The 72,089-nt window shown below is 35.0% G+C and overlaps 1 long non-coding RNA gene across 1 annotated transcript; it reads right to left on the minus strand.

Annotated features, from left to right (window-relative positions):
* Positions 1-3,969: 3,969 nt before the first annotated feature.
* On the minus strand, positions 3,970-47,998 carry LOC102551587 (uncharacterized). Its single transcript, XR_594992.4, has 7 exons — positions 47,913-47,998; positions 47,207-47,505; positions 36,171-36,225; positions 34,500-34,655; positions 7,135-7,181; positions 4,581-4,729; positions 3,970-4,235 (listed from the first exon to the last, which is right to left on the minus strand). It is a non-coding gene; the product is annotated as an uncharacterized LOC102551587 (long non-coding RNA).
* Between the last annotated feature and the right edge of the window lie 24,091 nt (positions 47,999-72,089).

Genomic DNA, 72,089 nt, shown 5'->3' on the forward strand with positions numbered 1-72,089 from the left:
AAGTGAAGTCTAAAGTGGTAATTTCCTAATTTTCTGCATATATTTCTTTAGAAAAACAAATCTTTTATTTCAGAAATTAATATTGTAGATATCAATAAATGCTCCATGAAATATACATCTCATAGGAGAACCAGCTTCTCATACTAGAAACAATATCATGCACCAAATACATCTATATTGTATTTTAGACAGAGTATAAGAAAAAAATCTAGTTAGGTTGGTATGTATTATTTTTGTATATGTGCTGCCAAAGTGAGCACGTTATGTATTATTTTTGAGTAACTACTTTCATGTACAGTTTAGAGATGTGTAGCTTTCACTGAAAGACGTTCATGAAAATTAACATGTCCTATGGTCTGTATGGAAACAATGAGATGAACTCTGAATTCAACCACTTCATTATTCCTGAGAATTGGTTTCAAAGTGTTCATTGATTCTAGCTTTCTTCCTTTCTGAAATGAAGTTCAATAAAGCCAATAAGCACTTTATCTTCCAAAAGCAATATTAGAAAAATTCTCTGTTGTATTTAATTAGTTAAGAAGTCTGCACGGGGGCAATTATTTCATTTGGCAGCTGAATTCAGAACACTCCTCAGAAGGCAGCTTTGTTACATTTTCAAATTAAGTTCCACAGAGAAAATATTTGTAAAATGATTTCTCAAATGATTTTCTTTTTTCAGTGATATAACTCCAAATGAAAAATTCATCAGACAAAATGTATGGTGTTTAATCAGTATTTTATACTTCAATAAAGATTATTATGAAATTTTACATTAAAACCTAGGTTTTAAATAGAAAATTTCAAATTTAAATATGTAATAGTTAGAAATTGGATCTAAAGTAAAAGGAAAAGCCAGCAGTGGACTTATTAAGAATGAATTTCATCTCTTTCTATCCTTAAGGATCAAATCTTTTTTTGTCACAAATTTCATTAATGATTATAGCCACTGGAGAAACTGACTTTCAGCCTGTATTGTTCAGAATTCTGAATTACATCACTGGATTTGCATTATAGCATATTTATTCTACTACTGAATTTTAACTTGATATTCCTCGTTAACTATTGCCTACCATGGGACAAGGTGAGTTTCAGCATGTATTGTTCAAAAAACTGAATAATGTCTATGGATTTATATTAACTATTGTACTACTGAAAGCATAAATAACATTTATCAAGTTAATAATTGTCCACTAAGAAAATAAAATTATATGATAATTATACCTATAACATAAAAAATAAGTTCATTGTGTTTTAAAAATGAATTAAGTTTTATTAACTTTTTGGCAACTGTAGTAGAGAAATCAGATGATATAACAGATTTAATTTCTGTGTCTGGGGTAAGAAAATACAGAAAAAATGTGTTTTAACATGGTAAATCATTAAGCTTGCTCTATGCATATATGTATGTATGTATGTATATGTATGTAATGTATGTGGGTAGTTATGTATGTATCCTTGTATCTATCTTTTCTATAATGAGTACATGTAAATCTATTTTCTTCAGTGAAGATTGTTTGCTTGGGAAGTTTGCTTGATCTGAAATTCGTTTTCAAGTCTGATGTCATTTCTTTGACGTATCATATGCAATCCAAAATGAATTTTATCCTTTAATGTGTTTCTAGGAAGTCTATGTTGTCTAATATTTTTTGTATTGACATACATTTATTTATTTATTTATTTATTTATTTATTTATTTATTTATATTGGAATCTTTATTTACATTTAGAATAATGTAAATATTCCCGGTTTCCCATCCATAGATCCCCTAACCATCTACCTCTCCTCTTCTTGTATGAGAGTGTTCGCCCATTCAACCACCCAGCCCTTTCCACCTCCCTGCCGTGACATTCCCGTTCACTGGGGGTCCAGCCTTGGTAGGACCAAGAGCTTCTCTTCCCATTGGTGCCCAACAAAGCCATTCTCTGCTAAATATGCAGCTAGACTCATGGGTCTGTCCACATGTACTCTTTGGGTGGTGGTTTCGTTCCTGGAAGCTCAGGTTGATTGGTATTGTTCTTCTGGGATTGCAAACCCCTTCAGCTCCTTCAATCATTTCTCTACCTCCTCCAATCAGGATCTCGTTCCCAGTTCAATGGTTGAGTGTGAGCATCCTCCACTGTATTTTTCGTGCTCTGACAGAGCCTCTCAGGAGACAGCTGTATCAGGTTCCTGCCAGGATGAACTTCAACAATACTGTCTGTGTTTGGTATGGGTTGGATCACCACATGAGACAATCTCAGAATGGCCTTTCTTTCATTCTCTGCTCCAAACTTTTTCTTCGTATCTCTATCTATAAATATTTTTGTTCCACCTTTTTTTTTTTTTCTTTTTATTTATTTATTTTTTTTTATTAACTTGAGTATTTCTTATATACATTTCGAGTGTTATTCCCTTTCCCGGTTTCCGGGCAAACATCCCCCTCCCCCCTCCCCTTCCTTATGGGTGTTCCCCTCCCAACCCTCCCCCCATTGCCGCCCTCCCCCCATAGACTAGTTCACTGTGGGTTCAGTCTTAGCAGGACCCAGGGCTTCCCCTTCCACTGGTGCTCTTACTAGGATATTCATTGCTACCTATGGGGTCAGAGTCCAGGGTCAGTCCATGTATAGTCTTTAGGTAGTGGCTTAGTCCCTGGAAGCTCTGGTTGCTTGGCATTGTTGTACTTTTGGGGTCTTGAGCCCCTTCAAGCTCTTCCAGTTCTTTCTCTGATTCCTTCAATAGGGGACCTATTCTCAGTTCAGTGGTTTGCTGCTGGCATTCGCCTCTATATTTGCTGTAATCTGGGTTTGTTCCACCTTTTAAGGAGTGAAGTATCCTCACTTTAGTAGACCTTCTTGTTGAGTTTTATGTTTTCTGTAGATTGTATCTTAGGTAATTTGAGCTTTGGGCTAATACTCATCATGAATGCATACCATGTGTGTGTCTTTTTGTGGTTGTGTTACCTCACTCAGGATGATGTTTTCTAAGTCCACACATTTGCCTATGAATTTTATTGTTTTTGATAACTGAGTAGACTCCATTGTGTAGATGTAACAAATTTTCTGCATCTATTCCTCTATTGAAGGACATCTGGGTTCTTTCCAGCTTCTGGCTATTATAAATAAGGCTGATATGAACATAGTGGAGCATGTATACTAGACATATATTGGGGCATCTTTTGGGTATATGCTTAGGAGTGGTATAGCTGGGTCCTTAAGGAGTACTATGCTCAATTTCCTGAGGAACCTCTAGACTGATTTTCAGAATGGTTGTACAAGCTTGCAATCCCACCAACAACTTAGGAGTGTTCTTCTTTCTCCACATCCTCGCCAGCATCTGCTATCATTTGAGTTTTTGATCTTAGCCATTCTGACTGGTGTGAAGTGGAATCTCAGAGTTGTTTTGATTTGCATTTCCCCCAATAACTAAGGATGTTGAGCATTTCTTTAGGTACTGCTCAGTCATTCAATATTGCTCAACTGAGAATTCTTTGTTTAGCCCTGTACCCCATTTTTAATAGAGCTATTAGATTCTCTGGTGTCTAACTTTTTTAGTTCTTTGTATATTTTGGATAATAGTCCTATATCAGATGTAGGATTGGTAAAGATAAAATGTGCTTTTATCAGTACCACTCTAATACCTCCTAGTTCCTTCTGCCATTACCCAACTCCATCCCTCTTCTCTTTCTTTTTAGAAAACAAACAGGCAAAAATGAATAAAATTAACCAAGTTTTTTAAAATGTTCAAAAAACCTGGAAAGAAGTCAGCTCAGAGAATGGAGGGAGGGAGGGAGGAGGTGAGGGAGGGAAGGAAAAAAGAACGGATGGAAGGAGGAAAGAAGGAAGAGAGTATGAGGAGGGCAGAACAAACTATTATGGCAAAAATATCAGAAATCATAATATATAAGCCAAAAAACCCAGTCACCAAAACAAAATGTATAAATAAAGTGATATGAGTGAGAAAAAAGTCTACAAAATAAAGTGAAAATTTGTAGGTTCCTATCTCTTTGGTTTTATTTTGTGTTGGCTAGCTTCAGAAGGCCATGGGATGGTTACTCTTGAGTATGGTTAATATTTAGATTGAGACAACTGAAGATTATCATTATTTCCTTTGTAAGTATTGTAATGGGACATAGCCTCTTGGTTATGTATGTAAATTTATGTCCACTTGGCACTCGTACCCTTGGAACATCTTCTGACAAGCCCTTTGCATGCTGTCACAATCTCCATGAGTTTGAATCAAAATAAGTCCTGTTGTACCTGGAAGACACAATTTCCATAGAATCATCTATTCACTCTGGCTCTAATAATCTTCTGTCTCCTCTACTGCATAGCTTTCTGAGCCCTGAGGTGAGAATTTAATGAAGACATTCCTATTAGACATGAGTTTCTCTCTCTCTACATATTGTTCAGTGTGAATATTTGTTTTAATTTCCACCTACTACAAGAGTAAGCATTTCTGAATAATGGTGAAGAAGACACGTGGAATACAGATTAAGTTCAACAAAAGAGTGGCTGATTACACTTACAGTGTTTAAACTACTATTGGACTAACATGTAATACAGGTAGGTCATGAGTAGGTCAGTAATTGAATTAGTGTTTACCTTTCTTCCATGGTAGAATGCAAAGAATCTTCCAGTAACATGAACTCTCAATAAGAGGACTCAAGGGTCTGGTTAGGCATCAGTTCAACTTCTCCATGTTTAATTTGGTATGTAAATGTTGTCTTCAGCAACAGGGATTTCCCATCAATCTAGATATAATAACCACAAGCATCACAATGGACTCATTTGTTTGGAAGTTTTTAATGGACACCTTTGACAAAAAAAAACCACCTATATGCAATCCACTCCCGGAAGTAGATGTTCCTCCTTATTGGAAACACACACACACACACACACACACATGCACACACGTGTGCGTGTGTGCATGTGTTTGTGTGTGTGTGTGTGTGTGTGTGCGTGCGTGCGCACGCGCATGCATGTGTATTTAGGACTTTGTCTCCCCAGTTATTTCATGACTCCATTAAGACTTCTTTTGTGTATGTATATAATTTAAGGAGCTTCTATACTAGCATTTTTCCATATGAACCCTTAAATAGCCTTTCTTGTTTACTGTTCTTTCCTGTATTTTTCTGTCTCATCTTTCTTTCTTTCTCGTTTAGTCCATCCCCCTCCAGTCTTATTCCTGTCTTTCCACAACCATATATTCTATTTTCTTTCCTTTTGACTATCCTCCTCTCAATCTTTTTCTTTCATATACAATTATGAATTTCACAGGTAAATGAATGTAGCCAGTGAAAAGTAAACCTGAGTCAGGTAACCCAGCACCAGACTGACAAAAATTGTATGTATTGCCTTTCATGCGGATGTTAGATATTTCATTCGTTGTTAGGCATTATACAATTTGTTTAACCAAAAGGAAGTTTTCAAAAGAAGAGTAGGATGAATTAAAAAACTGGAAGATAGGGAGAAGAATGTGTCATTCCTTAGCATGGGCAAGGCACGGTCCTAGCCACATCAATTGGAAGGCAATTGTAAATAATTGTACATGTCTGTGAAGGAATGTAGCCATCAACAATTAGTAGTAGATGCAACATGCACTCAGGGACTCCAACTTGTCATTGATGGACTACTAGTTCTGGTATATTCAGGGAGAGAAGAGAACTTTTATTTATTTATGTAGCCATTGATGAGCTCTCTGGATACCAGTTGATTACAGTAACTCAATGGTAACCATATGATTTTGGTTAAATATGTCATGAAAGAGAACTAAAGATCATGGCACAGGAAAAGGGACGGGTACCAAGGGGGGGGGGGGGCAAACTGACAAGGATGAAGAAAGAACAAGTCAGAGAATAAGAAGGAGTCAGAAGATTAGATCATATTGCCAAAATTAGTATGATTCTAGACAAATCAGTGTAGTCAGACTCTAAGAAAAGCCAGATTAAACCAGTCAACTTGGAAAATTTGATTGTTTGGAATCTAGAAGCTTCCAGGCCTATGCCAAGGAATAGTTAAAACAGAGAAGGAAATGTTCTTGTCTCAGATCAAATTGAGTATTTGCACAACTGCAGTATGCCTTTCATTTTATCCCTTCATCTGAGAAAATAAACAAAACAATTACAATAGCTTACATTCATTTCAGTGACAATTCAATTAAAGCACGGACTCCTGACTTTACAACAGAGGACATGCCAGGATGAGCTCAAGTTATCTCACAGATACTGTAACAGCACACAGAGTAACTACACAAGTTCAAGATACACAAAATCTAACACTGAGAAAGTGGGTGTAAATTTCATGCTAAGAGACTATTAGTGATTGATAGGTCCAGGGAGAGATAATACAGGTTTTCTTCAGTGGAGTGTTACTGGACATCAAAAACAATACCAAAAATTAGTTGCAAATCACAAAATAGACTTAATAAATCTTTTATATGCTTTCTGTGTGTCTTTTTTGTGTGTTGAATTTTATTTTTGTTGTTTGTTAGAAAGATATAAATGGAAAGATCATTAACTTGTGTGGGTAGAAATGTAGGAAGAAAGGGGAAGAAATTGTGCAGGGGAAAGAATGTGAGCAAAATACATTGGCTGAAGAAGAATTTAAACAAAATAAAATTAAATATCTACTTTCCACAAGAAAACTCGTATTATTTTATAAAGAATATTACTTGAAAACTTCTTAAATCAAAACCAAAATTATAATTAATTCAAATGAAAGTATTGATACTCTTCATTTAAATAATAGGAGTGAATTTCAACACTCCTATTTGTATTGTAGAAAAATGATCAATACATAATATTAGGGGAAAAGTGACATGGTGCTTTCTGTCTGGAGTCAAAGCCATATAGAAAAAAAATGGGACTATGATGCATACTATAGGTAAGACCACAGACAGCCTTTTCTATCTCAAATAGAGACAAATATAATACTACAAAGCAAGACTTAGCAATTTTATGGATAATGAGCTCATTTTACCTTTTCTTCTGGAAACTCAACTGGTCTAAAAAACAGTCACATGGGAAGTAATTACAAGTGCTTGTGAAACTGATCATGTATGTAATTCACACATGAGTCAAATGAGAAGGTCAAGGTGAATGAAAAAACTATCTTAAGGAAAATTAAAATCCAAGTTAAAATTTCAAAACTTACATACCAGGTAAAATTGTATTGAGTAGAAGGTTTGTGATATTGGACCCAACCCTGAAAAGGAAGAGAGGAGATTTTAGTACACAATTTAACTTTAACTGTGTTGAAACTTACCTAAAGAAGCCAAAAAAGTATAAAGGCATTAGAAAGGAGAACTTTTCAGAGAACAGACCATAAACAACTATAAAAGGTGACTAGAAATAATGTTTTCAAATGTAGCATATAAAAATAAACTAAATTGAAGAAAAAATTAACAGAGAGTGAAAGAAGGTTGAAATATAAAATATAACTTACATAGATATACATTCACACATTTATAAAATTATTATTTGGAATTGTGGCCCAGAAATATTGCATCTGGAGATTTATGTGGGCAAGATTTTTGGATGATGAATGAGAGCATGTCAATATTAGAAATGATATGAAAAAGTCATTGGCAATGGATAATAATCTGTCAAGGGAATTGGGACAAGACAGAAAGAAACTTCAGGTACACATTAAGTAAAGGTACTTTCACTCTGGGGTCTGGTGAAGTCTTCCATTAGCTAAGCATTGAGAATTCCAGAATAATTAACATTTGTTGTAAAGTTTGTTAACATGAAGGCAGCATTCCACCAATATAGAAATATTTTTAAATTAAAGTAGCAATAAATCATAAGTAATGCCTGAACATATATTGAATGATTTAATCATTTTCTTGTGTAGTTTCTGGAAACCTCACCAGCAAGGCTATTAACTATGTTCAGTGGGAATATTCCAATTTTCTCTGCAACACCAGTTATCTATGGTTACCAGCTTTAAATCTGTCCAATATACCTCAGTAATCATCTGATCATTGCATTCAAATACCACAGCAATCCATTGAAGGTATAACTTTAAAACCCAACGAAATCAAGGAGACAATACTCATACACTATTTTCCTCTTTCCTGAGGGATGGCATTGCTTGTTTTGTGACCCATTCTCTTCTAGATGGCCTGATGCTCCTGAATATCTGATAGCTCTAACTAGACTTTGTGATGGAAAGAAAAAAATACATGAATATTGAATGGACATGTGGAGGGAAGAATGTGGGAGAAATTAAAGTTGAGACATACAATTCCTGAGAAAATAGGAATTGTATACAGAGGTATACTGTAGCCTATTGTTTGTCTCTCCTCTGAATCTAATGGAGAAATTAGCATGAGATCTAAAATCTAAGATATTAAATCACCTTCCAAACAACATGTTTAATCTCAGTTTTGTTTCTGTGTACTGCACTGTCTCTATATGATGCCTCTGTAATTTCATATTTTTATTTTGTGGGCTTTCCCTGGATCTGGAGCTCACTTTTGGGAGGATTCTTATTTTCACAAAAGTGAGTTTCTCAATCCATGAGCAGGGGAGGCATTTTCTTCTTCTAACACTATAGCATTCACTGATTTTCTTCAGATGTGTTACAGTTTTCATCATACAGTTCTCATATCTTTATAATCAGGCTTATTCCCAAGTAAATTTCTGTATGGCAATCATGAATGTTTCCCTGATTCTACTTTTTTCAACATGTTTGTCTTTGGTTAATAGAAAGACTACTAGGTTATGTGTGTTAATTTTATATCCTGTCACTGAATATTTTGTCAAACACCCTTCCAACAATTTACATTTACAGCCCTGAATCTTGGCTGTTTGAAACCTGTATCATAGAAGCTTGTTTCTAAATAGGTCAGTAGGTTATGCCAAGTTAACAGTGAAATGGCTAATAGTCAACTACTCAGACTAAGTTTCTTTGAATGATCAACACTAAATGTGGCATTTATGTGACCCCTCTAAGTTATACCCATGCTATCAAGAGCATAAAGAAGAGAAGCAAACCATAGATGGAGAGGAAAGCAATTAAATTGTACTTTTAGATGTACGCAAGTTGCTACAGGTATCAGCTTATAATAGCAGCAACTCACAAATCAGTTGCACAAGGCTAAAACTCCAGCATGTTTGAGGAAAGTACTCATGAGGCCCCACTCCTAGTTATTTGCAGTTGATGGTGGTTAAAGAGGGAATACTCATCTTTCTTTGAACTGTGAAACATGCATAAAACATGTCCCATAATATCATAACAATCATGATATATGTTATCAACAGAGCTCAAAACAATCCAGACAGAGAGATAACTCTCTAATATTCACAAAGGCTGAACCCATAGGGGTAGAGTTTAGAATGATAGCAACAAGAAGCTGTCATGATAATGGGACAGAAATAGAAATCACTTCTCCATAAAACAAAATGTCAGTTACACAGGAATAGACAGTTTAATATGCACTGCACAGCATAGTGAAGACAGTTAGTAATCAAAGTTTTCGTGCCACTGGAGTTGAACCTGGTAGAAAAAAAATGTTCTTCTACTCACTCTCCTTTTCATAGGTTAAAATTTGATTCTGGATCTTACTAAGTTGTTTAAGATGGACTAAAACTCACCCATAACTGATCCAGTCTTTGAATTTTTAGTGTTCCTAGCTTAATTGCTCTCACATTAGAGACATGAAGGCATACTTCCTAATTCTGAGGTACTCCATATTTTCAAGTTGCAAATGTGGTAAATATTCAATGATATCACCAAATAGAAAGTAAATTGTATGTAGATCAGGTAATGGCAATCTCTAAGTGACTTACTAAAAACATGTCTTATAGAGTATATGTATATTTCAAACGTGATACTACACAACCTGCATAATTATGGACTGCCAATATGTCTTTAGTCTTATTATGCATCCAAGCGATTCCTAACAACAGCTATTACTCCTTATTTCTTAGCCCCATTCTTACATAGATTTTCCACTAATAGGTAAGTTTGGGGATTTATTGATTAAGATCAAGATGTTGAGTTCAATAATCCAAATGTATTTGTTTCACCCTCTCTGTTTCCAAATATTTGGATTCTTCAAATAGGCATGTATTTCAAATGAGGACTAATTAAATTAAAATTAAAAGAAGATTAATGCCAATTAGAAATGATTTGAAAACATGTTATGTTTAATTTTGAATGTACAGCACCATTAGAATAAGCACAATAACAACACAACTGGCAGTTAACGTCAATATCTCAAAATTTTATAAAAATAGGTGACATCTATTTTATTTAAAAAAATAAAAAATAATTGTATACTCTGTTGCTTGTTACTTTCTATCTTATGTACATTTGTCTGAGAGACTAAGCTTAAATTTTCTTTAACTGAAAAATATTTGTAAGATAGCATCTGACTGAGAAATAGTTATTTGCATAAAACTGATTTTTATTTTTAAGGAATATGTTATATAACTTCACAGTAACTTTGTATCTAAAGTAAAAATTATTTGCTGAAACAGAAAACATTTCTCTATGAAAACGAAAAACATTATTTTTGATATGTCATATTTTTAACCTAACTTCTCTTCCAAAACCAGCTTCTAGAACATATTATTTAATATGTGAAGCCTATAAGTATAACATAGGAAAAGCATTCTTCTTAAAATACAAAATGGTAATAAAATACTCTCTATTGTGTCAATGTACTTGAATTTCTTGAACAGGACATGTGTTCCTGGCATACAGTTCTCATGTCCCACAGTTACCACCTGAATCCAGTTTACTGGTATCTGTAACACCCTTTTGCTTTGGTGTATGCCCATATGCTTGTTTATAAACACACACGCGCACACGCACACACACACACACACACACACACACACACACAAACACACAGAGCAGACCTATAGATAACTTGAATCTATCTCCATTTTCAACCTCAGAAAATATATATAAACAAAAAATAAAAATTAATAAAGAAACTGACAATGGAATTGGAAATTTATAAAATTTATTGAATTCCCTAAATTCACAAATTTGAAAACTATTACATTTCTAACATTTAATCGCCAGCATGCTAAATGTATTTTACTGCAAAACACAAAATGTGGAAAATTAAGCAAGTAAAATGTTTTATTTACTATCCACTTCCATTTTGTATGAATGTGACATGACATTGTTTCCAATTTAGTAGAAGGTTCAAAGTGTAGTTTCAGAAAATTATGGCTTTTCAGACTATTTACTTTTATTTCTTTTAGGACTTCCAGTGTAGTATGTAGATATTTCATGTTCTTCATCATCAAATAATTGGAATTTTCACCAGAAAACTGTTCAGTAACATAGAAGTGAAGATTTAACTCACACACACACACACACACACACACACACACACACACACACACAAACACACACACACTGAAATAATACAATTTAATCCTTAAAATGTATTAGGCTAATTGGTTTAAGAGGAGTGTTGCTAAGGCAATAGCAGTAAGAGAGTAAAACGGAGAGATAATTAGGATGGAGAAACTAAAAACATGCAAATTGTTGATTCTGAGGTACAGTAGCAAAAAAGCTATTGAGTTAATGTAATGTGATTGCTCTTCCCCATAGAGAGTAGGGGAAAATAAAGTTTATACTTCAGCAAGAACTGTCAGTTTCCTTCTTCTGTCAAGGCGAATTTAGCAAAGATCATTTGTAAGTGTTTAACACTGTTCTGAATACCGTAGGGTAAAGGTTTTGAAACAATTGCTGTAGTCATATTTTCCTTATAATTTGTCTCTACAGGTTTCAAACTCTTCAGTAAACCAAGTACTCAATCATTAAATAAAAGCTCAGGAAACAGATACATCTGGGTGTTAGTTAAATGTATCTGAAATGAAGTTCGTGGAATATTATTCCTTAGTTTCTTTACCTATATTTATTATAATAATGACAGACATCAAGACAACATTTTCAGAAGATATTTTAAAAGTCACTCTAAATGTCAGAAAAATTTTTTAAAGATCTTGCATTCAAAAGAAGATGTGTTTAGAGTGGAATTTAAGCTAATGTCACACTAGGCTTCTGTAATGTTACAAAGTTACAAAGTGTTAAAATGTTTATTCAAATGCAGCCAGTTTGGAAATGCCTGTACAAAAATATTTTGAAAGAAAGTGCAGTGGAAAATAAACTTTCTTTAACTCCAGAACTTCAGAAACATTATATTTCACTAAGTGCAAAACAAAATAGACTCTTTTCATTATGAGGAAAACTTTTCTACCATACTCCCTTCTCTCATTGCTACCCCCAATAAAAACACAAATCACAATTTCAGGACATTTGATGCTAAGTATGAATTGCTCTTAGAAACCCAAAAGTTTAATAAAAATGAAAATTCAAATAGTCAATGTGAATGAAAATTAATACAATGTTCTGCTTAAACAAAGGGAAAATTAGTGGAAGATATCAATTAATTATATAGTGTAGTATATTAGAAACAGCTTTTTAGGATATCAGAATCTATTCTATTTAATCATCTTATTTAATTTATTAACACATATGTAATTAGCTGAAAGCTCAAAATAGTCAAATTCCTAGAGGCATAAAACTACATTGGACCAATCTCTTTGTTGTCATATTGAACACCACAGACTTGGAGTCACATCCATATTACTTCCTTTATCAGCCTATCATTCTTTCTTAATGCTTCTGACTAACTCAGGAACCTTGACTATTCTTCCTAGTACTTCTATAATGGTATATTTTAATCCAGTGACATTTAATGTCCTTTAATTTCAAGTTCATTTCCAATTTCATTAGTCATCTCAAATTCCTTAGAGGACTATTACACTTAACTTACAAAAACTCAAGAATTTGAGTGGACAGAACACAGGGAAATTGGAATTTATCCACCTGTCAATGTAAAGGAGAGATTGCAATAGATTTTATGGCTCAAGGTTGACAGGTGGTCATAGAAAGCATTCGCTGAATCTTTATTCAAAAAGCACAACACTGGAAAAAGAGTGCAGTCCCTTCAGATAACAGAGCTCCTACTTTGTGCCCTTGAGTACACTTTTATAATTGTTTATCTGCAAACTTTTGGTTGTTTTCTGTTGAGAAACATTCAGTGGTATCATAGGGATTAACAGTATTTCTTTTTAAATTTATGCTATAATCATTATGTAGCAAAAAAATTGCATATACCACATTTCTGAGCTGTAATATATACCAAAATGTATGGCACATACTGGACTTTCAGCCTATACTGCTATACTCTGAATGATTAATATACCATTATTAAACTCTTCTTTAAGACAAGCTTATGGGTGACAGCTGCAATTCCTACTCCCATAAAAAAGTAATCTACTAATGATAAATTAGGTATGTAGCCTGATCTCTGCTCACGTACCTGGGAGAAACAAGTCAAAATGAAATATAAACAAATATTGGAATGAACTCTGTGCCCAAAAAATAAAAATAAAAATAGGGTCACTCAGAAAAAGTTATTTTGCTAACTGGTACAGCATGTAGGATGTTTTCTAATATATCAGGGGAAATGATAGTGTCATACATCAGAAAGTTCTTAAGTCACTCCTGATTTTCATTTAGGAAAAATATTGTACATTGCATAATTCTTTATGTCATTAGGGCTATGGTCAAGTATGTCTTACTCTTCCATTACCTTTAACTGTTAAACTTTATATAACTGTATTTGGAGATAGGATCTATGAAAAGTTGATGAAACCAGTGAAGTCATGTAATTCAAATGGCTACTTACAGGCTTTGGACCATTTTACAAAGAGTAAGAGACACCAATATCTCTCTATCGTGTGAGGAATCAGCAAGAAGCTAGACATCAGAAATCAGATAGAAAAATGATGAAGGTGAGCAGTTAAATAAGTTAAAGCCATGTGCGAGCTATTCTGGCTGGACACTCATCTGGCCTCCGGAGATACTAGGGACACTGGAGGGACACAGAAATCAATGTGCACCAAATAGCCCAATAGTATATAATGATGATAATGGTGGTGGTGATGATGATGATGATGGTATAGTATATAATAACAATAACAAAAGATAATAATAAAACATAATAATTGATATCAAATTTTAAAGCAAAAATAAAGACCTCACAATACTCAGTAAGGTAATGATATGAGTCTTTAGCACATCAAATAAAAAAATGTTAGATTCACTACTCCAATAGTTATGAAATAGCAAGCCATTATTAAGGAAAGACGATTCTCTTTTCAAGAGCTGACTAAAAGATGGGCAGGGAGTTTCAATGATACAAGTTTTGTAGGTCATCAGTACAGCTTGTGGGATTTTTCATGATGCCACCAAGTTTGAGTTATTGATCCTCCTTTCCAGATAAACTGATAAGTCCTAAAGACATGTGAAATGCTTTCTTTTGCTTATCTTGTGAAATCTCAGACTGATAAACAATTTTCCATGCTTTCCAGAAAAATCCAGACAAAATGATGTGTAACTGTTTCTTTACATAAAGTCGAGTTAGTCTACACATAATACTAATATATAACACTGGCACAATTAACACAATTAACATTAGACTGCCACAAATTCCCATTTAGGAGTAAAAGAAACATTTGAATAGTAATAAAATATTAGTTATTTAAGACTCTAAATACTAATTCATATACCTGAAACTCAATTATCAACAGATGCGAAGGTTACTAAGTTCCATTCGTTTGGCATGAGAAATATTTTACTCTAATTCAATATTTCAAGCCTTCATTATATAGGACTATAGTTCATATAAAAATATTCCTATAACACTATGTGTTAAAGGAATTAAATAAGTTATACAAAATGGAGGAGCCTTCAGCATTGTTTTCTAGTCCCAAACATTTGCAGACACTATGAACAAAAACTAATATTATGTAATATAGAAAGAACATATTACTTTATATATTTTGATAGGAAAACGCAGATCTTTCATCTTTTATTAAAGCAAAAATATTCCTACGGAACATAAAAGTTATTTTGTTCAGAATGTTCAATATCCTGTTATTATTGCTATAGATATGACCTGGGTGAGTTACTTAAAGTAAAGAATCAGTAATTGAACAAAAATTAGGCATTTTCTGTAGTGAAAAATATTGAGTAGATGAATGTTTGCACATCAAGACTAGCAGGCTTGTGTAAACTCAGGAATATATGACTGTCCTTGCATGGGTATCTGTAAACTCATTGCTTTGTGAAGGAGAGAAAATGAAACTAGAAAGTTATTTAGATACACCTCAAACATTCATTTTATTAAGTTCAGTGTTTGAAAGTACTTAGATTAAGTCAAGTTTTGGTGGAATTTTTTTTCCTCTCTACCTTCATCGACAGGATACTATACTAAGTTCTTCATTTAGTCTGATATGTTTATAATTTGAATAGAAATTGTTTTTGTAATAATGGTAGAAAGAGTGTGGGAGTAAAAGAGGAGAGAGCAAGAGGAAGAGAAAGGGAGGAGGGAAAGGTGAAGGAGAAAAAAGAGGAAATTTATATTCTTTCTCCTTCCAGAAGGACACATTTCATCAGTTTAATATTCTTGTTATATTTGGCTGAAAGTTATATGCTATGACAACACAATGTTCTCATTCACTGTGTTGTCTGATGTAAAGACAAAGGTCAGAGTATACTGTGGTAAAATGGAAGTAAAGAAATTTGCAGATGAAAAGAAGAACATTATGTTGGGGCATCTTTTGGGTATATGTCCAGTAGCTGGATCTTCAGGTAGAATTATTTCCAATTTCCTGAGGAACTGCCAAAATGATTTCTGAAGTGGTTTTACCAGCTTGTACTCCCACCAGACAGAAGGAGTGTTCTTCTTTCTACATATCCTAGACAGCATCGGCTCATCTGAGTTTTTGATCTGAGCCATTCTGATTGGTATGAGGTAGAATCAGGGTCGTTTTGATTTGCACTTTCCTGATGACTAAGAGTTTTGAACACTTTTTAATTGCTTCGCAGCCATTTGAGATTCCTCAGTTGAGAATTCTCTGTTTAGCACAGTACTTCTTTTTTAAAATAGGGCTATTTGGTTTTCTAGAATGCAACTTCTTGAATTCTTTGTATATATTGAATATTAGCCCTCTATCTGATGTAGGATTCATAAATATCTTTTCCCAATATGTTGGTTGCCATTTTGTCCTATTGACACTTTCGTTTGCCTGACAGAAGCTTTTCAACTATATGATGTCCCACAACTACTGAGGAAATCAATCTGGAGGTTCCTCAGAAAATTGGACATAGTCCTATCTGAGGACCCAGCTATACTACTCCTGGGCATATACCCAAAAGATGCTCCAACGGATAATAAGGACACATGCTCCTATATTCGTAGCAGCCTAATTCATAATAGCCAGGAGCTGGAAAGAACCCAGATGTCCTTCAATGGAGGAATGGCAACAGAAAATGTGGCACATTTCAACAATGAAGTACTACTCAGCTATTAAAATAATAACTTCATGAAGTTCTTAGACAAATGGCAGGAATTAGAAAATATCATCCTGAGTGAGGTAACCCAGTCACAAGAACAAAACAAAACAAAACAAAACAAAGCAGCAGCAGCAGCAACAACAACAAAAACCAAACAAGACACTTACTGATAAGTGGATATTAGTTCAAATGTTCAGAATACCCAAGATACAATTCACAAACCACATGAAACTGAAGAAGAAGGAAGACCCATGAAGATGCTTCAGGCCTTCTTAGAAGGGAGCAAAATACTCAAGGGAGGAAATACGGAGACAAAGTGTGGAACACAGCCTGAAGGACAGACCATCCAGGGACTGCCCACCTTGTGGATTTTTTCCCAAACAGAGTCATCAAACCCAGACACTATTGTGGATGCCAGTAAGTACATGCTGACAGGCGCCTGATAGAGCTGTCTCCTGAGAATCTCTGTCAGAGCCTGACAAATACAGTGGCAGATGTTTGCAGCCAACCATTGGACTCAGCACGTGTCCCCAATGGAGGAGTTAGAGAAAGTACCTAAAGAGCCAAAGGAGTTTGCATCCCATAGGAAAAATAAAAAATATCAACCAACCAGACACCCCAGAGCTCCCAGGGTCTAAATGACCAACCAAAGAGCACGCATGGGGATGGGGGCATGGCTCCAACTGCATATGTAGCAGAGTATGCCCATGTTGGACACCAATGGGAGGAGAGGCCCTTTGTTCTGTGAAGGCTTGAGGCCCCAGTCCGAGGAGGGAATGTCAGGGCCAGGAGGCAAGAGCGGGTAGGTGGATGGAGGAGCACCCTCCTAGAAGCCAAGGGAGGGAGGATGGGATAGGGAGTTTCCAGATGGGAAACCAGAAAGGGGACATTTCAAATGTAAATAAATGAAATACCCCCTCCCTCCAAAAACAAAACAAAACAAACAAGAAACCTGTAGAGACCACCTTCAGTAGATAGGCACAGCCCCCGTTGAGGGATTTGGCCACCCACCCATCTCAAAGTTAGTAATCCAGAAATGTTCCTGTCTAAGGAAAGAATATGGGCAAAAAATATAGCAGAGACCTAAGGTGGAGCCATCCGTGGACTATCCTACCTGGAAGTCCATACTGTCTGCAGACAACAAACAGGACATTGTTGATTTCCAAGGGGCACTTGCTGACAGGAACCTGGTGTGGCTGTTACATGGGAGGTTCAGCCAGCAATTGACCAATGCAGATGTGTATGTTGGAGCCAACCATCACACTGAGTTCAGAGATCTCTCTGAGAGAGCTGGCAGAAGGCCTGAAGGAGAAGAGGGGGATTGGACCCCATAGGAACAACATCAGGCGGCTGGATCACCCAGTGCTCCCAGGGACTAGACCACCTACCAAGGAGTGTACATGGCGGGATCCTTCATTCCTTATACATAGGTAGCAGGGGATGATCTTGTCTGATATTAGTGGAATGGGAGGCCCTTGGTCCTTTGGAGGTTTGATGCCCCAGTGTAGGGGACTCTGGAAGGGTAGGGCAGAGGAGAGTAGGTGAGAGAGAAAGCATCCTTAGAGGCAAAGGGGAGGGAGGAGAGGGCAGATATGGGATGGGTTGTAGCGGGGTACCTAGGAAGTAGGATATTACTTGAGATGTTAACAAATTGAATGATTATTAAAAATAAATAAGAAATATGAAAATAAAAACAAATGGAGCCACAGGTCAACTAGAATTAGGTATTAAGTTCAGTGTAAATGTGGCCTTTTCCTACATGCTTCTTTACATAATCTCCCTTTCTGGAGTTCATTCTGGTGGCTCTATGGTCTGCAGTGGAGAGCTCCAATGAATTGTTCCCTGAGGCTATGTCTGGTCCCTGCAGGACAATGATAGTGTGTACAACAATGTCTGCAACTATGTCAACTGGATTCAGGACATCATTGCTGCCATGCTGTCACTATGTCCAAATTTGTTCTCACTGCAAGCAAGCAAATGAACAAACCAACAAACAGTATTTCCTTCGAACCTGTTTTTGCTTATGCTTAGTGCTCTTGTAGGCACGAAGTTCTGAGTTTACCTACAAATCAGTGAGCCATGAAGCCTGGTTATTTTTCTCATCTGCACTTTAATTTTTAAATACTTCTAAAAATTATTAAATTTTTAATTTTTAAATATTTTAAAATATTTTTAGTACTTACAGTTTGTTTGCAGTACAGCAAGAAGCAGATTCATTAAAGATAGCATTTGTCTAATGTTGCTAAGCCATACTACCATTGTAACTCTATATTAGAATTAATAGACTATGTTAATGCTGAAAGAAAATACATAATACAAACTATATGGTTAAAATAATCTAAAGCTCAACTGATGTAAGATGGCCTTGAATTTCATACACTGAATACACAATTTTTAAAACTGTATCTTTGCCAATAGTTCTTATGAAATGCTACAGTTGTACATGAACTTATCAGGATGTCTGAAAATGATTGCTGAATATTGTATTTTTATCATATCTGTTGTGTCTTCTTATCACAGTCGTTCATTCATGGCTGAAATGCCACTCAGACTACAACATTGCTTTTGAACAGATAATTTTTTATGTGTACCATATATAAAAACAGTCCTCAAGCAGCTTTATCCCTGTGAAGTATTTTTAAAATTTTCAAGATGCTGTAGTATTTGTTTCTTCTTTCTGCTTTGTTTTCCTCTCTAGGATTACATTTTAAATCTCATCAATTCCTTTGGTGTTTTTTTAGATCTAAAATCTAGGTATGTCATTCAGACACTAGAAACTTTCATGGTTAGTTTTATTCAATAGATATTCTGTTTACCTGAGAAATACATTTGTTTTATTTTTGACTGGATATTCACCAGAAATGTTCTACCAGACCTCTAAGGTTTTATTGAGAAGAGTCTATGTTTGATATTACTTTAATATATATCATATAAAATATATGTTATATATACAAACATATGCAAAGTTTAGAAACAATGGATAATTAACCTCAAGTAGAAAATGTGGAATGAAGGAATAAAGATCATTAGGATTTCTACCTCCTCATAGAATTTGCTATATATTAACACCTCTACTTGGTGCCATAACATTATTAAGGTCTGTATTTGGACTGAAAATCATCTATTTGCAGTGAACTTACTAATTTGAAGGTGTCCTAGATCATGAATATGGTGAAACACAAAACCCAATTTAAGCATAAATTTGCTTTGCAAATAAATTTATAAATATATAACATATAAGACAAAACATGTAAGGATATTATTAATGAATTAATATAACATGGATGACACTGTAAGTCATCATGATTATATGTATTTATATCAATTAATATCACTAAGAGAAGTTATTATAAAATTAGTGGTAACCTTGCAGTCATTTCTGTCTGCTGAATAGAAATTACAATTTGTTTTTAGAATAACACGTGCCATCTCAAAGAAATCACTGGCAGACTTCTGAAGGACCTTGGGCAGCATCTATAAATGGTGATTTCTTATCAATAGTTGCAAGTAAATATTTTCAGTTTGGAAAAAATATATACATTTTCTAAATGATCCCTAAGGTATGTTTAAAGTTTTCATATAAACACAATTAAAGAGTAAGTTAATACTCACTTTAGAAAATTAATGTCTCAGAAATTTATAAAGCAAAAGCAAGTGTTAAATATTGACAATTAGATCATTATAAATCTCCAAATAATGTTTGTATTGTAGAGAAAGGTGTTTTTGAGTATTATTCTTCATTTATATACCTATATAAACACATATACACAGAAGTATATATAGATACAAGAGTGAAATAAATTTTCGAATATATATGCTAATTGAAGCTTAATTTATAGACATAATTTAGTTCAGTGGTTAGCCTTATATATCTCTTCTCATATACTAACCTCTCTCTTTTACACTGAAGGCAAACTTCCAATTATAGAACCATTTGATTATTTATTTTTATTATTGATAGCAAATTGCATTTGGAGTTGAATGTTACTTTTTTCAAATCATTATTATAATTTCCTATTAAATAATCAGAAGAGCCATTGAATAATTTGCTTCAAACAATCAAATATGGTATGCCAATTAATTAACATAAATCCCTAATTTCAGGGTTTTTTTTTAAATTGAACTGTGAATAAAATAATAATGTCTTTTGAGTTTTATTTATCTGCTTTCAAATCTGTAGGGATAGTTACCAAAGCCATCTTTTCTTTTAAATTTAGTATGGACTGAATTTGTTTTTAAAAGAAATACTAAATGCGACATAATGACATCGTTCCTGAAATCGTACATATCAAGGCTAATCTATTCACAAGAAAGACAGATATAGAAAGACTGAGTAGCCAAATTTAAAATAAACAGACGCATGGTTGATGCTATTTAGTTTATTTATCTTGTCCTCCTAACCATAGGGGGAAAAACTTTTTAATTTGATTTGTAGTTTTCTTTATACTTTTTTTGGCCATTAATTTTATTTTGATATGTCTTTAAATCTTAGCTCTTAAAGCTTAAATGCTTTCTTCAAAATTACATCATATATGGGATTATAATGCACCACGATATTTTCACAGACAATATTTTCAGGCTCCCCCCTGCTTCATCAAGCTTTTTCTCCTTTTTTATCCAATAACTCTGAATCATAATCTGCATTTCTAGCCTTAAGATTCTCAAACATTCCTAATGAGAAGAATGTAATACTGTTCACTGTGTCAGTGAATCTCGGAAGTGTTTATGAGGATTACGTGAGATTCAAACTGTTCTAAGAAATTTCAATTTGCCGAGGACTGTGTAGATAAAACAGTACACATATGAGCTCACAATCATGATAGAGCATTCTGAACCCCTGATATATGTAAAAGGCATAGCTCCCAGATCAACATTTATGACCTAACACCCACTCAAAATCACATAATCAAAATTAGTTATTACAAGCCCAGGTGTGCTGGTACAGGCTTTTATCTCAATACTCAGGGTAAACCAGCCAAGTAATTTCTAGGAGCTCAAGAAGAGGCTTTTTACACAGGGAGTTCCAAGCCAAGAACTCTACAGTGAAAACTCTCCAACAAAAGTTGTCCTAATACGTTGCTTTATTGATAAGCCATTATATTTTAAAGGGACAATTCACCAACCTCTACCAATTTCCACATTATAAAAAAAAGCACAATTTAAATCTTATTTGTAGCTTCTACATTTTTTTGTGTGTGAACACAAGGCATTTTTAGGTGATTCTAACAATAGATATACAAGATATTGGTAAGTAACCAAATACTTACAGATTATAAGTCACACACTTACTTAAAGAAAATCACTACATATTAATTTATAATTAATTAAAGATGAATGGAATCCTGCATAATAATAACATGAATGATAAATTTTTACATTAAGTTTTCTTAGATATTTTAACTTGAAGGATATAGGACATAATATTTTTCCAACTTGTGCAATATTTTTATTTTATATGTGTCAGTGCTCAAACGTCAGCTCATATAAATATATTAAACAGCATGGAAGCAGTATGTTTCAGACAATTTTATATGTTTACATACAACATAAAAGGGTATTCATAGATTTTATAATCAACTGTACTTACAGCTTTATTTAAGATAAACGGTGAACAATTTAAATATAAAGCTGGATAGTAGCTTTTTTTCCTGTCTGTATGCCTTGTCTTTTAGACAAAACATGGATGGCATCCTATAAGGTGTGGAGCGTTAAAGCGAACCTAAGGAGCAGCACCAACATCTGTCAGCTTTTGCTGTTTGTTTCCTAGAAACAGCCTGCATGCCCTCATATCCCAGAGGGCATCCCAGCAGGCATGACTGTTTATGAACAGTTGGTACTTTATTCTGAGGTTATTCTCCAAGTTCAGAATTCTTATGAGAGGAGAAAAAGGGCTATGAAAACAGATGTTCAGTTGTATGTGGATAAAAAGTGAAAAGAAATGAAAATAAGGCAGGCATATGCATGCATCAAAAGAGATGTCTTCTAGAAGAAATGTCATTTTTGTTTATAAAAATTTTATTCAAATTTTCACATTAACATAATATCCCACATAACACTGTTCCAGCCAGGATGTGTCCTTATGGGAAATAGAATACTTTATTTCTATTTTTAAAAGTGTAAAGATTTATAGAATCTTAAGGAATAAATTTGTAGAGAGCGGCGCGGCAAAACAAAGATGGCGCCGACATCCAGCCTTGTCTGGATGTAAACGACTTACTGAGCATGTGCAGGCTTGTCCCCTTGCTAGGGCTCCCTCTAGTGGTGAACAGCGGTACTGCACATGTGCGGTTTATGCACCAGGTGTTAGTTGACCGTTAATATGCTAATGAGGTGATTCATTCTCCGCCAATCCCTGGAGGACAAGTAGTGGGGTGATCCAAGCCCCACCAATCCCTGAGAGATAATTAGCATACTGTTGTCTATATAAGCCGAGCGATTTTGCTGCTCGGAGTCCCTGTTCAAGAGAGCTGTAGCACTAAGAGAGCTGTAACACTGAGAAGAGCTGTAACACTAAGAAGAGCTGTAACACAGTAAAGGCTTGCTCGCAAAAGAATCCTGTTGCCGAGCGTCGTTCTTACTGGCGGGACATTAGGCGCGCGACATAAATTGTTGGATTATGATTAAGTTAGTGAGACATTTGATAAGTTTATCAAATGAGGTTCAGTCTATTGCCATTGGTTGTATTATTAAATACAGATTCTCAAGGTCTGGTTGCCCCTCCATACAAGGAGTTTGTCATGTACAGGTGATGTAATGGAACCTTGCCTCCTTAATTTAAAGCTATTGGATAAATAAAAATGCCTACACCCTATAATTGGGCAGAAGAGAATTAGGTGGAGTTTCAGTTTCAGGCTTAATGTTTGGGGTCTGAGACAGGACAATGTGGGAGAAGAGGGAGACGATAGAGAGAGGAGAAGATGGCATGAGATAAGGGAGTGTGAGAACTGAGGATGAGGGTTTGCCAACTGGAGTAAGAGCAGCCCAGACGGAACTTTGCAAGTCATATCTTGGGGAAATTTACAGGAAAATACACAGAGGGTTAATAACTGCTCACCTCTAGTGCTATTTAAAACACACACACACACAGCAAGAGCGAGAGAGTGAGAGCGAGAGAGAGCGAGAGAGCGAGAGAGCGAGAGAGCGAGAGAGCGAGAGAGCGAGAGAGCGAGAGAGCGAGAGAGAGAGAGAGAGAGAGAAAGAGAGAGTGTTTGTATCTTTTATCTGGGAACTGAATGATCAAAAGTGAAGTAGAAACCTCTGATTGAGATTAAATTTTTCCAAAAACGGATAGTCCTATCTTTTTATTAGTCATTTTATTAATTTACATTTTAAATGACATCCCCCTTCCCAGTTATCCCTCCACAAATCTCCCATCCCATCCCTCCTCTCCCTTCTCCCCTTCACCTCTATGTGGAGGCTCCTCCAAACACCCATTCCTGCCTCACTGCTCTGCATCCCCCTATACTGGGGCATCGAGCCTCCACCAGAACAAGGGCCACCCCTCCCACTGATGTCAGTTCAGATAGAGCTGTTCTTTGCTACATATAACCTGGAGACCTGACTCCCTCCTGTATACTCTTTGGATGGTCGTTTAAGTCCCTGGGAGCTGTGGGTGGTCCAGTTAGTTGATATTGTTCTTCCTATGGGGTCTCAATCCCACTCTTCAGCTATCAGTCTTTCCTTTAGCTCTGGCACTGGGGTCCTCAGGCTCAGTCTGAGGGTTGGCTATGAGCATCTGCATCTGTATTAGGTCAGGTGCTAGCAGAGCCTCTCAGAGACAGTCATACCAGGCTCCTGACAGTATGCAGAGGGATCTTATCTTAATTGCAACAAGTTTTATTTGATAAACAAATAATAGTGGCTAGAATTATTGCTATATTTAACATTCCTTTGGTGTCTTTTAATGAAAATTCCAGGGTTACCAAGAAATTTCCTCCAAACACACTTAATCCTAAACTATGTTTGAAACACTTATCAGTGATTTTATATACATGACAACAATATTTCCGTTTTCTGACAAATTTTAAAAGTGTTGCAAACTATACAATTTTGGATGTGTCTCTCTTTGTGGTATGATGAATGTGTATGTGCATGTCTGCAAGTGTCCATTTGAATATGTGTACGTACATGTGTAAGAGTCCATGTATGCATGAGTTGACCCATCTTGAATGTCATTTTTCCTTGAATGCCATCTTTTTCAGAGCCTCTCAATTAAACTAAAATATTACTATATTTTCTTTTTTGTGTTTTACCTAAAAAGTTTGTAATAAGTAGCTGTTTTGGCAAACAGACTGTGTTTTGTATCTCCTATGCCACTTATCAGTTTTCTGTTTTCAATATCTATCAAATAAAAAAAAAGTAAACTAAATATTTTACCTGTGGTTTCTTGATTTTACTGCTACCAAAATCATGAAATATACATTGGTTTCAATTCAGTCTACCCTCTGCTTTTTCCTCTTATTTTTCCTTGTTAGAATAGATGATCACTTTTTAACAATTTTTTTAAATTTGATTTAATTTTAAATTTTTCTTTACTAGACTTTAATCTTCTTTTACAGTCCAGTTATCGCCCTCTCAGCTCATCATCTAACAGTTCCTCATCTCATCCCTTGTCTCCTATGTCCAAGAAGACGTCCTCCAACCCCTCCAGACCTCTCCCCTCCCTGGCTCCTTAAGGATCTGAAGTGTTAGGTTCTGTTTCTCTCACCAAAACCAGACCAGGCAGTACTCTGCTGCAGAAGTGTCAGTGGCCTTATAACAGCTCATGTATGCTGCCTAGTTGGTGGCTTGGTGTCTGTGAGATCACGGGGGTTCAGGTTAGTTAAGACTGATGGTCTTCCTATGGGGTTGCCCTCTTTCTCAACTTCTTCAGCTTTTCCTAATTCAACCACAGGGTCCTGGGCTTCTGTCCATTGGTTGGGTGTAAACATTTGCATCTGTCTCTTTCAGCTGCTTGCTGGGTCTCTCAGAAGGCCTCCATGTAGGCTCCTGTCTCTTAAGTACACCATAGAATCAGTAGCAGTTTAAGGTCTCGATGTCTTCCCTTGATCTAGGTCCCAATTTGGGCTGGTCACTGGACCCCCTTCCCCCTCAGTATATTCTCCATTTTTGTCTCTGCAGTTGTTTTAGACAGGGATAATTTTGGGTCAGAGTTGACTGTGGGATAATAATCCCATCCCTCCATTTGATGCCCTGTCTTTCTACTGGAGGCTGACTACAAATTCCCTCTCTCCACTGTTGGGCATTTCATCAAAGGTCCCTCCCTCTGAGACCTTAATATCTCTCACTTCTCCATTTCTAGTAAATTCTAGAGGGTCACCTGACCTCCTACAGGGCTTCACTCCGGATTCTGCCTCCCATCCAAACACCTGAACCTGTTTTTTTTTTTTAATTTTTTTTAATCTTTATTAACTTGAGTATTTATTTACATTTAGATTGTTATTCCCCTTCCCGGTTTCCAGGCCAACATCCCCATAACCCCTCCTACTCCCCTTCTAAATGGGTGTTCCCCTCTCCATCCTCCCCCCATTACCGCCCTCCCCCCAACAATCATGTTCACTGGGGGTTCAGTCTTGGCAGGACCAAGGGCTTCCCCTTCATAGGTAGACTATTCATTGCTACCTATGCAGTTGGAGCCCAGGGTAATGGCTCAGTCCCTGGAAGTTCTGGTTACTTGGCATTGTTGTTCATATGGGCTCTCAAGCCCCTTCAAGCTCTTCTAGTCCTTTCTCTGATTCCTTCAACGGGGGTCCCGTTCTCAGTTCAGTGGTTTTTGCTGGCATTCACCTATGCATTTGCTTTATTCTGGCTGTGTCTCTGAGGAGAAATCTACATCTGGTTCCTGTCAGCCTGCACTTCTTTGCTTCATCCATATTATCTAATTGGGTGGCTGTATATGCATGGGCCACATGTGGGGCAGGCTCTGAATTGGTGTTCCTTCTGCCTCTCTTTTAAACTTTGCCTCCCTATTCCCTGCCAAGGGTATTCTTGTTTCCCTTTTAAAGAAGGAGTGAAACATTTGCATTTTGGTCATCCTTCTTGAGTTTCATGTGTTCTGTGCATCTAGGGTAATACAAACATTTGGGCTAATAGCCACTTATCAATTAGTGCATACCATGTGTGTTTTTCTGTGATTGGGTTACCTCACTCAGGATGATATTTTCCAGTTCCATCCATTGGCTTATGAATTTCATAAAGTCATTGTTTTTGATAGCTGAGTAATATTCCATTGTGCAGATGTACCACATTTTCTGTATCCATTCCTCTGTTGAAGGCCATCTGGGTTCTTTCTAGCTTCTGGCTATTATAAATAAGGCTACTGTGAACATAGTGGAGCACGTGTCTTTGTTATATGTTGGGGCATCTTTTGGGTATATGCCCAAGAGAGGTATAGCTGGGTCCTCAGGTAGTGCAATGTCCAATTTTCTGAGGAACCTCCAGACTGATTTCAGAATGGTTGTGCCAGTCTGCATTACCACCAACAATGGAGGAGTGTTCATCTTTCTCCACATCCTCGCCAGCATCTGCTGTCACCTGAGTTTTTGATCTTAGTCATTCTCACTGGTGTGAGGTGAAATCTCAGGGTTGTTTTGATTTGCATTTCCCTTATTACTAAAGATGTTGAACATTACACCTGAACATGTTTAACTTTCCCTTTCCCTGTCCCCTCTTGCACTCTGGTTCCTCCCTCCCTTTGCCACCTATGATTGCATTCTTCTTCCTCCCAAGTGGGATTGAGGTATCCTTACTTGGTCCCTTCAGCTTGTTAACTTCGAGTTTTGTGGATTGTATGTTGAGAATTCTGTAGTTTTTGGCTAATAACCACTTATTAGTGAAAACATACCATGAATTTTGGGTCCGACTTCACCTGACTCAGGATGATATATTCTAGTTCCAGACATTTGCTTGCAAAACGCAGGATGTACTCATTCTTAATAGCTGTATATTATTCTATTGTACAAATGAATCACATTTTATGTATCCATTCTTCCATTGTGTAGCATCTGGGTTGTTTCCAGCTTCCGGCTCTCACAAAAAAGGCCTCTATAAGCATAGTGAGACATTGTGGCATGGTGGGGCATCTTTGAGTATATGACCAAGAGTGGTATAGATGGGTCTTCAGGTAGATCTATTTCCAATTTTCTAAGAACTGCCAGACTGATTTCCAGGGTGGTTGTACAAGTTTTCAATCCCACCAGGAATAGTAGAGTGTTCTTCTTTCTCCACATCCTTGCCAACATGTGCTGTTGTCTGGTTGGTATAAGGTGGAATCTCAGGGTCATTTTGATTTGCATTTTCCTGATCACTAATGACTTTGAACATTTCTTTAAGTACTTCTCAGCCATTTGAGATTCCTCTGTTGTAAATTTTCTGTTTAGATTGTTTTGATTGTTTTTTTTTCTTTCTTGACTTTCTTTTGAGACCGCTTCTTAGTTTCTTGAGTTCTTTATATATTCCAGATATTATCCCTCTATCAGAGGTAGAGTTAGTGAAGATGTTTTTCCAGTCGGTAGATTGCTAATTTGTCTTTATTGAAACTTTTTAGTTTCATGAGTTTCCATATAGAGACTGAGCCATTGGAGTTCTGTTTAGGAAACTCCTCACTGTCCCCAATACCCACTAGTTTAAGGCTCCTTTTCACTTTATCCTCTATTAGATTGAGTGTGTCTGGCTTTATGTGGAGGTCTTTGATACACTTGAACTTGAACTTTGTGCAAGGTGACAAATATGGATCTATTTTCAATTTTCATTTTTTTAACATATTGAAAACCAATACTATTTATTGAAAATGCTTTCTTCCTTCCATTGTATATTTTTGGCTTCTTTGTCAAAGATCAAGTGTCCATACGTGTGTGGTTTTATTTCTGGGTCATCAATTCTATTCCATTTATCAACATGTTTGTCTCTGTACAAATATCATGCAGTTTTTATCACTATTACTCTGTAATACAGTTTGAGGTCACGGGTGGTTTTTACCTAAGAATTGTTTTCACCATCCTGGGACTTTTGTTTTTCCATATGAAATTGAGAATTCTTCTTTCTATGTATTTGAAGAATTTTGCAGTAATTTTGATGGGGATTGCACTAATCCATAGGTTGCTTTCAGTAGGATGGCCCTTTTTACTGTTAATTCTACCAATCAATGAGCATGGGTAGTCTCGATTTTCAGAGTTCTTCTTTGATTTCTTTTTGGAGCCATGAGGTCCATGTCATACAAATATTTCCATTGTTTGTTTAGATCTACCCTAAGGTATTTTATATTATTTGTGACTATTTTGAAGGATGTTGTTTCTCTAATTTTCTCAGCCCACTTATCATTTGTATAAAGGAAGATCACTGATATATTTGTGTTAATTTTATATCCAGATACTTTGTTGAAGTTGTTTATCAGCTGTAGAAGTTCTCTGCTAGTGTAAGTAAGCATGTGTCATGGCAGAGCCTTCTGAAGTAAACCCAACTAGAACTGTCTGTGTGGTATAAGTCCAGCAGAGCCATGACAGCAAGACATGTGTGAGATAAAATGCAGGAGAATCACAATGAACCACTGCATGCAGAACAGAAGACCTGGTAATCCTAAGCATATTTTTATGAGCCTTTCATATGTGTTGTCTACCTTTCATTCTGAAATTGAAGTGTAACTTATTTAGGACTACTGTTATATTTTGAATGCATGAACATCTTTTGATTGTATAGGCTTACATCTGGCAATGATTTGTCTCTGAGCAAATCTTCAACTATTCAATTTGGACTTATCTTAAAACTTCGTATGTTTGGTTGATGCAAAAATGAAATGTTATTTAAATTTAACGGTATTTTTTATAAGTTGCCTTGTGACTCTCTTTGTGAGTAGCTAATTGTTGCAAAAGTTCTATGACCTGCTGAGATGAAATTGTAATTTTAAATTTTGCAACATAGTGTTACTCCAGACTCTCTATATTTAGGTTTTTTTTCCACAAATAATCAGCAGGCAAAGGGAGATGGGAGAGGTGGTTTGTAGAGTGGAAACCAGGAAAGGAGATAACATTTGAAAAGTAAATATATAAAACAGACAATAAAAAAGTCAAAAAAGAAAGTTATAAAGAATACACATATAGTTTCAAAATGTGAAATCTTTATTTTTTATTTTATTATTATTTCTAAAAATTCCATCATGAAAAAAGAAATTGTAATATTGAAATACTTTATTATCAATATGTTGGGGTTAGTCTATAATTATAAATCTTAAACTGTTTAGCTTATTGGATTGTGTAGCCCTGTGCTTGGTGCCTATGTGTTTAGGATTATAATATACTGTTGTGGAATTTTATCTTTAATAAGTGTAAAGTGGTCCTTTTTATCAGTTTTGCTTAATTTTGGTTTAAAGTCTATTTGTCAGACATCAGGATGCCTATACCTTCTTGTTTCTTAGTTCTACTTTCTTGAATAATTTTTTGTAATTTTTCTTCACATTTGTCTATTGTTAGTCACAAGGCTTGCTTCTCGGAGGTACAAAAAGATTAATCCTATATTTTATTCCAGTCTGTTACTCTGTAGCTATTTATTAGAAAGTTGGGAATTAATATTGGGAGTTATTGTGGATCAATATATGTTGAATCCCATCTTTTTGTGTGTGTTTATAGAATTCTCTTGTTTCACTGTTCTAGAATTATTTATTTATTCTTTGTGCTCTCTTTGGCATGCTTAATCTTTTCTTTATTTATACCTAAATATTGCTTCCAATATCCACTGTAGAGATGGCATAGTTATCATAAACATTTTAAATCATTTTTAATCTTAGAAACTTTTCTTCCTTCTTCAATTATGACATAATTTGAGGAGGACAGAAGTCAGAGCATCTGATATTTCATAACTTTCAGAACATCAGCACATATTCTTATTTTCATAATCTACATTGAAAAGTTATCTATTATAGGAATTGACCTTTCTTCTTTCCATCTTTCAATATCTTTTGTTCTGTACATTTAGTCCTTTGTATAAAAAGTCTATTAATTATCCAAGAAATCCTTGCCACCTCAAACAATAAATACAAAGAAATTCAGTCACACCATAGGGGAAAGTGGATACACTTTCTAGCAAAGTTTCTTAAACAACAGTTGAAGGACAATCACAGATGCTTTACTCTTAAGCATGTGTTTGATGCCTCTGGTATTTTGAGTCTATCTGCATTTTGATTCTTAAGGACCAGCACAAAAAGATGTCATAAACATAAAACAAAAATAAATTAATGTGTTAGATTACCAGCTATGCTTTTAACAGTGTGTATGCGAATATAAATCAAATTTCTATGTGACATAAGTATGTTTAATGTCTGTGATAATATATATATATACACACACACACACACACACACACACACACACACACACAATCAGATACAACAGTATCCATCCTATTTTTCCCAACATTCATGCGTTGGCAGAGAGATGGATGAGAAAGTCACTGTTGCTAGACCTAAGCTGATATAAAATTTTACAGTGAAATAAAATTTGGTGTTTCACGTTGCAAGAGTATTGAATTTGTTATGAGAGCATAAACTTCTAAACAATGAATTTATTCATGTTTTGCTCCATATGGAATTTTTGCAATGAATACTAATTTATGAATTTGTCAAAGCTTCATCTCACATATACATTCTGCTTACAAGTTCCACTAGGTACAATACAATATGCACAGGTACATTTATATCCATATATTTACTATATTAATATCGGTAACCTATGAGGTACACAAAATTAGAATACATAAAATACTCATATAATAGATGGTATTTTTTATTATACTATAATTTTTAGTATTTTTAATTTGAAGTTAAAAAACACTACTTTTTCAATTCCTCACTCTCAACACTTCCATATCCTACTTGCATTGTCTTAAATTCATATCCTCTAATTCTTTAAATGTTTTTTATTATACATATTCCCAAATATATGTATGCAGAATATATGTTTGTATGTGTGTAATTTTTATCATTATGATTCAGACTTACAAGTTGGTATTGAATAACCAACTGGGGACCTAGGAAAAACTATTTCTTTCTGCTCTCAGCATTCCTTAATTTTCTGTAGCTCTTTGCTAAGTTTTGAACTTCAATGTTTGCATGACTACTGGTGTTCACCTTGTTTAGTTGTTATTATGCAGCCTTGTTGATGGGACTACATGTACATAGCTTCTCTGATATTTCTAAGAGGTAAATCTGAAAACAAATTTCCAGTTCCTCTGGCTCAAACTGTCTGTCTATGACTTCTTGTGCTGTGGTTACTGAGTCTTAAGTGAAGGCATTGTACTATAGAAGTGTTGTATTATGTGTGGCTTTGCATCACACAATCAGTTGTTCTTTGTATTGATTTGTTATATTTTTCTATTATATTTTCTATGTTTTCAAAAGACCTTTTGTTGATGAAGGGTGGGATCTACACTTATATCTGAATATATATATATATATATATATATATATATATATATATATATATATCTTAAGCTAGGATTGGCAAATGGGTAAAACAAACTCTGTGTGTATTGCTGGGAATGACTTTAAAAAATTTGATGCTTTCTTGATCTATCCATTTTCCTCCCATTTAATTATTTCCTTTTAACTTAGATAGGAGTATCATTTCATAGTATATATGTACTACATTTTTTATCCATATGTTGTTTTAAAAGTTTTTAAGTTGTTTTCATTTTCTAACTACTGTGCCTAGAGTAGCAATGGACTGTTTGAGCAGGTATCTGTGGAGTAAGGTGTTGAGTTTTATGGACATAGGCCCAGTGATATCTATCTATCATCTGGCAGATATATACTTGGTTTTAGAAGGTTCTCTAAAAGCCATGAATTTTCCTCTTAGCACTATTTTCATTGTGTCCCATAATTTTGGTATGTTGTGCCTTCATTTTCATTAAATTCTTTAAAGACTTTAATTTCTTCCTTGACCACATTATCACTGAGTGGAACATTTTAAGCTTCCATATACATGTGGGCTTACTGGCTTTTTGTTGTTATTGAAGACCAACCTTAGTCCTTGGTGAACTGATCAGATATAGGGAGTTATTTCATTCTTCTTGTATCTCTTGAGGCCTGTTTGGTGACTGACTATATGGTCAGTTTTTGAGAAGGTACCATGAAGTGTTGAGAAGAAGGTATAGTCATTTGTTTTAGGATGAAATGTTCTATAGATATCTGTTAAACCCATTTGGTTCATAACTTCTTCAGGTTTCACTTTAACACTTTAGTTTCTGCTTCCATGATCTGTCCATTGATGAGAGTGGGATGTTGAAGTCTCCTACTATTATTGTGTGAGGTGTCATGTGTTCTTCGAGATTTAGTAAAGTTTCTTTAACAAATGTGAGTACCCTTGAATTTGAAGCATAGATGATCAGAATAGTTCTCAAAGTCTTTGCCAGTGCAATTAGACAACAAAAGGAGGTCAAAGTGATATAAATTAGAAAGGAAGACATCAAGTATTACTATTTGCAGATGATATGATAGTACACTTAAGTGACCCCAAAAATTTCCACTAGAGAATTTCTACAGCTGATTAACAATTTCAGAAATGGGTGGATATAAAATTAACTTAAAAAATCAGTAGCCTTTCTCTACTCAAAGGATAAACGAGCTGAGAAAGAAATTAGGGAAATGACACCCTTCAAAATAATCACAAATAATATAAAATATCTTTGTATGATTCTAACCAAGCAAGTGAAAGATTTGTATGACAAGAACTTCAAGTTTCTGAAGAATGAAATCAAAGAATGTCTCAGAAGTTCAAAAGATCTCCCATACTCATAGATTGGCAGAATTAAGATAGTAAAAATGGCCATCTTGCTGAAAGCAATCTACAGATTCAATGCAATCTTCATCAAAATTCTAATTCAATTTTTCATAGACTTAGAAAGAACAATTTACAAATTCATTTTGAATAACAAAAAAAAGTATAGCCAAAAGTATTGTCAACAACAAAATAATTTTAGGGGAATCACTATCCCTAACTTCAAGCTGTATTACAAAGAAATAGTAATAAAAACAGTATGGTCTGGATACAGAGATAGGCCAGCAGATGAATGAAATAGAATTGAAGACCCAGAAATGAACCTACATACCTATATTCACTTGGTCTTTGACAAAGGATCTAAAACCATCCAGAGAAAAAAGGACAGCATTTTGAACCACAGCTCTCAGGGACTAAACCACTACCCAAAGACTATAAATGGACTGACCCATGGCTTCAACTGCATATGAAGCAGAGCATGACTTTGTTGGGCACCAATGGAAGGAGAAGTCCTTGGTTCTGCCAAGGTGGGGCCCTTAATGTAGGGGAATGTCGGGTCCTGGGGCAGGAAGGGAGATGGATGCGGAGGGGAACACACTTATAAAGAAGGGAAGGGGGATCGGATAGGGGCTTATGTCTGAGAAACTGGGAAAAGGAATAATATTTGAAATGTAAATGAAAATATATTCAATTAAAAAAATAAAAAAGAGGGTGGTTCATTTTGTATGTATTTATTGAGCAATCATATTTGTTTCTGATTTATTTAGAAAATATTGTACATTTTATTCATGAATGATTTTAAATAATCTGCCCCATAATATTATACCATATGATAACTAGTTTATTGTTGAATTAATAATTTTTATTAATTCATTAATATTTTTATATTATTAATATGAATGTAAACTTTTTACCCCTTTGCTGAACAGAGAATTTTATCATGGTCTTATTTTTGTTATTGCTGGAATATGACATCATTTTACAAAATGAATTAATTTTATTTTTAATAAAAGTATACATGAAGAAGGGTTATGTGCCTGCATAAATGTAGGTCTTCATGGGGCTCCAATACAATTCCAATGGAGATGGAATTCCAGAGCTTTGTAAGACCCTTAGCATGGCTACTAGGAACTCACCATGGATCTTTTGAAAGAATAGAAATCACATAACTGAGGGACCATCTTTCTAGTCCTTGAATGTTACTGTTCAATGGCTTGAAACGGGCAAACTGCTGTAATCTAATTTTCAAATATGTCCCAAAAGTTTGTGTATCCTACCTTTTGGTCTCAGGTTGATAACATTGTTTCAGACAATGGTGGAACCATTAGGAGGTAGAGTCTTCATGGAGGAAATAAGTTACCTGTATGTATATTGAAGCTCTCAATCCTGGTCCTAGTGATTGTTCACTCTTTCATTCTTACATGTAGATTACATGTGATCATGCAGCACCAGTTTCTACAACCACAGCTTTCCTGTGTGCTGGAATGTATTTCCAGTCATGGTGGACCTCATCATTCTGGAACATTAAGCAAAAACGAATCTCTTCAACTTGAAGTTGATTTTTATTTCAGGACATTTTAACACAAGAGCTATTAAGTAGGTAACACAACAGCAAGGAGGTAGATAAAATTGAGAAAATATGATCATTTTACAAACATTGATAAAAGTTCATCAATCTTTCCTTACAAACACAGTAAAAGATGACCATGACATCAGTTATGATTGGCATTATATTTATCTGGAACATACTAAATATTGTTTCATCTTCCCTCAATGTCTTCAAACAATTCAGTTTTCTGAAACTTTTAGAGCATGCTGTTGGAAATAAAGTGGAAATCCACCTTGGACCCTGTGGTAGGTGATTGACACTAAAGTACATTCACGCGTCGCAAGATGGAGGCCAAAAGAAATAGTAAAGTTGTCTGGGTCAAGTGAAAGTGGTAAAGCAAAGTTCTTAAGAAGATAAACTGACCTATGAAAAGTGATTGTCCTGAGTCTTGGATCACTGTGACTTTTATTAAAGTTTGAAGAATCAAGGTGTGGTGACCTAATGAGCATGAAAATCAGGCAAGTGAACCATATTTTAAGGCTTTGCCTTGTTCATTTGGGTAGAAAAGAGTTCCAGAAGGGAAAGTCTTAATGCTGGGCTGAGTGCTATGTACATGTGCATGTATAGGAGTGCCACTTGACCATAGTAGAACTTTGAATAATTTTACGAGGTGTTGCCACCAATTATTTGTACCTGATGACATAATATGGTATACATAAAGCCCAAGGATTAGGATGAGTTTTAGATATGGCCTCAGGAATGACACATACTGATAGTTATATTGCTGGCTTTTGGTTTACTCATTCCAGCCTTTAAGGCCAAGAGTATATAACAACATGTTATTGTTTTGGGTTAGCTTTTAAATTTTATAGTCCATTTAGAACTGCTTGGGGTCTTCTCTTTATCTAATGAAAGGTCAATACTGGCTTGTTTATCTTTCAAATTTGAGAGTACTTACAAGCTGCTTGGGGACATTTCTCAGGGTTTAATGCAAAAGGCTGCACTTGAAATTCTGCCAATTCTTTAAAAGCACCTGGAACTCTGTCTCTTCCCTAACTTCCTAACTCTAGCCTATGCTATGAGTTCTAACATTCAGTTTAACTGGAAATTTTCATTTGCACCTGTGCTCCTGAAATTGTGTAGTGAAATCTTTATCAGTAGTACATTTCACTGCCAATGTTAAAAGACTTAATTTTATTAACTTCTTTCTAATTAACAATTTATTTCTTTTAGTGTTCTGCATATTCTTGTTTCTTTAAATTTTGTGTGATCTTGTATGTCCAGTTTTACAGGGTATCATAATTTTCTAATTCTTTGCATTAAACTGTTTAAAGATAACATTGTCACAGTAACTTATTAAGTGCTGCTATTGAAATATATTTTAAAATCTGAATTTGATTACTTAGTAATCAATAAGAGGTATTGCTCTTGCAGAGAACTGAAGAGGGTTTCCAATGCAAACTCCAGACAGCTCAAAATTACCTGGAACTTGATCCCCAAGAGATCTGTCTCTGAGCTTCATAGGCATCACGTATATCTACAAACAAACGCAAACTATAATTAAAATCAAAACACTTAAAACCTGATTTGGATTGTTTCCCAGTTAACTTTATCAATGTGTATAAATGTTTGACATTTTACATTTCATATTTTATGTGTATGAGTGTTTTGCCTGAATAGATATTTATGTGAACCACATTAATAACTGTTTTCCCTGGGGCCTAGAAGAGAGCATTGGAAAGTTGTGTGTTCTTGTGAACTGAAACAGCTCTTAACCCTGAACCATCACACCAACGCCTTGATAATGTATTTGTATGAGAATGTGTCTGGATTAAAACAAAACAAAACAAAACAAAACAAAAAACCCCATTTAATCTTATTCCTTAGAATTCTCTACTGTTTTGTTTGCCAGATGTTAAAAAAAGTTTCTAATATTTCAAATTTTTGCATTGGATCTGTCTTCTCACTCTTTTATTATTTTGCGCTTTGTTTGATTATACCATTTCTTTAATAAAAACTTCACCTATTTCTTCAAAGCTCTGGTAGCAGCCTAATACTTATATTTCTTACTTCATACAACTATTTTACATCTCTTAAAATATTATATCAATGTAGGAAGACAACTATTTTCCAATTACCATGCTTTCAATGGCATACCATTTCCAATTTTCAGTTAGGCATGACCTTAAGGATACACACCTTGCATTTCCTATAGGTAGCTGAATCCTAAATGTGTGTATGGAAGAGTTCAAGTCTAGTCCATAGTTTTATTCTTTCTCCTGACATGAACCGGAAAGGAAAAAGTGAAGCTTGGGAAATTTCGGCACTTTTTAAATGTCAACCTTAGGCAAAAATTAAGGAAGTAATAACCAGGTTTGGATAAAGCATTCCTTAGAAACAGAGAGAGAAAAACCACCATGGGTTACATAGTGTCAGTGTATACAACCGTTTAGAGGACTTTGATAATGTTACCATTGAATTAGATGGAAGAACATTTATCTAAAGATGGCAATGAGATTATTAAAGTGGTAGAATCCCCGTCAGTGTAGTGATTGAAGAAGGATGGGTAAATCTTGCCTGAGAATGTTACATAGCTTACCTGTGCAACTTCCTATCCTGCGCATTGTGTTGGGATTGTCATTGCAGTCTTTACAGTCTTTATGTACTGCTCCCCAAATTACCCACGATCTTGCTATAGAACTTCCTTCCGTATCTTAATTCAGTTTTGAAAATTGGACACATTTAATTTATAAATAAAAAAGAAAGGAAGGAATAAACAGTTTTATAAATATTAGAAAACTACCACCACCATGACCAAATAAAAAAGGACAGAATTGCAGAACTAGATAACTACCAATTATCATGTCCCTACAAATAAAGAAGTACAGCAGCCAGTGTGGTAGCTCAGGAATTTCCAAACTCACAAAATAATTGATATTCATAATACTCATGATGAATAAAAATAATTAAAAAACTGTTTAAAGAGCATGTCAAAAATAAGAACTTATCTGAATCAATTAGTTTAGAGGCTCCTTAAGTCAGAGGAAACATTGTAAACATAGAAAGGACCTAAAAGGACATTATCTGTATGAAATTCAATGTCTCGAGAATGTGTTTGGTAAAGTCAGTTGAATATCTGTAAGAAACATAAATCAGAAGAATGAGCAGCACTCCTTAAGTTCCTGCATTTCTTTGTGGTCCACCAAATTAGAAGCTGGCTATATCAGTGTTACATCTCTGAAAAAGAGATAGACATTCTACAAGGACTATTGAAACTGAATTGTGATGTTATTACTACCTAAAATGATATTGATGGTGACTACAGCTCAAAGTGTGGATGCCAATATGAGATTTGGCATTGAAAAGAGTCCACAGAATCCCAGTGCACATCAATTAATATTCTTCGAATAGCAAATAACTTCTTTAGGCAGGTTCTAAATATTTTTAAAATAAAATAAAACAAATAAGTTGAAGTGAGGATGACCTCACTTAGTTTCGTTGACTTAGATAATTCATCTGCTAATAGCAGTTCCATAATTCAATTTTCCATTGTGTAAATGTATCTTATTATTCTTTAGTTGACAGACACCTAAGTTGTTTCCAGTTTCTAGTTATTAGGAATAAAGCTGTTATGAACATAGTTGAAAAAGTGTTCTTTTATCTAATGTTTTATACATTCCATGCAAGAATCATATATTTACTTCATTTCTACCCCTCCCTCTATCAATGAGTATCCTATGCTGTGACATCCTCTCATAGTATTCATCTTGATTTTAATTACTACTAAATTTTCTACTTTACTATCTATCTACCTACCCCTCTATCTATCTATCTATCTATCTATCTATCTATCTATCTATCTATCTATCTATCTATTGATATATATATATACAATATGATATAATATCTATTATCTATCAATCATGTCTTTCTATCTATAGTCTATCTCATCTATCTATTTATCTATCATCTACATACCTAACGTGCTGAGTCTATTTGAGACTTTCTTGCATGTATATATCATGAGTACAAATACTACTTTTTTGTAGGCATATGTGCTTGGGGCTGACAACTAGAAATTGGATAATCTGTCAGGAAGTTTGATCCTTGAGAATGCTGATTCACCATTTCTCTCCAGCCATGAATTGTCTATAGTTGTTTATAAACATATGGGGCTCTGTTCAGGTACCTCCATAAACACAACATGCCAGCTAGTGCTGTCATTTTTCAGGTGTTACAATCCCTACATCCCGTCTTCCATAATGCTTCTGGAGCATTCGGTGTAGGAGTTATGCTGTACTCACTGGACTTGACCCCTGAATGCAAGTAATTCTCTGCATTTTGTTTGGTTGTGGTTATGTAATGGTCTTTGTCTATTAGAAAAGGAAACTTCTTTGATAAGTTGTGTTAATTATATTTATCAGAGGGTATATGAATAAGTATTTAGTGTGTTTTTAGAAAAATACAGGGTTGACCTATAATGAAAATCCTTAGAAACATTTTGTACAGCTGAATGCAATTTGCATATTATAACCTAAATAAAATTGCAAACAGTGAAAACAAGAACAACTGAAGTGTATATATAAAATAAAAAGGGCACTGAGGTCAACAGGTTGTTGAACTTATATTTTATAAATTTGTTGAGGACTAAATGTGCAAGCCAATTGTAAAGAATAAAATTCCCACATAGCTTAATCCTCTGGGGATATGCAGTATCAGACATGTTTACACAAACTTCAAGATTTTCAATAAATCTTAGTTATCTTCATAAGTGCTTACAGAGACATTCTCATTGAATTAAGTAATTTTTAAGAATTTCAGTGGACTAGAATATGAATTTAACTGTGCAGAGTGGCCCAGGATATACAAGATAGTAGGAAAATATAATCACCTTACCCAAACACAAAATCCATTTTGTCAGTGCCATCATCTCCATAAGAAATAAAGGTAAATTTTTAATTGTTAAGACAGAAAGAATTCTTGGTAAAGGCCACATTCCTAATGTGAATATCACATGCATGTCCTTATAGTCAGAAATAGGAATTTTATGGCTGCTAGTAAGTATCGTAGGTGAGAAAATGATGAAATTAGCATTGATTTACTTAAGTATAAAACACCCATGGATGAATCACATATCTAATGTGGGGCTCCGTTACCCTGCTTCAGCGCAAATTACTTCATGCCATTTGTGAGAACACCTGCCAGTTTTGAACAATGACATTATCAGCTATGTGCTTTTAAAAAAGCTTTCAAGTACCAGTTCTGAAAAGCTGCTCGTTCATTTGTCAATCATTTGACTCAGATTTACGTGCATTAAATGGTAGTGTATCTCCTCATTACAGAATTATCGCAATTAGAAGGTATTAACTGAACTAAAATACATTTTCCACTTACATGAAAGTTGACCATATTTAGACACTTACTTTCATTAGTCTCTTTTAAAATTAAAATTAGTCATTTTGAAAATAAAAGTAAAATGAAAAAATTAGGATCTCCAGTTTTCTTAATAACTTTAAGTCATTTTAATAAGGATAACATTAGTGATCATAAATATAGAAAGACATGTTTTACACTAGGTTAACTATATTAATTCTGGCTTTGTTTCTGTATTAGTTTATATATATATATGCATATGTATGTATATATTTATATGTATTAGTAATAAATATTAATATATTTCTATATAAATATTTAAGTGTATATTTGTTTGATAAATTTTTCTGTAAAATTCAATACTTTTAAAATTATTACGAGAAATAGTTCAGATTATAGCCTAAGATGTATTAAAATGCCATAGGATTTTCAATATTTATATTCTACATTAAAGATGCAGACTCAGATACGTACTGATTTTAGAGTTGGGATGACGGAACAAAGCCACAAGACAACACTTTGGTTATGAAAAGTGACATAATTAGGTATAACTGTAAGAAACTTGGAAAAGCCAGATAGAGGATGCAAATTTGGGATTTTATTTGGGGGAAATCCACTAGGATTTTCTAGAGCATAAGTCTATGATTCTTTCTGTTAGACAGGAACTTTCAGGGCAGGGTACCCTTGCATGAGGAGCAAACAGAGGCCAAAGCAGAGCTAAGCAGATAAAACTATACAAAAGGTTATTTTTTTTGCCAAATGTGGCTGAATAACTATAAAAATATCTTTATTGACAAGATGTAATTGTTTCAGAGCCTTACTGCTGAATAAGCTCACTCAGTTTAGTTCTTTCTGGACCCTTCTCACTGGCTTGTTCAATTCATATGTTCTGGCTGAAATTCTTCTTCATGTGACTTACTCAATCTGGCTTCTCTCGGCCTCTTGGTGAATGCTGTACTGGGCTTCAAACTAACTCTGGCAATTTCTTCTAGTCTTATGGCTCATTCTAAATCTTATTCTTTTATTCATTCTTTTATTCTTATCCTTTGGCTTCATGCCTATGCTGACGGGCATGGAAATACATCAACGTGGGATAAAAAAAACAAAAAACAAAAAACAAAACAAAACACTCCACTGAGCTCCTGGACCTGATTCCCAACTGCCTCTCTCTCTTTGTTCTTAAGTAGTTTCTCTTTCCTGTGCAGTTCTCAGGTGAGTTGACCACATCCCATCTCTGACTCATTCTGTCAAATCTTTCTCTGATTTGTCCCTTTGTCACCCCCTCAATTAGATGTCAACTTTGTCATATAATGAGATGTCACTTTCAAACATGACTGCTTCCTTCTACAAACTAATGCTTATCTTAAAGATGTATGCTTCCAGTCAGAGAGATTAAATCTGTGTTGTTTACCTGTATTCCAGGTAGCTCAGACTGACCTGGGTCTTCGATGTGATCCCTTGCCAGAGCAGCCATGTTGCTGGATAAAAATTCCTCTATAAATATCAAGGCCCAATTTTCCCATACAGTAACCACTCAACTGTCCTAAGGTTCTTATTTCTAATAAAGTACTGAGGTCTATAGCATGCTAAATGAAAACAAAATAATTTTCATTTTACTGAATCAAAATGTAGTTATTTACTTTAATTTTTCAGCACTTTCCATCTAGAATATTTGCAAAAGTAATATGATTTATGTTCAAGTTTTGTATTTTATTGTATTGGTATGCCCATCATGTGCCTGTTAATTTTTAAGGTAGGATACTTATAAACTGTTATGAAATGAAATGTTTTCAGGTGGATACTTTTTTCTAATGTTAAACATAAAAGAGTAAGTTGTCCTTTTTTAGGATCAAAGGTAGTTATTACTAGCTTCAGAAGTAAATATAGCTATTGTCTTGATCCATTTATAGGACCTTGAGTCAAAGATGAAACCTAATGGGGCAGTGAAGATTAGAGACTTTTGTAGGACAGTGGATTATCCTTAGAGAGAGCTAATTTCTTCTAATGAGAAAATGCCATAGCCCCTGGCAAGCGGTAGGCTTACTTAAGGCTAAGTGAAGAAAACAAACCAGGAAATGCAGGCTAATACTCATCCTTCACTGCTTCTGTATGGAGGCACACTTTACAAAACCATGCCTATTGTGTTGCTCATTGATATTCCTCATTTATATGCAAGTTAGTGTGACTTATGTAATTGACTTTCAAAGAGGAAGAAATTGGATAGGAAAACCTTTATACATAAAAAAGCCTATAATCCTCCAAATTTTCCTATTAAGCCAAGGGCTTTGGTTTAAGTAGCAGGTATAATATTATTAAGTTCATTTGCTGGCAGTTTTAATCCACATCCTTTAACCCAGTACTTATATAATAAATGGGTAGTTTGATCCTCTCCAGTAGGTCATCTAATTCTATTTCAGCAATAGAAATAAATTTTAGAAAACGTTCTCAATATGCATCTTGCCATCTTACCAATGGGCATAATCAGACTTCTGTTTTCTTTGTCTAGAAAAAATTTTCATCATTAGGTCACAAGTGTCTTTTGTATGAAATAAATATTTGTCTTGTGGGCATTTCTCTTCTATAGAACCTGTGCAGTATGGTTTTATTTTGAGTTCATGATTGAGGTCATGATTGAATGATTGCTCTTAGAAACATGCTTGCTTTCTTACTTCCCCTCTATGTGTCAATAAACTTAGTGTTCTGCAAAACAAGTAGATAAACTTCCAGAGAATTCAACCATGCTATTGCTGTTCTCGAGCACCCTGTCTTCTCTATTGCGAGATAGTAAATATTTGCTATTGATTGTATTTATTGCTATTTATCCAATTTCTGGTTTTATTATGGTAGATTAAAATACCTATCACATATTTCTGTGTCCTTAATTCAATAATTTCTTTGTTTCTCTTTCAGCTGTATTTAATAATTGTAACGACACTTTTAATTTTTCCAGAACTGTTAGGTGTTTACTATGCTTATCTTTTAAGCATAATATATATATGTACATATACACAAATATGTATATATTTGTAATTTTTTAAGCATATATATTTGTGATTGTCCTCTTTTCACAGACAAGTTTCTTTGATATTTGGCTAAGACTACACTTATCAGTGTAGATAAGGAAATGTTTATATAGATTGTTGTTGAGGTTGCGATTATTTAGTAAAGTAATGAATGTGAATTCTTCTCCAAAATCATAGATTCACTAGCACTGAGTAGTTAGCTGTATTTCCAATACTGGGTGTAGAAGTAGATATAATCTGCCTGATAAAATTGTCATCTCAGGTTTACTCCTGAAAAGTTCACCCTTTCCACTGGTTTCTGAACTACGCCTGCCTCGTTCAACTCAGCTTTTCTGACTAAAACTGCTCTCCACACTGACTGATTCAAACTGGCTTCCTCTTACTCCCAGGCTCCTTCTGTATTCACCTGTGACCTGACCCTGTAAAACTGTCCCAGTAAAACTGCTTTGAACTCCATGAATTAAACTGCCACCAAATGAAATGCGACAAACTAAACTCCACTGAACTACCTCCTACCTGACTCCCAACTCAGTCACTTGCTTTTTCTCCCATGCTTTTCATTTTGTACTTTTTAACATTTAAATTAATTAATGTTATTTATTTTTACTAATTCATGTTGCCTCCATCTCACTGTCCCGCTGGTCACTTCCTCCCATAATTTCCATGGCCTTATAGTAGCCATCTCTACTGTCATGCTTCAATCTGATCCTGAACCCCTGATTCCCTTCCCTACCCCGCCCCCCTCCAAGATCCCTCACTACACCTACATCTTATGACTATTTTATTCACTTTTCTAAGTGAGATCCAAGCTTGATCACTTGGACCTTCCTTCTTCTTTTGCCTAATGTGTGTACGGAGAGCAACATGATACCTGTATTTTATGTCTAATATCCACCTAAAGTGAGTAGATACAGCACATGTCCTTTTGGGACTGGGTTACCTCAGTCAGAATGATATTCTCAAGTCCCATCCATTTGTTTGCAAAATTCATGAGGTCTTGGCTTTTCTGGCTTTTGCAAATAAAGCTGCTATAGTTTAGCAAGTGTTTGTGTAAGATGTTGGAGCATCTTTTGGGTACATCTCAAGGCGCGGGTCTTGAGGTAGAACTATTCCCAGGTTCTTGAGAAAATGCCACTTTAATTTCTACAGTGGTTGTACTTGAGTTTCCACTCCCACCAGCACCAGAGGAGTGTTCCCCTTGCTCTACATCCTTGCCAGCATGTGCAATCTCTTGAGTTTTTTGTTTATTTGTTTGTTCGTTCGTGTGTCTTTTAATCTTAGCCTCTCTGATGTGTGTAAGGTGGAACCTCAGAGTTGTTTAGATTTTCCTGATGGGCATGGCCTTTGAACATTTCTTTGAGTACTTCTAGGCCATTCAGGATCCATCTGCTGGGAATTTTCTCTTGCTTTAAACTAGCTTCACTTTCCTATGTTCTTATTACAGTTGGGCATATCCTGTGTCTGGCTCATTCTGTCAAATCTTTCTCTGATTCATCTCTTTATCTATCCCTAAATTTGGAAATTACTGTCAAACATGGCTGCTACTTTCTACACACTAAATTTAATTTAAGAGTGTGTACTAAGGGTGTTGTCTATATTCTAGCTTGATATATAGACCTAGGAGGTCTTTGGATGTGATCCATTGCCATAGCAGTCATGGCTATGGATTTAAATTCCTCTAGAGACTGGTCTGATTTCCCTATTAGAGAGAGTTAGTTTCAATTAGAGAACTCTTGCTTCACTACCAAGATATGGTTGCCACTAATACTCTGTTAGAATATCATATCATGCTGGTCCTTACTATGTTTCATTTAGAAGATTGATTCACTTTTTAGTAAAATGAAAGGCATTCTTCAGGGAGAAGAATTAAATGAAGTCTATCATTTTAAATTACATTTTATTTATTATTTTTTGTTTTTTTATTCCATTTTTATTAAATTGGGTAATTTTATTTCAAATGTTAGTCCCTTTCCTGGTTTCCTGTCCATCAGCCCCCAGCCCCTCGCCCTCCCTTCTATATGGCTGTTCCCCTCCCCATCCTTCCCCCCATTATTGCCCCCCCCAACATTCCTCTACACTGGGTGTCCAACCTTGGCAGGACCAAGGGCTTCCCCTTCCACAGGGGCCCCAACGAGGGTATTCACTGCTACTTATGAAATTAGAGCACAGGGTCAGTCCATGTAGTCTTTGGGTAGTGGTTTACTCCCTGGAATCTCTGGTTTGTTGGCATTGTTGTTCCTATGGGTCTGATTCCTCTTGAAAGTGAATGAATTAGGAATAAGAATTCATTCTTTCTATGTCTTTGTTATTTGGTAGTTGTGATATTAATACACTCAGAAGAAATTTGAAATAATTAGCCAGGGAATATATTTCAAATTAAAACTATGAAGATGCATGCAGAATACATTCAATTTATAAGTATCTGATAACCACCTGTTATACAAGCTCTAACTCTTGCTTAGGGGAAATGTAGAATAAAATTCTTAGTATAAAACATAAAATTACCTTTAGTATACATGTATGAATAAATCACTATGTGCAATCATACAACACAAATGATTGTAAAAGGTTTCAGAGAATTTGATTTTCTGTTGTTGCTTTGCTCTGTTTTTTCCTTAATAAATTAATATTGTCCTGATTTCTTATGCTCTTTATAACCCATTATCAATCATTCCTTTTCTCCTGCTCTGTTCCAGTACCCACTCATGCAAGTCTTCCCCATTCCCCCTTCCCCTTATTTTTTGAGAAGGGAAAGACCTCTCTGGGTGTCAAGACCTCAGACCTCTCCTATCTCCCCTGCACATAAATATTTCCTATATTTTTAGAAGGAAATTAGAATTTACTAGTCCACTTAACATTATAATTAGAGTGTTAATGGCATATTTTAAAATTAATTAAGCAGTGTATAAAATATTTTACTATTATCTTCAAATGTGAAATTGACACATATTTTGCATATTTATAGGTAACCATCATGTATATATGTATGTGTGTGTGTGTGTGTGTGTGTGTGTGTGTGTGTGTGTGTGTGTGTGCAGGAAAAAAGTCTGCTTTTATGACTTCCTTTTATTAATCACTCATTTTGAAAACTAAAATATTATCATAAATATTAGTGATCTGTTTGTGAATTGAGACTATGAGCTTTGACAACTTGAAAGCTTCACTGCAACATCATTTCATGACCCCTCTACTTCACCCATTTAAGTGCATATATCAGTGTACTTTTGTGTATTTTCAGGGCTGTATAAACTAACCATTGTTAGCATTCCTTCTAGGCTCTACACCACAGTTATCTGGAAATAGCCAGGTATGCCGAACTCATGAAAAGGGTCTGTTTGCCCCCTCCTCACTCTCTTACCATCTTACCCTCTTACCTGCTTACTCCCTTACTCTCTTACCTTCTTACTTTCTTCTGTCTCTGTCCCTTCTCTCCCCATTCTCCTTCACCCTCCCTGTATTCATTGCAGGTCTCTACTCATGATTTTTTTTTCTCTCTGTGTGTCTCTCTCTGTCTATCTCTTTGTGCCTTTGTCTGTCTCAACTCCCTTAACTCCCCTCCCCATGCCCAAAATAAACTCTATTCTATACCATATCTGTCACATGGTTGATGCCTCAGGGAGAAAGAATGCTTCAATGTGGGCCCATGGAGGGACCCCCTTCTACCTCAGCATACCTCACTCTATTTTGTTCTTTCTTTTTTATAAAAAAAAACAATCATCACTGTAAATTATGATTGGGGTATTTTATCACTTCTGAAAGGAACTTCGGAGACTTTGAAATAATCCTTACCACAACTGTTGAAAGAATTGAGAAAATTTAATGTATCATTTGATTCCATTTTTTTAGTTCTTATGGATATTTCATTTAAATGAAATTTTACCATATGTGTTGCTGAGTTTTTATCTTGTTTCACTAAGCTTACTTTTGAAAATACTTAACTTTTTATGTGTATGAATGCTTATCCTGTACACATATATGTGTAACTTATGATGCCAGCTGCATTCTGAGGTAAGAAGAAGGCAACAGACTCCTTGGAACTGGAAGTAAAGATAGTTGTAAACCACAATGTGAGGGCTGGTAACTAATCTGTGTCCTCTGAAGAAGTGAAGAAAGTGCTCTTACCTGCTAAGTCGTATCTGAAATGCTTTGTCCTTACACTTCTCGTGTGTCATTCAATTGTAACTATTTGGTACCCACTTTCCTTAGGGAGACTTTTTCTTCTGCTCTCAAATTTTCTTAGTCTCCTGTAATACCTTGTGTAGTTGTAGCCTGTCCATTGTTGCGGTCTTGGTTCTGCCCATGCTTAGGCAGTCGGGCTAATGAAACTTTATATGTAACTTTTGGCACTCAAAGGACATAGACTCGGCCAACTTGTAGTTATTCTAGATTATGAAATCTTTCTGCCTGTCTTCCAGTATGATCTGTATGGAATAGTAATACTTGGTTATTTGTATTGCCAAATGGCATTCCATGTTAAACAAAACTAGAAATGCTATAAACGAACTGTAGGATAAGTCTCTGTTAAACATATTGACAAAATTAATTTTTTTACACAAGCCACACCAAGTTGATTGTGGATGACAGCACCCTTTAGTCTAAAGTCTCCACAATAGAGACAATGCCAGGGGGCATGAATATCAGTATTCATCTCTCTCAGAATCCTGATTTGGTAACTGGCAGTGACTTCAGTTCATTCTCCCATTGTCATAATTTCCCCTGTGAGACACACTAAACTGCTCAAAATATTTGCCAAAATAAGTCTTCCACATCACACTGCTTTTATATCAGCCATTTTGTAAAAACAATGAGAAAAGTAAATAATGCTGACTATTGTAATAAGGATCAGTATATCTTTTTGTGACAAATAGGATCCCATGGAGGTGTTTCTGTGACAAAGATGAACCTTAGATCTTTGGAACAGGTTTAAAGAATATGTAGAGATTGCAACTTCTATTCTATTGTGTTCCGTTCCGTTCCGTTCCGTTCCGTTCCGTTCCGTTCCGTTCCGTTCCATTCCGTTCCGTTCCGTTCCGTTCCATTCCATCGTATCGTATCGTATCGTATCGTATCGTATCGTATCGTATCGTATCGTATCGTATCGTATCCTATCCTATCCTATCCTATCCTATCCTATCCTATCCTATCCTATCCTATCCTATCCTATCCTATACTATCCTATCATGGTAGATCTAGAGCACTATAGACAAAATGTGATGTAATATAGTTTGAGTATAGAATACAAGACTGACAATAGTAACACAGACAGAAAGAAAAGACAATTCTGTTTAGTCATCAGTGGGGATGAAGGACAATATTAAGGAAATGGGCCACATGTTCTTCTTTTTGTTCACTGGGAAAAATTCTGATTTCTTTATAAAAGTCTCTTAAACACTGAGCTTGGGTTTTATGTACAATAGTATACTTAGTTCCTTGGCATAATGAATTTCAAGAGAATATAATCCAAGCCATAGCATGGATAGTGCTCTCAGAACTATGTTGAAAGGGATTTGAACCTGATATAAGATTTTGTAAAGCTTAGTGGGAAAAGGTATGAATGAATATAATTTATAGTCATGAATGATGTAAACAAAGCAGTTGAATATTTTAAAAGAATACAGTAATTTAAAGAAAAATCCAAGGACAATGCTACTAAGCATACCGAAATGGACAGTGAAAACTCCATGAGAATTCAACTCTTTACAAAGAAATAGAGACAACTAAAGAATTCTGGGGAAAGCAGAGATTGTTCTTCGTAAGGAAGAGCATACCAATTGCTCATCTAGTACACAGTGTTTAGTCCTGAAAACATACATACATTATGGCATTGACCAGGTTACATTTTGGAACACACACACAAACACAAGCACATGGACACAGAAATACATCTATACCTATACACACACACACACACACACACACACACACACACATATATATGTATAGATACACATACATATACATGTACATATATACATAAAGATAATGCATGCAGTAATAATTAATAATAAGAGAGATCATAGATTTGAAAAAAGAATAAGGAAGGGAGTATAAAAAGTTTTAGAGAGATTAAAGTGAAAGGAAAAATATTTTATATTACAATATCAATAATTTTTCAAGTGAAAAATGAGCCAATATTTTTGCTGGAACAAGAGGAATGACAAGAAGCCACTAACCAATCAAAGTCTTCACATTGTGGAAATAAAACTTCACTTGGAAGAAAAGACTCTGAACTAAAAAATTTAAGTTTTTCTACTCTGCACCTTGGCTCAACTGCCATGGTAAAAAGAAACGACTGTATTTATGGTAGATCAAAATTAGATTACATCTCAAGCCTCTGTTAGACCTTTACAGTGCAGCCACTGATATATAGTCAGGAATTCAACATGCAGGTCATTGCACCAAGGATGCAGAAAGCAGCTGAGCCCTGACTTTTTGAGTCAGAGCTGGCTTTGCAGCTCAGATGGCAGAGAGGCCATTATTTGAAGCATATATGAGCCAAAGGTCCTAAAGTATTGCAGATGGCAAAGCCATGGAATAGTTACTGAGGAAATGTGCAAGAGCTGAGTAGATCCAGCCCAAGAAGTAGGCTCTCTGTACCTCAGTTGTCATTGCTGGTGAGGTGGGACTCCGAAGGCTTTGCAAACAAGACAATGCCAACCCAAGACCTACATTATGAATATATAGCAGTAACCAGGTTTTTTCCTTGCTTAATTTCAGTTTTGTTGTTAACAACTTTTTGCCGCATCCTTATTCTTCTCTTTGTGAGAATGCTTATTCTATGACAATGTGTGTTTTGAGTATGTAACTAATATTTTAAAATTTAAAATTATTCCACTTCCCATTTCCACTTCTTCCCTCTAGCCCCTCACATGTACTCTTTCACTTCATTTGTTTCATCATCTATGAGACAGGTTTATTGCTGTAACTATGAGGAATTTTCTAGAAAGATTTAACTGGAAGAGTTAAAGAAGACTCACTATGAAGGTGACTGAAACTAAATAATGAAAAATGAGAATGTGAGAACATTACATTCATCTCCTCCTTCCTAGCTGGGACTTCAGTGTGAACATTTGCCACATGCTCCTCTTGTCACGAATTCACAGACCTACTAGACCCACACACACACACACACACACACACACACACACACACACACACACACACAAAACTCATGTTGTGATCCATAGAAATTCTTTAGTTCTTATGCTGATTGTCTCAAACATTTTGTCATGTCACCAAGAAACATAAGAGTATTCTTGTCATAAGTGATTACCAACCAACCTTCTTTTATGTACTTGTGATTAGCTAATATTAGGTATGCCATGGTCTGTGTGATATAGCTCGGGGCTTACACAGTCATGAAGAGGAACCAGAGAACTGAAGTGATACCTTTCATGCCTATTTATCCACTTCAAAATCTTTCTGCTAATAGGAAGAAAAGAAACTTGCAGAGACTTAATAAGAAAATAGATTGTCCAATTAAAACTGACATAAGAACAGATGCCTGTCCTAAAATGAAATGGCGATGGAAAATAAACAGGTAACATAGTATCATATGTTGAACATATGTCACTTGCAAATTACAAGGTGCTTCTCTAAACTTACAAATGGTAAAATTAAATAACTGCACTCTGATGAGTGTGGGAGGAAAAACACTGAAACTCAATGAATGACAAGGTAAAAGAGTAATACTGGGTCAGAAGACTGTTTGGCAAACTCTTTCCAAAGTCAGTATGTCCTTACTATGAGATCCAGAATATCTCTTTGACAGTTGCAAAAAACACAATAAAATATATATGTATTCACCCATAAGACTTCATATACCTGTTTATAGACATTTATTTGTTATTGCCATAACATGAAAATAGTTAAGTCATTTTAAGAAGGCAAACAAAAAGTTGAATCATGATAAATTTATAAAAATGAATGCTACATGTCATTGTATAGACATGATCCCAAATTAAAAAAAATAATTAATTTCATATGCAGAATATTAAGTGTGAGTGAATCTACTTTGAAAAGTTTTCTACTTTTAGATTTATGCTTGTCAGTGGAGGAAAAGAGTCTATGGAGATGATACAAAAACAAAAAAAAACAACAAACAAGCAAACAAACAAACAAAAACAACAACAAAAAAAACCCAAGGAACCAAACCAAAACAAATCAAAAATACCTCTGTTTATCAGGGCTAGTAAAAGAACGATGCACACATGGAATGCATTATGTGATTAGTAAAGCAAAATTGTACTAATACTGAAATTCCCTATGTACTACACTTCAGGAATATACAATATATTACCATAGTAGTGACGGGTTAATCTGATTACATGTTCATTAAAAGTACTGTAGCATGTAACCATGGTGACAATCCATACCACATGTATGGATTTTGGATGATGATGTTCCAGTGTGTTTCCATCTGATCTTTATCCCTGAGCATTGATGTTGGAGGTCTGTGTACATAAGGCTAGACAAGGAATCAAAAGGGTGTGCTCGGGGCTGGGGATTTAGCTCAGTGGTAGAGCGCTTACCTAGGAAGCGCAAGGCCCTGGGTTCGGTCCCCAGCTCCTAAAAAAAGAACCAAAAAAAAAAAAAAAAGAGGGTGTGCTCTCTAGGCGACATTTACTGTGGTCTTAAACTACTTTAAACTGTTTTAGACAAATGTCACTGTCAAAGCTGTAAACATAAAATGATGTAAATTCATCATTTAAGCTTTTCAATCTTCATGCTTCAACACAGACTATTCGTAAAGATGGGGCTGATTGTTAAGTTATAGTCTATGATTTATTAAGAAATATTCTCCATAATGTCCTGTGTAAAATAGCAGAAATAGCCTGCAGGTAAAAGGAGATAGTAAGAATTAATTACTTCATTTTCCTCCCATCATAACACATTCTATTCTGTCAAACTTATCTGTTCTCTCATTTCTGGTGGCAAAATGCATTTGTCAGATATGTGAGGAAGAAAGAATTTTCCCAGTAGTCCTGAACATATTTATACATGCACCTTATGTATTCATAATCAATAAAACCAAGTATGGTAGTACATGGATATCTTTTAGAAAAAATTATTTAAACTGGATATATTTAAGTAGGGGAGGTTGTAAAGGTCATCTCAGAATAAGGCTAAATTCAAAACATGTTGTTCTTACTTCAGTTCCAAAAATATGCCAGAAAAACATCTCGTACCCACAAGCATTTTAACCCAATTAGTGGTATGAGTCTAGCCAATATACTTTCTGTCATAGTTGCTGTTTGGTTTGGCATTTCTATTCTTCAGTGTCACTTCTCATTAATGGATGTGCTTAGTTTCTGTCAACGGATGACTTCTCACTGTCCTTTTACTTCATTAACTGATTATTTTCTAATTGCTATTTTATGCATCCACTTGGTTCATCAGCTTTTAATGTTCCACTGAATTGGGTTCTTTGTCTGAATGATATGGGAAAATGTGTCTAAATGTTATCACCTAGTTTTAAAATCCTAACATAGTGAGAGTTTATTTTGGACCTCTATCAGATAACAATCCACATGGAAATAATTAAAAAGGAAATAAATCCATATTCTCATGAAGCTCTGTTCAAAAATGATTTATTTTTGCTGGTTTCGATTTACAATTAAAGAACAATGAATCAAGAGACTTTGCAATATACTTTTTAATTTGCTTATATTTAAAACCCATACAATTATTTTATCATATTTCAACAAATGAGAATTCAATTGAAGTTTCAGAGTATATTTTATTATATTAATAATATTTTTCCATCACATCATTGTTAATAAAATAAGTTAGCGAATAAAGCATTGATGTATTCTAGAATTTATTAGTTAAGATAGGATTTTCATGTAAAAATTTGAGTGTAGAAATATTAGGGAAATATAAATATGAAATACAAAATTTTAAATTTTTGTTACAATACCAAGCAAATGAAAGCATTGAAATTCATTCTTACTTTGTTTGTTGTAATAAATATTCATGATCTATAGGAAGTGGACTTATTAAGATATATGGTTTTATTGGAGAAGATGCAGCTCTGTTAGAGAAAGGTGTCACTGTGGAGGGAAGGATCTGATGTTTCATATATATGTCCAAATCTGGTCAGTGAAATAATAGAGCCTCCTCCTAGCTAAATGTGGAAAACAGTCTCCTCCTGTTTGCCTTCAGATCAAGATATAGAACTCTTGGCACCAAGTTTGCCTATAGTATGCCATGCTTCCAACCACAACAATAATGGACTGAACCTATGAAACTCTAAGTCAGTAAACGTTTGCCTTTATAAGAGTTGCCTTGGTCATGGAATGAAACCCAACTCCTTAGGATAGTGATGTGACCCTTATTTTCATAGTCAACAGAAAATTCTCTATATAGGAGCTGAAAACAGTATGTCTTGATCCTTTGATGGGAAAAACTCTCTTTGGGTCTTTATATGGTCTCACTTGGAATTCCTCAAACTCCTAAATATTCAAATCTAAAATAAGATCAGTATACTTAGATTGAGACTGGGTAGAAAGGGGGAAAAAAGCTCTGACAAAGGCTTATGTGAAATCATTCTTTCACAGGACAACAGTTGTTAAACAATCTTGTAAGATTAGAGAAATCATTCATATAATATTCACAAAATAATTAATATTAACATGCCTATAATTAGACCATGATGACAATAAGAATGAGAATTTGATAATGAAGGGAAATACATGTAGACAACTTGTTGAAAAGCTGTGCACTAGGAAAGAGCAGGTGAAAAGCAAAGGTAACTTGGACCACATTCACAGGTTTGTTTTGTTTTAATTTGTTTTTGTGAGACAGGGACATAGTTGTTTTCTGTTATTCCTATTCATTGATATTCATTTTATAGAAGAGTTTAAGAACATCTTTCTCATTTCCCCTTTTATTAAAAATCTATTTTTTTCCTTTTAACATCTAGATTATGGTTTCCTCTACTGTGTCTCCCACCAGTTCCTCCCACTTCATCCTCCATCCAGATCCACCCACTTTCTGTCTCTCCTAAGAAGACAAGCAGGCTTCTAAGGGATAATAATTAAATTGAATCAAGTCAAATATGATAAAACAAAAACGTAATTGATGGAATTGGGCAAAACAAACAGAATGAGAAAAGCCCAAGAGAAGGGACAAAAATTCGGAGACTAACATATTCACATCCTCAGGAGTTCTATAAAACCACTAAATCAGAAGCACACAAAGGACCTGTAGGATGAGAAGTGAGGAAGGGAAGGGAGAGGACGAGGAGGAGGAGGAAGAGGAGAAGATTTTTACCTGTCATCTACTGCTAGGCATGGAGGCTAATCTTGAGAGTTAGGTATGGGAACAAGTGACTACATTTTTGAGATTTTGGGCATGTGCAGACCCATGTTGTCTCAATTTTTACATTCATATGTATGTCCATAACATTGATTTAGAACATAGATGCATTTTCATCCAGCAGCATGCAAGATTTGGCAAGCAAGCACAACAAAAGATACGATCTCTTTGGAATCCAGCCATACCCTGGATTATATAGTGGGAACTTGCTGGAATACAGACATGATCATTCAAAAGGAAAGCAAGTTTAGCTTGTAGAAGTAAGTAATCAGCCACATTTGAGGGACAGACAAATTGATGAAAGATTTGACAGAATGAGTCAGAGAGAGGATGTGACCAATTCACATTAGAACAGCACTTAATTGGACATGCTCTGGATGTGTCTCTCAGGAGAGATCTATATCCGGTCCCTTTCAGCATGCACTTTTTAGCCATGTGGCCATTCTTTCAGTTGCTGCTCTAAACTTTATCTTCATAACCCCTCCTATGGATATTTTTCCCTCTTTTAAGAAGGAGTAGGCACATCCGCATTTTGGTCATCCTTCTTGTTGAGCTTCCTGTGCTCTGTGGATTGAATCTTGGGTAATTCGAGCTTTTGGGCTAATATCCACCTTCTTTTGGGGAAATTGGAGGAAGAATTGAAAGAGCTGAAGGGACTTGCAACCCCATAAGAAAAACAATGCCAACCAACCAGAGCTCCCAGGGACTAAACCACTACTGAAATACTATACATGGACTGACCCGGGGCTCCAACTGCATATGTAGCAGAGAATAGCCTTGTTGGGGTACCAATGGAAGGGGAAGCCCTTGGTCCTGCCGAGGTTGAACCCCCAGTGCAGGGGAATGTCAGGGGTTGGGGCGGTAATGGGGGAGGATGGGGGAACACCCGTGTGGGGGAGGGGAAGGGGAGAGGACTCATGGACAGGAAACAGGGAAAGGAAATGACATTTGAAATATAAATAAAGAAATATTTCTACTAAAAAAGTTGGCGCTTAAAAAAAGAAAAGAAAAGAAAAGAAAACTCTACTATGACCCCACCATGATCCTTGAAATGGTAAGCCCCAATAAATTCTTTCTTCTATGGAAAACAAACAAACAAACAAACAAACAAAACAGCACTTAAGAGAGGCTACTTATGAACAGCAAGAGAAATGAAGGTGAAGACAGAATTAGCCAGAGAGATAAAGTGTCAGAAGTTTAGAACAAATTGCCAAATTTATTATGAGTCCAGGTTGAGCAATTCATTCTGAAGCCGAGAAAAGCCACACTGATTCATTCAGCCTGGTAGATTAGATTGTATGCAGGTTGGAAATGTCCAGGTCTAGGGCTTAGGAAACGTCTGTGGTCAGCTGAAGCCATATATTTGCAGTCTGTGTATGGCTCAAATCTCTCCACTTTATTTGAGAAAATAAAAGTGACATTTTCAAGAGGTCCTTGTTCTCTTGGTGTCCAACTGCTTCTAAGGCTCTTACATTCTTTCTGCTTCTTCTTGCACAGGATTCCCTGATCCCTGAGGATTCCAGGAAGACATTCCATTTAGAGCCGAGTATTCCACGGTATCTCTCTCTGTGTGTAATGTCTGGCTGGGGGTGGGGAAGAGTCCAGTATTTGTCTCTTTCTGCTACAGGAGGAAGCTTCTCTGATCAAGTCTGAGCAAGGCTTCAACATATGAGTCTAGCATGAAGTCATCAGTGGTCATTTTATTGATGTTTTGTATTTTTTTTTCAAAGAGTAATATTTGTTTTTTCTCCTTGTTCCTGTGGTATATGATCTCAATTCTTAGTCAAACAAGCAGTGTTGATTATTGGGTCCACTTCATGAAGGTTGGTAATTTCCACAAGATTTGTGGCAGTATTGCTATAGCAAATCTTGCAGACAGGATGCCATTGTTGAAGAAGAGGTTTATGCCTCATTCCTGGTCTTTCCACTTCAACCATGGGATCATGAAGAGTAACTTTTTGTACCAAATGTGATAGAATGTAAGTAAGTACAGGCATTAGTTTGACTTCTTGGTCTATTTTGTTGGTGTTGTCTTCAACAATGAGTCTTGCCTTCAGTTTGAGGAGTGCAACCTGTAGTTTTGATTTAGTAGTACTCCACTCTATAAATTTACCACATTTTCTTTAACCCTTCTTCCATTAAGGGACATCTAGGTTATTTCCAATTTCTGGCTATTATGAAGAGAGCACAAATGAATATGTTGGAGCAGGTATCTCTGTTTTGATTAAAATGTCCTCTGGATTTAAACAAAAAGCAGTATATCTGAATTTTTAAGTAAATAGATTTCCATCTTTGAAAGGAAACCCCATGTTGATTTCCAAAGTGGCTGAACAAGTTTGCATTCTCAACAGGAAAGGATAACATTTCACTTACTACAAATCCTTTTGAGTGCAAGTTGCCACTTGTTTTATTGACCTTTTAATAATTCTAAATGTATAATGTAATCTCAAAGTGTAAGATGATATCTCAAAATAATTTTGATTTGCATTTCCCTGATGACAAAGTAACAGAACATTTCAAGTTTTTTCAGCCACTTAATATTTCGCTTTTGGCAATTCTCCTTTTAGCTCTGTACCCTATTTTAAGTCAAATTATTTTCTTAATATCTATTTATCTTTTTTATTTTTATTAGTATTTATTAGCCCTCTCTTGGACTTGTAGTTCATTAAAATATACTTTTCCATTTCATAGGCTGCTGTTATGCATTCATGATAATGTTCTTTACCATGCAGAAGCTTCTTGGTCTTGTGAGGTCTCAATTACTAATTGTTGATCTTAGAAACATACTTTTAAAATAAAAATAAAACATAAGAGAAAATCAAGTTCATTGTGCTTATAAACCTTACAGCTAATAGACTCACTAAATTAATTTTGCCAAGAAAAAAAATCCTTTTCTTTATTTTCCCCTTTAAAACCAATGAATTTCAAATAGATTTAGAAATCAGCATTAATTCTAATGATGAAAAGCATAAGCATAATGGATATTTTTTGTTTGAGTATTATAATATAATATACATACTTTACATAATTATATTCAATTTTATTTTGCCTTAAATTTAACACTTTTTGATAGTTATAAGAATAATGCTATGCAATTTCAGACACTTTTATATTAGAGGATCCAGTCACTAATTTAGTAATATACATTATAATAGTTTGAAAAAGATGAAGGAATACAGCAGCTAAATGTACTATAAAGCATAATGTAATTCACTAGTAATTTTAGCCTAGTTTTTAAATGAGATGTTCTGGAATATTTTCATGTGCATTTACATATGTAAAGCTGATTAAAGCCCTTAATATTTTAAGTTTAAAATTATGAGAAATCCAAAGAAATCATCAATGGAGACATGGAAAATAGAAAGGCCATCTCCAGTAGCCAGGCAGGGCTCCCAGTGAAGGGATAAGGACCGCAATCCACCCACAAAACTTTCTACCCCAAATGTGTCCTGTCTAAAGAAATGCAGCAACAAAAATGGAGCAGTCTGAAGGAATGGCAGACCAATTACTAACCCAACCTGAGACCCAACCCAAGGGCAGTACCAATCCCTGACACTATTAATGCTACTCTGTTATGCTTACAGACAGGAGCCTAGAATAACTGCCCTCTCAGAGGCTCTACCAAGCAGCTGACAGAAACAGATGAAGATACCCACAGCCAGATATTGGGTGGAGATCACTCATCCTTACAGAATAGTTGGGGGAGGGATTGAAGGCCCCTGTAGAGCTTAGAAACCCCACAGGAAGACACTGTCAACTAACCTGGCCTCTTGGGAGCTCTCAGAGACTGAAATACCAATTGAAGAGCAGTCAAGGGCTGGACCCAGGCACATATCTAGAAGAGGACTGCCTTGTCCTTCGTCAGTAGTGAGTAAATGCCAAATCCTGAAGAGACTTGATTAACAAGGGTTGTTTGATATGAGGTAGGGGGTTTGTGGAGGTCGGAGATGAAGGGCAGAGGTGATGGAGGATGGAACTCAGTGAGGAGGGGACTTCAAGGGGCAGCTTCTTGGGATATAAATAATTAAATATCAGAATTATAATTTGAAAGTAGGAAGTTTAGATAAAACATTTACTAGATATTTCTTACAGAAATAGTATCCCAGTTCCTTCTTTATTATTTGGTTTATTTGTTGATTTTTGAGGAACACATGCCATTCTGCTTGTGTAGGTGTCAGAGAGTAACCATGGAACTGTGTTTTCCATTTCACCATGCAGATTTCAGAGGTTGATCTCCATGTTAGCCTTGGATACTAGTGACCTGAATGCAGACTATTTTGTCTGTTGTGAACATCTCTAAAATAATCTTTGTTTATTTCAGTAAAGAAAGATGTGCTAGAACCTGTAAGTACAAACTCATTCAAAACATTCTTTCCCATCAATACCTTACAAATGAGGGCAAAGGTTAATGCGGTATGTCAGAAAAATAAATACCCATGAATAGAGAAGTGTCAGTGACTTTGATAATAAAGACCATCCCTAGCACTTGATCTTAGTGCAGACTAAAAAAAAAAAAAACATAAAATAAGGGCTCCATCATTAGGACAGAAAAAAAAAAAGAGGCAACCAACAGATTGGGAAAAGATCCTTACCAATCCTACATTCAGTAGAGGGCTAATATCCAAAATATACAAAGACCTCAAGAAGATAGACTCCAGAGAGCCAAATAACTCTATTAAAAATGGGAACAGAGCTAAACAAAGAATTCTTAGCTGACGAATATTGAATGGCTGAGAAGCACCTAAAGAAATGTTTAACAGTCTTAGTCATCAGGGAAATGCAGATCAAAACAACCCTGAGATTCCACCTGACACAAGTCAGAATAGCTGAGACAAAAAATCCAGGCCATAGCAGATGCTGGTGAGGATGTGGAGAAAGAGGAACGCTCCTCCATTTTTGGTGGGATTGTAAATTGGTACAACCATTCTGGAAATCAGTCTGGGGGTTCCTCAGAAAATTGGACATTGCCCTACCTGAGGACCCAGCTATACCAATTCCGGGCATATGATGCTCCAACATATAACAAAGATACATGCTCCAATATGTTCATAGCAACCTTATTTGTAATAGCCAGAAGCTGTAAAGAACCCAGATGCCCTTCAACAGAGGAATGGATACAGAAAATGTGGTACATCTACACAATGGGGTACTACTCAGTGATAAAAAACAATCAAAAATGACTTTATGAAATTCATAGGCAAGTGGATTGAACTAAAAAATACCTTCCTGAGTGAGGCAACCCAATCACAGAAAAACACACATGGTATGCACTCACTGATAAATGAATATTAGCCCAAAAGTTCAAATTACCCAAGATACAATCCACAAACTACAGGAAGCTAAAGAAAAAGGATGACCAAAATGCAGATGCTTCACTCCTTCTTAAAAGGGAGAACAAAAATATCCATAGGAGGGGATACAGAGGCAAAGTTAAGAGCAGAGACTGAAGGAATGACCATTCAGAGCCTCTACCACATGTGTCCCATAAATATACAGCCACAAAAACTAGATGAGATTGATGAAGCTAAGAAGTGCATGCTAACAGGAACCGGCTATATCTTTCATTCATAGAGAATGTCAAATACAGATATTAAACATGGACTGACACGTTGCTCCAACTGCATATGTAGCAGAAGATGGCCTTGTTGGGCACCAGTGGAGGGAGGAGCACTTGGTCCTGCCAAGGTTGGATCCCCTGTGCAAGGGAGGGCTGTATGGGGAGGGGAATACCCTTATAGAAGAAGGGGAGGGGAAGGGATAGGAGGCTTATGGACAGGAAACTGGAAATAGGAATAACATTTGAAATGTAGATAAAGAAATATATTCAATAAAAAAGTCTCAAAACTTTGCCAAATGACAAGTATTTTTGCAACCTTAGTAATAGTCATGTCTCTCAATCTATTTGTGGCAAACACTAGCTCAATTATGCACCAATGTAAAATTGTCATGAACATATCCTTTGATATTTCAACCAACACTCAATACATCACATCCATTATATGATTTGTTCAGGAATAAAAAATATGATCCTTAGCAAAGAATGTAATGATCAAATTATTTTTACACTTAGGTCCACTTAAGTATGAAATTTTTGTTTGTTTGCTTATTTGTTTGTTTTTCAAAATAAGGTTCTTTTCAATTCAGGCCTCAATTATTAGTTATTCTCAGTGCATCAGACTTTTTATATCGCTTGTTATTAGTCATAGAGTGCTCCATTAAAGAATGCTTTTTATTCTTCCCTAAGAAAACTAGTACTCACAGGACCACATACATTATGTCTTAACAGAAACCAAATTCCTTTCCCATTTTTCCTTGAATCAATATGTCCGTTTTACCTCTTAGAGTGTAATTAATATTAATATGTATTTGCTTCAGATTTCTAAAGAAAAACGCATCACACATTTATGGTTTTTAACTCTCTGTGAACCTGTAGAGCTGGTGACAGATGATGAATGTTTAGCCACATAATTACTCTTAATGGATAAAATTTGATAATGGCTTAAATATATGTAACATCTTACTTACCATTTAACTCAAATATGGTATTCTCACAGCATGAGTAGGCTTGGAAAAATGCAGCTAGCATTAATTTATAAGTTGTCACTGCCTTATTATGGTCATTTGGAGAGGTTTGTTAAGTAGAACAATTTACTGGACATTGAATTACTTTAAAGATATACTTGTTCTTTACTTAATAATAATAAATTAGTTCCAATTTATTAAGCAAACATACCATACCGATCTATTTTCTTTGTATACAAAAGTCAAGTAATGTGTTTTCAGAAACAATTTACTAATATTACTTGTTTTTAATTGCTGATTTTTACTGATTTAAAAAATGTATTCAAATAACATTATTAAATAATTTTCTTAAAAATATTAGTCCAAATTAATTCAAACAAGCAATAGAAGGACATATTTTTTTTCTTAAAACAGAGGATGCTGCTGCAGTTTTTGAGGTTTCTTTTAAAATTGCATTCAGTGAGTTTTATCCTGCAATTTTGATATAAAAATGCTTCTGTTCATGTGAACACTGCAAGAATTTAGCTTGTAAATCAAGCCTGTAACTCCATGTGGTGATCTGCTCTGACATTTTCTTTATGTGTGAGACTACACCCTGAATGCCTTATTATTCAATACCATGTGATATTTTTATTTTAAAGCAGGTTCCATCTGTTATAACATTAAGCCTTTGAAACTTTTAATGAGTCAAATATCACATTGGCATCATGAATGTGTACCTTTTATGAAGTAGAGGATATATTTCTATTTAATAACTAAGAAGCTACGTTTTTAAGGTATTGACTTCTGCAATCATAGATTTCTTTTTCTTTTTTATCCCAAGGTTTCAGCATATTCTATGTGTGTCTAGAACATGCCATAGCCTGAGATACTACTTAGAGCAAAACATTTGGGAGCTATGTTTTAAGTCCTCTAAAGAAGTTTCAGATTATTGTCAAATAGGTGAAGTACACTGTTTAGATACATCTGTTCAAAGTTCTGCTAAGCACAACGCTGAAAATTCAGTATAAAACACAATGTTAAAAGACTCGAGGTGAAGTCATGCCATTAGAAATGAGCACAGATTAGAAGTCATTTTGTGTATATTATATGTTCTATTAAATAAATGACACAGTGGAAAACTGAGACACAGCTGAGGTCAAATCCCCTTTACCGAGTCCTGTGAACTTTGTGTTTGCACACACGTTATTTAACCTATTTGACAATTCATTGTAATGTCACAATGTTAAATAACATAAGTAAAATCAGATCACCTGTCCTGCAAAAGTCGTTTTAAGTCCCCTTTACCTCAAACAATGTCCTTATCTATAAATAACAGCAAGCACTACAAAAAAATTACCACATTTATGTCAGAGGTTAGAACAGAGTACTTAGAGCCACTGCTCTAACCAGTAACTATGAGAAGCTGGACACGGGAGGAGCAGGGCACTCTAGGAACACCAAAGGAAAATGGAGTCTCTAAGTGTCACCATAGGCCAAACAACCCTGAGGAGCCTTCTTAGAAGAAAGGAAAGCGGAAACAGGACAGACGTCCTTTCAAAGTTCCTGTGAGTTTGCAGTGAAAGCTCAACCTTTCAGTCTTCAGAATGACAAGAAAATAGTGTTACGACAACTTAATCTACTGGGACTGTTTTCCCTGTTAAAGCATCCTTGGGTAGCTAATACACTGACTTCGCTAGGGTAGCAAGTAGGCATACTTGCATGCAAGTCCAGTCACCTGTACACATAAACAAACACACGCAGGCAAATGAGTGCACTTTTTTTTAATTCAGCAACTTTTTGAACGAATTTTCACTCCATTGTAGTATTTTCTATTATGGAATTTTAAATAAGCAATCTGATTAGAACAGTAACAAATAATTGTTAATTTGAGCATTGAAATTCATCAATAATTATAGTTAGAAAAGTACAAGATTTATTCACATATCCAGAGGAAAAAACAGTGATCGCATTATATCTTTTGCAGTCTACAGCATTAACTGTATTATTTTACTGTCTTTATAATATGGAGAAATGACCGATACGATCTGAGAAAGGCCTGGATCATTCCTATGATCCCAGAATTAGAAAATTGAGGGAGAAGTAAGAATTGAAGTCAAATCTTGGGTCATGGTGTCTTTGAGGCACTATATAAGTTTAACAATAATAATTCTCCCAAAACACAGCAAGACACATTTCAGATATAATAATTCCTTCTAGACATTCAAAATATTCGTTTATAAGCATCCAAAAGAAGAAGTCCTGGAAGGCTATCGAGTTACCAGTATAATTACAAAAAGTACAATGATTTGGTTTTTTTCCTCACTTTTGGTATATATTTTCATTAGCATACATTTCATAATTAAAACAATGTTAACTTTAATGACAATGTAATTAACATAAGATCAATTTTAAAATGAATCACAGAAATTCAATTTAAATGAAAGAAACACCCTGTAAGAAAAAGCATTAATTATTAAGAATTAAATATCACAGATATGATTACCAGATATTTTTGGAGTATTTAAATCACTTGGTTTTCTGTTTTATATAAATAAAAACAATAAATCCTTTATAAAATGTTATAAAATTTTAAAAACCAGATATTATTAAAACAATTCTTTAGGAGTAAAACACTGAAAATCATGAAACAAAAATAATAGTCACATTTTCTTTCAGTTGAGGAAGAACACAGGTTTTTTTTGTAAATATACACAATTTTTCTAAACAAAGAAGGCAGTAAGCAGTCTTTGATACACTGGAGTCACTATGCAGAAATATCAATTTCTTATACATTGTGAAATATTACTAACTAACCTAAAAAGAAAACAAGAATCTTGTGATGATGAAGGGAATATATTTACGCATTAAGGGGAGATGAAATAATCAAATTAGATGTTCAAGAAAGTATAAGAACCCATGACAGGAAAAGGACTATATAGATTTCCTAGGTGTGTTATATCTAAATGACAGAAAAATCAATCAAAACAAAACTCATACTATCTTAAGGAAGATATATAAAAAAGTGACACATGCTATAATAATAATGATTGAATGGAGTTTTAAAATGAAAACGAAAGTGTCAAAAAGGAAGAAATCATATGTCAAAGATTGACATTAAGCCACCACACCAAAGTACTAGTATATTTAACTACTTCTCTTAGAGAAAATGAAGGAGTGCACTCCAGGAAGCACTTTTGCAACAATTCTGTCATTGTACTGACATATTTTGTCTGACTATAAGCTTAGAAACACTTTACTTGATACATGCTACTGGCTTACTCACATAAAATTCGTTCAAAATTCAATGTAACCCACGTTTATGAATGCAGATAACCTAATTCTTATATTTAAAAAAATTGCAAGCTTCTTACACTTAGAACATTAGTTGGCATTATATTTGAGGACCATTTTAAACATTGAAACAATTAATTTAACATACAAAGTAAATGTAGGAGATGTTCATATAAAATTGCTAAAAATCCATTTCTAGTCAGATAATGTACATATATATTTAATATAATAAAATTACTTATATATGTGTGTATGTATATATAGATATATATGTATATATTTATCTAATTTATATACAAAATTCATAAGGACATAAAAGTACTGAAAATTATTGAGAAGTATGAAATTAGCTTTAATTAGTATTAATATATATTTACATTCAATACGTTCAGTATTGTTTTCAACATGGTCTACATTACACATCCATGTGGACAAATAGTTATGGAGTCTAGACATTTGGATTTCTTTGATCTATCCAGACATTGTGTCTGACACAGCACTATCAAAAACGTGTTCTGATTATAAAGATGAAGGACTGATGAGTCAAGGTCTCTCTGTCCCCATCATGTCCTGTCTGAGAAGTGCACTGACCTTCCAGAATACTTCACATAATACCTAAAAGTTTCTCATGGTTCCTACAATATTTGTTGTTGTTGTTGTTGTTGTTGTTGTTGTTGTTGTTGTTGTTATTATTATTATTATTATTATTATTATTATTATTATTATTGTCATGTTGTTCATTATTCGTTTTTTGTATGGAACAGAAGCAGAGTCGATTTTAATGTGAAGGAGACTTCATCACAAAAAAGCATATGAAAAAATATCTACATTTTTAAATGCTGCAATACGTATTTCTCTTCTCATATGTTATTGCCTGTGGTGATGTGTATTGGCCAAATTAAGTCAAAATTTAGTGATTGGTGTCTCTAACTTAATATCCATTTAGTGAAAGCATGGATGTTGTGTGATTTGCTACTATATTATAGGAGGTAACATCAGAACACCACTGTTCTCATCTCTTTTCCTGAGCAACTTCCTCATTAGAGCACAGACTGGGTTGGTACTGTTTGAATGGAAGATCAATCTGTTAGTCACTGAATTACATGAGGCCCTGAGAGAAATCACAGTGATTATCTCTGGCTTCCGCTTGCAAGAGTCACTGTTAAAATGCTGGGGCTTACTTCAGTCTCTGAGTTCATCAGATGACCGCAATTCCATAAACCATACCTCCTTCACCTCTCTTGTCTTATCATACAATGGAGAGGTGGTGGAAATTTTCCTTGCTTAAAAGTCAGTTTATTATTATTTTACAGCAAAAGCACAAACATTAATAAGGCTATATTTCAGTGACCTTGGTGGACATAAAAACAGAAAATGGTCAATGGATAAATTTCCACATAAAGAACAACACAAACCCTAAATCCTTAACCATGCACTTTTCTTAATTTCCTTGTTGTGACCATGAACAGATTAACCATTCAGATGCGTGTAATTTGACAGAGGACCTAGGAAATAACTGTCTAAGGATCTACCCCTACTGTTGAGATGAAACAGGTTCTTTCTGATATATACATATATTTGCCAAAAACTGGGTATTACGTGGATGCCAATATCTATTTTGTTTTGTTTTCTAATAGCATCAAACGAATCTCTTCTAGTGCCTGAATTTTGCATTAAACACCTTCAGTGGGTTGACCGCTGTTATTCCAAAAATGCAACATATTAAGGTGATCTCTACATAGTTCAGCTTTGTCCCGATTATCTATTAGCAGGCATCATGTCATTGTTTCTTTTTAGTATTTAGTATACATTTCAGTATTGTTATCCAATTAAACTTGTGCCCTTCACTCTAACCCAGTTTTCCATAAGAAACTTGAGGGTCAGGAGTTCGTTTTTTTGTTTTTTTTTTTTTTTCAATTTCACATCTCAGTCCCTTTATTGTAAGTGACCATACCATGGGTATTTCTTCTAATGGCTATTGTTAGTTTTTCTTCTTCAGTCAATCAAGGGAGATAAAAAGAGTCCAGGTCCCTCTACATTGTTATATCTTGCAGGATTTCTTTTTTTTAATTAACTTGAGTATTTCTTATATACATTTCGAGTGTTATTCCCTTTCCCGGTTTCCGGGCAAACATTGATAAGTGGCTATTAACCCAAATGCTTGAATTACCCTAGATGCCTAGAACAAATGAAACTCAAGACGGATGATCAAAATGTGAATGCTTCACTCCTTCTTTAAAAGGGGAACAAGAATACCCTTGGCAGGGAATAGAGAGGCAAAGATTAAAACAGAGACAGAAGGAACACCCATTCAGAGCCTGCCCCACATGTGGCCCATACATATACAGCCATCCAACTAGACAAGATGGATGAAGCAAAGAAGTGCAGGCCGACAGGAGCCGGATGTAGATCGCTCCTGAGAGACACAGCCAGAATACAGCAAATACAGAGGCGAATGCCAGCAGCAAACCACTGAACTGAGAATAGGACCCCCGTTGAAGGAATCAGAGAAAGAACTGGAAGAGCTTGAGGGGCTCGAGACCCCATATGTACAACAATGTCAAGCAACCAGAGCTTCCAGGGACTAAGCCACTACCCAAAGACTATACATGGACTGACCCTGGACTCAGGAGTTTTTGATCGTACCTCTTGATTGCCTCAAATACCTCCATGTACTGTTAGTATAAATATTTGTCAGTCTCTAAATGTAACGCATTTTAAAATTTAATTTTATCTACAGTTTAAAGAAAGCAAAATATAAAATTTTTTCTTCAGAAATCATTACTTTTTAAGATTTCTGTAAAATCTTCACTAATGTGTGTGTGTGTGTGTGTGAGAAAGAGAGAGAGAGAGAGAGAGAGAGAGAGACAGACAGACAGACAGACAGACAGACAGAGAGACAGAGAGACAGAGAATCTGTTAGGGCATCATTCTAACACTGAGCCGTATCTTCAGTCATCTCATATTTAAGCTTTAATGATGCACCAACTCCATTAAAAGGGTCAGACAAATAGCAAAACAACTCAAAGAAAATTAAAAGCACAGATAGGAGATGCAGGGTATCCTTTATTATACAGGATTTTAAAATCTCACCAAGTTGAGGTTGTGGTGCCTTTTTCCCTGAAAAAGTGGAGATTTCCTGGTGAGTTGGCTACTCTCCATCCATTTCTCTCTGAGCCATGATAGAAATGATCTCACAGTGGTGTCTTTTGATGTTTCTGAATAAACTGAGACTATTTTATGGGCCAAGAAATAGGAATTAGTCCCAGACCTAACCACCAGCAGCCAGTGTTAAAACTTTCATTGTAGCTTTTCCATATCCCTGAAGTTTGACAGTGTTTTTCCTGTCTTCTGGTTTTGCTGCTTCCTTTATGTTTCTTTATTTTGGGTTCTTCCCTCTCTAGTCCTCTCTGTATTTCCCTTTGCCTCCACTGTGGTCATGTCATTTGAGCTCTGGAAGTTTCCCGGACTGAAACTAAACACACAGTAATAAGTGGCCCACTATGCTGTTTCTACACTTGTACATTTTGGTTTCTTTTTAATGTTACCAGTTTAAGTACAAGTCGAGGCCATTTGATAAACTTCTTTTCATGAGTCCAATAATATAACACTTAAGAAAAGACTTTCTTTGAAGTTGGAGAGAGGAAGACTGACAAGTTTGCTGATATGAACTAGAAAAGGAAGTTTGCTCCAGTCTCAGCCATTGCTTTTCAACGAAACAAAGTTGTTTGCATGAATTTTGCCCTTGATTTTAGCATGATTTATTTAGTCTTTGAGTCTTGTGTTCTGGAATAATCACAGCCTTGCTTCTAAGCATCCCTCATAGAAATCACCATTTTAGCTCACCAGGGAAGTTTCTCTCTTTTCCTAGAAGTCTAAATCTTTCTAGGATTTCACTGCAATGGCTCGTGATAGCAAAATCCCAGTACAAAGTGTTTCAAACCACACTAGCTGATACTGTGTCTGCAGGAGCGAAGGCAGTCAGCTGAAAGTGTCTTCTATTTTTCTCATAGTGTTCACTGAGTGTTCCAGACAGGTGGTGCTGGCATAAGCATTATTTGGCTGACTGCTTGACTCATTTTGCTAAAAGCAGCCAGGGAAGAAAGGCAGAGTCAAATGGTTGCTAATTAGTAAGTCCATTTACCAAGTCCATGTGATCCTTTAAAAAAAACTTATTTATAGGAGCATAAACACCATAAGCATTATAATAAAAACTCAAAAGAGTATATTATTTAAACTACTAGCATAAGTAAGCGAGATCACTATTCAGTCTTGATGTGTGGATTTCTGGGATATACCACCTAAGAAATTATCCACATTTAATTGTTACTGTCAGTTCCTGTATCAAATATAGTAAACAATATTGTTTATACAAATATTCATTGGTGCATAGTAGAATATTCATAGCTTTATAGATTTACAGATGCAATTTCTAATAAGTGAAACATTCCACTCTCATTGGATTCTTTAGTGAACATTTAGGATTCAGATCCTAAGCATTGTCTCCAAAGTCACATGTTAAAGACTCTGTTCCCTATTGGCAATGCTGTTAAAAAGCAAACATGTCACGAGGATTGATTCATTGAGTTTATAGCTGAATGAGATGGAGTTGGGCACAGCTGAGAGTGACAAGTGACTGGAGACAAGCCTTGAAGGGATTGTCTTTATCCCATGACCCTCTTTTACCTTGATGTAATTGCTGTCCAACATGAATTGCTCTTACCTGCTACTTAACCAACTCATGGAGCCAAATGAACTTGGAACAAAAGAACTTGAAACTAGAAATCACAGTAAAAGTTTCTTTTCATGAGTTGTTTATATCAAGCATTTTTCACAGTGAAAATCTCTGGGTGACCAAAGGCACTGTAAGTGACATTTGAAGAAGGGTGCATGCTTCTCAAAGTTTTTTGCTTTCTCTTCTCTACCCCTCTTCAATTTTTTATGCTAATGACGGAATACTGGACCTTCTCTATGCCAGGAATACAGAGTAAACTGGACCACAACCTCAGACAATCATATATAATACTAATTCTTAGTCTTTAGAGAACACAACCAATTAATTTTCATAATCAATAATAATTTTGAACACTTAGCCTTCTCAATTTTCCTTATTTCTTGAAAACAAACAGCATGAAGGAAGGTTTGAAATTTTACTGAGAACTTCTTCTAAAGGAGCTATAATTATAGCAAACCAGAATAATAATATCCTATGATATAGTCTCCTTCTCTAGGGAAATAATTTTGTTAGACACATACTTTGCCTTCTGATTGTGAAGTTTCCCAGGCCATAACATATGTCTCCAGATGTCAAGGCTTTGGATTAGTTTCTCTTCTATTTTCTATAACTATCTACAAAGTTCTTGCTATTTTTGGCTTTGTTAATTCTGATTAACTTGTTTCTCTACTGGTATTCAAAAAGTGACTTTATAGAATTGGAAACTTTACCTGCTTCATGCTGGGGTTATACACACATTCATCTTTAGGCAATTGTTTGCTTTATAATCATGGAGGCTCAAATGTATGGAGTTTCTGACTGGAAAACAAAGAGGCTGTATGTGAAAAATGTATGATTGCATTTAGTGACACTGTAATTTTACTAAATGCTTATTTCCCTTTAATAAACATTCTTCCTTGAATATTTAATTGAAATTTAAATCCCATTCTTTCTCTTTTCAAATTTGGTATGAAAAGTTGATACATTTAGGACATATACATTAACTTGGTACACAACCAACTTTCTTAAGCATTGTGATGTTTAACTTTGTATAAAAAATTTTATAAAACACCAAATCATAATATTATTGAAGTAAGTATAAAATTCTTAAGAACTGTATAAATTGTAAATAATGAAGTTAAACAAATGGCTTTCTGATTCACTCAGTTCAGCACATGATTTAAAAAAAACCCACTTCATTTAATGTTTCATATTAAGAAGTCTGAATTTATACCTATACCTTTCCATATTTTATGACCATACTTTCATATATGTGATACAACTTTAGTTATTTAATAGAGTACTACAATGCTATCATAGATCTATGACCTATATATGCATTTGTATTTGCTCAAAGTGTATCCCTTTTAGTATGTTCTTACATGTAAAGCCCCAGAATTTCACACTTATTTAAAGTCTATACAAATGGGCTGTTCAGCACTATATAGATATAAGTGCTATAGTCAAGCAGAATTAAGGGTCCAATGTACATGATGGAGACAGCATAGTGTAGTCCACAGGCACATGAGAAGAACTGTCTTGAGCATATGACTTCTGTATAGGGGTTAAACAACTATTGGATAATAAATATTCTGGGTTATGAGAGAATAGTCTATCAGGATGTCCTTCATCCTGACTCTTCACTTCTGTAATACATTTATATGTTATGTGATTAGTAACAATATTTTCATCATCATAGGCTTATAACCTTGAAATCTTTGTGTGCCAGAGCCAAGTACTGTTACTTCTCTAAATGTATAGCTATTTCTCCCACGCCCAGTCTCCCAGCACTCATCATAGGTAATATGCTATTATTTTTTCTAAGACAGTTACATCTTAGTTGCTATTTGTGCAATCATTATTGATTTCTATTTTATAGTCTTCCATAATTCTCTTTTGTCATTAATGACAAAATGATTGCAGAATTTGTCTACCAGAAACTATAAGGAAAATGATGTTTGTACCTAGGTATAAGACGTCCATCCATACCCAATGTTTCTCAGTGAAGCAATAGACTAAGAACTAGGAATTCTTAGAAACCACTCTGCCCTTTAACATGTATACAAGCATTTACTTCACAAAGACTCAAACAGCACAATTTCTTATTCATTTTTAATTGTTAATTTGTTTACTTTTGACACATTAGAAAGGGTGATATATTCTCAGCACTCAAGAGTACATTTCTGATGAGAATAGCAGGGCCAAATTCAGAAAAATTATATTTTGGAAAATATTGAACAACTGAATCAGCAGTAGAAAACGTTGCTTATGCTTTCTTGTAAAGAAAATACATATTTAATGAGATTGTAGAGATCATAATGTTATTTTTGCAGCAGAAAATGTTCTGTCCAATGAGCCCTTGCACTGCCACTTTTCCTGCAGTGTTCCCCATCATTCTATTTAGTATTGTGGAGACAATATAAATATGGAATCTCATGGCTATTGCTCCTTGTTCTACCTGTTCTTGATTACAAGGTCCCTCCATATAGTATTTAACTGAAACTCCATTTTACAAAGTTGAATTTAAACAAATGGCATTTCCAAACCTCCCTTTATTACTCTTCCTCAATGTGTCCTCTCCTTTCTTTAAATTTTCACACATTCAGAATTTTGAACCTGCCTGAGGCATCTGTCAGTGTGGGCAGAATGTAGTTTTGAGTTTCCACTGAAGCAACTTTCCAGTCACACTGCTACTTAGAAATGTGTGGTTTTTAGCAGGTTTATTTAATCTTTCATGCCCTCATATCATACATTTTAAAATAGGCATGGAAGGGCTGGGGTGTAGCTTAGTGGTAGAATAATTTCTCATTATGCACAAAGTCTGAACTTTCATCCAACACAGTATGTTCTTTAAAAATGGCTCAATAATATTTTATATGCTGCTGGATTATTATATAAATTAAACTGCACTATCTCTCTTAAAACTCTAATTTTGAGGAAATACTGCTTAAGTTTTTTGATTTGGAGAAACACAGATAAAAATAGAATGTTCCAGCTTAGCTTTTGTCAGAGTTTAATGGTTTAATGAAAAAAATCACCTAAAATTCTTTTTACTTTCCATATTGATATAACCACATACTTGATAAATAAATTTAAAGGACGCAAAGTTTATTTTGTTTCCCAGTTTGGTATTCTAATCCAGGAGGTTATGCCGAGAAACGTATGAATTGGCTGGCA

Source organism: Rattus norvegicus, chromosome 11 (genome assembly GCF_036323735.1).
Source record: "Rattus norvegicus strain BN/NHsdMcwi chromosome 11, GRCr8, whole genome shotgun sequence".
In the NCBI taxonomy this organism is placed as follows: domain Eukaryota; kingdom Metazoa; phylum Chordata; class Mammalia; order Rodentia; family Muridae; genus Rattus; species Rattus norvegicus.